The sequence below is a fragment of the Triticum aestivum genome, chromosome 6B, assembly GCF_018294505.1.
Source record: "Triticum aestivum cultivar Chinese Spring chromosome 6B, IWGSC CS RefSeq v2.1, whole genome shotgun sequence".
Classification (NCBI taxonomy): Eukaryota; Viridiplantae; Streptophyta; class Magnoliopsida; order Poales; family Poaceae; genus Triticum; species Triticum aestivum.
In genome coordinates, this window is record NC_057810.1 from 705,569,647 (window position 1) to 705,641,735 (window position 72,089).

Sequence of the window (72,089 nt, forward strand, 5' to 3'; positions counted from 1 at the left end):
TATATAAAAAATTACTCGAAAATAAATAGAAGAAAATAAATAATGCAGAAAAGAAAAAAAACTATATAAAAAATAGTTGGGGCGTTGTCCGGTGGGCCTGCCAGACCTAGGATGTGCAAATTCAGGCACAGAAGGGCCGACAGGCTCACAGGACAGCGCCCCCTAGTTAGGCCCAGAAGCCTGCTATATAGAGGAGTTCGAAAGAGCAGCCGCGACTGGGTTTATAAACCAGTGCGGCCGCCCTTCGCTCGGCGAGGTGGGACTAAACATAGTGCACCGCGGGTGGCAGCGCACGACCATTAGTACCGGTTGGTGGCTCCAGCCGGTACTATTGGGTTGTCCTTTAGTACCGGTTGGGGTAATGAACCGGTACTAAAGGCCCTCGTTTCCCGCCGTTTGGCCTGGCCAAAATTGGCCTTTAGTACTGGTTGGTAGCTCCAACCGGTACTGAAGGCCCCTCCTATATATATTGCACTTACGAAAAATCAGTTCCATCGACCACTTCTTCTCCACTTCTCGCGCGACATCTATCGCCACCGCTGCCGCGCCGCCGCCCCCGCCGCCCCCGTCGCCCGTTGTCACTGTCCCCATCGTCGTCGTCTCGCGCCGCCGCCCCGTACTACATTGCTGTCTCGATCGCCCCCGGCGCGCCGCCCGTCATTGTACCGTCCCCGTCGCAGACCGTACGCCGCTGCCCGTACGCCGCTGCACCCCGGCCACTACAGGAATCAGCAGTTTTGCCGTCTGGCGATTACAGACGGCAAAGAGGGAAATACAGACGGCAAAGGCTTTGCCGTCAGCTAGTTGACGGCAAAGCTAAACGGCGAAGCATAAATTGGCAAAGCAGGACTTTGCCATCAGCTCTTTATCGGGCAGACGGCAAAGACTTTGCCGTCAGTGAACGCAGTTTGCCGTCAGCCATAGAGTGTAGACGGCAAAAAAAAGTTGCCTAACAGAGACGGACGCCGTTACAGGTTTGCTGTCAGGCTTTATGCTCGGCGGACGGCAAAGGCAAAAGGTTTGCCGTCAGCTTTCTGTCCAGGCAGACGGCAAAGTCTTGCGTTCTGCCGTCAGGCGACCCAACAGGCTGACGACAAAGTCTCGCTTTTTGCCGTCAGGCGTCCCAAGAAGCAGACGGCAAAGTTGCCAGTTTTGCCGTCAGGCGGACCAAGAGGCAGACGGCAAAGTCTTGCGCTTTGCCATCAGGCGGACCCATTTGAGTGACAGCAAAGGCTGTGCACTTTTTTTGCATAATTCATATTAATTTGGCACACAATATATATCATAATTTGGCACAATTTGTATACACAATATATATCATAAATTGGCACAGTTTGTATACACAATATATATCATAATTTGGCAGTTTGTATACACAATATATATCATAATTTGGCACAGATGACACAATTCATAGCACTGTTCCATAGCAAATATGACACAGTTCATAGCACTATTCCATAACACATTCATATCAAATACCACACAGAGTATACCAAATGCCCATAGCGAGCTAGTCCATAGCAAATATGAGAGTACAAAGTTTTCCATAGCAAGAGTACAAAGTTTTCCATAGCAAATGAACAAAGCAGGCATCGGTACGTAAAATTTGGCACTACAACAAATATCTTCATGTCCATATCATAGTCCAAAGAGCATCTGTGTGGCAACCTACAAGATGAAATCATCAACATGTCAAATTTTGGCATAATAAAAAAAGGGCTTTAAATCATCAAGATGCCGAATAGACAAAAGAAAGTACTTGAAGACCTGTCCAATTTTGAACATGTCAATTTAACATTCTAGATCATGAAGATGTTCAAGAATGGTCTCTAAATCATGAAAACAAATAGCTACTTGTTTCTACTTATAAGATTGATTCATTTTAACACTGTAAATTATGAATATCTTCGAGTGCTCTCTAAATCATGAATAAAAATAGCTTCAACTGGTCTCTAAATCATGAAAATAAATAGCTTCAAGAATGCATATAGCTAATTAAGATCATGGTTGAAATGGTTCAAATCTATCATCGTTTCAAATGGTCTCTACTTGTCTCTATTATAAGTTTGATCTTAAAATGGTTCAAACGGTCTCTACTTACAAGTTTCTAAGTCATGGAGATCATCAAATGGTCTCTAAATCATACAAATAAATAGCTATGTGTCTCTAATTATAAGACTGATTCAACTTAACACTCTAAATCATGAATAAAAATAGCTTCAAGTGGTCTCTAAATCATGAAAATAAATGGTCTCTACTTGTTTCTACTTAAAAATTTGATCTTCAAATGGTTCGAATGGTCTCTACTTGCAAGATTCTAAATCATGGAGATCTTCAAATGGTGTCTAAATCTTGAAAATAAATAGCTACTTGTATCTAAATCATGAATATCTTCAAATGGTCTCTAAATCATGAATATCTTCAAATGGTCTCTAAATCATGAAAATCATGGAGATATGTAGGCACTAACCATACTCGATCTCAAAGATTCGGAGAACCACCATGGTCATTGGCATTTGGGCCTGGTGCATGTGAAGATCCATCATTATTTGACCCATGGCCTGATTGATGCTGCAAAGCATTACATGGTTAGCACAAAACCCGGACTAAGAAATGCAATAATGGTGCATGCAAGTATTTCAGATAACTAACCATAGGGGGTGAAGCAATGTCAGGCATCTGCATAGCGGGCATACCATTCTGGGTACAATAAGCCTGCAAATTATGTTTGAGGAGTGAAAGTTAAGTACTGGTAGTAAAAGACTAGATGTACGTGCAAGGCTATTAAGGAACTAACCGCAAACATTGCAAAGTACTGTTGCATCCTCTCATCCGCTAGTCGCCTCTCCTCCGCCCTCTTCTCATCCGCCAGTCGCCTCTCCTCCGCCAACCTCTCCTCCAACTTCTCATCTAGCAGTCGCCTCTGCTCCTCCAGTCGAGACTACAGAATATGGCATTGCAATCACATCTTCAAATCCAACACTAAGAATTAAAATAAGCATACATAGAAGGACTTGGATAGAATACCTCCATCGCAACCATTGCTGGAGTCGAGCGTTGACATATAGAAGATGTTGAGATACCTGACCGAGCTTTGTACTCGGGGAGAGTGCGATGGGAGGACCTAGGAAACATGCCACCTCCAATCGCTTCATTGCCATGTTTCCTACCACCTCCAGAGATCCTAACCACCTCGTGGTCAAGGGGCTCCGATGTCACATCATACTCAGGCCCTCTCATCTCTTTTACCTTCCTTTTAAATTTGTCCATTCGATCATAGGCGGTCTTGCTGGTGTAGGCAGGCAATGTGCATTCTCATCGTAAGGCGTGGCAGATCGGAACGATCCCTTATGGGCCAAAGCGTACGCCACAAAAAGGTTGGGCTCCAGAGCCTTATTATGAGACGCCTGCAACCAAAGCAACATGATTAAGACTTCATCACAAGGATTGGCAACATGTATGACAAGAAAAAGCTTATGAAGAACAAATCGATGGGAAGAAAGACATACCCAACGTTGGCCGAACCCATTAAGGTTCAAGTTGCCTTGATGGTGTGGTGGATCCTCCATTGCGGCTCGCCGATTTTTATAATCTAGGTTTTTCTCCCTATACTCTTCGGAACACCAGTAGTCCACGATCCGCTCCCAGCACTCCCCCTTGTCGACACACCATCTCGGAGTAACCTAATTGATCAATTGCATCTCATATACGTCAAAAAGAAATTCAGTGCCAGCCTGTTGAGGAAATAACAAGCATGAACATGCTTTACCTGCATGTACTCATCCTTCTTAAGATGGAGGTTCCTACATGGTTTCTTATCAACACTCCTATAGCCTTGAGTTACCTTATACCTGCGGACGGCTAAAGGGCGCGCCTCATGCATCAGATTGCGCACAAGCTCTTACAATGGTGGTTGACGATTGCTCGTGCCTCCTCCAAGTTCCCATCCTCGCATCTATAGAAATCCTGCAAATACAAGCGAGACCAATCAAGATTAGGCAATTGACTAGCTATGAATTATGGATATGTAGTGTGTGAAGGAAACTTAATGATTACCCAAAGTTCGGCAAAGACCCGCTCCGCTTTGTTGTGAAACTCGATGTTGTTGGCTACACCAAGATCCTCATAGGCTACGTAGTGGTACCAAGTCCGTGCTGGTTCCGGAACATTGCCCTCCCCAGGCAAAGTAACCATGCCAGGGTAATGCTCCCTCAAGAGGATCCCAAGGATGCCATTCATGAGCCGGTGCTTCTTACCGTGGGAATCTCCAACTGTCGTCCAACCGCTACATAATGAGAAGCCAAAGTTATTAGCAATTGTCGCAAACATTGAAGGTAGAAAATGGGAAGCCAAAGTTAGTTTACCTTTCTCCATATGGAGCAATACATGGCCTCTGCTCGACAGGAAGCCCTCGTTCTGGGAGCCTTGACGAACCACGCATGTACACGGTTCGACCCTCCTCAACTTGGATAAAACCATCATTCTCCTCGTCGGTGGTCAGGGCCCCTGACCGATCCTCATCCTCCTCCGGCGACAACCGCTCATCCACCCTCTCCTCCTCAGACATGGGGGATTGAGACACCGGCTCGTCCTCCACCCCCTCATCCTCAAGTGGTGTCACGACAGGTGGTGGCGAGGGAGGCCGAACCGGGTTTCTCCTAGCCTTTCCTCCAGCTCTTCCCCGACCTCTTCCTTTTACTCGATGAGCCTGAGAAGAAGCCTGAGGAGGATCGGCGAGAAAACTGTCAATCAAATTTCTCGCTAGGGGAAGTGGGGCCTTATTTGCCGGGTTACCCCTTTTCCGATGCAAGCCCACCATGCTTCACTCACCTGCGATGACAAAAAGTAAGCAGTTAGTACAAATGTAACATTATAGTTCAAATAAATAAGCATAAGTCCAAAGAATTGGCGCAATGAGAATTACTAAGGCAATTATAGTACAAATACATTATAGTTGAAATAAAGAAGCATAAGTTCAAAGAATTGTCGAAATGAGAATTAATAAGGCAATTATAGTACAAATAGTACATTATAGTTCTCACAAATAAGCATACGTTCAAAAATAATACAAATTCAACGTTACAACATGTTCATGATCATTTGGGTCATGGTAACCCAACTAGTACAAAATCAACATTACAGTTCAACACTACAACTAAAAATAGTCGGGATCATCCGGATCACAATCCGTATCTTCTTCGGGGTCAGTTCGGGACTCATCATCGGTATCACGCGTGTCATCAAGGATGTCGTCCTCGTGTTCACCGTCATCGTCACTATCATCAGCAATGCCTAGACGTAACCGTTCAAGCATTGATAGGTCTTCCACGTTCGTAACCTCTTCTTCCTCTTTGGCTTCTTCTTCGTCATTGTCAATGTGTACTTCCATGCGTGGATGGATGTTGGGACGACCTCTAGGCCCATGTTCTTATTGGAAGAATTCTCCATCATATGTGTCGGGGTTGATGCGAGGTTCATAATCCTCTTCATTGGGGGGAGGATGTTTACGATGTGGCGGCACATCGTACACGACATCCCAACCCTTAAGGTACTTCTTTTGGCATGAATACTTGAGATAAAAAACATGTGTCTCATGTTGAGCCACAATATAGACATCTTCGCATTCTAATTTGCTGTCTTGTCGAATTTCGACTTGCCCAATATCATCTCTTCACCTAACCTTCTCCGGATCGAACTAATGGCATTTGAAGACGACGACTTTTGGAGGATTTGCCCCAAAGTAATGCAGTTCATATATTTCATCAACTCTTCCATAATACTCAACTCCATTGCAAATAGCCGACACTCCGGTGTTTCTTGTTTTTAGAACGGCCCGACGTTCCTCGTTCCCATGTGTGCGGAAGCGATACCCATTGATGTCGTAATTATCGAACGTACCGACCTTATAGTCAAACCCATTAGCAACTTGTTTCAATTCTTTGTCCAATATTGACGCACCCTACAAGTTTAAGCGGAAAAGATTATTGTATTAGTCGCCCGTAATACCAACTTCAAGTCTACATAATAAGAAGTATACCTTTGCTCTGAACCAAGAAATGAAACCGTAATTGTCGTCTCCTTCACCAACAAGAAGCTCATACTCTTCAAGTGAATCAGGTTCGACCCCTCCATCAGAGAATTGGGCAACGAATTCACTTTGCAATGAGAAATGAGCGGAGTTAGATACACACATATGAGTAGATGTTACATAATGTACCAATCACTTACTCAATATACGGCCGCACTTCTTTTAGGTTGGTGAGGATATACAACGTAAGAGATCTCCACTCTTTTGGATCCAATATCTTTGAACCAGAAGCACCCACGGGTGCGAGTTGGCCTTTGAAAAGGCTGAGCTTGGATTCATGCCTGGGGTCGCCAGTATTGTAACGGGACTTTGCATTATGCAAGCTTGGAATATTGGCCGCATAGCGTGATGTGCTGAAGTTTGGCATCTCCTCCGCCAAGAATGCCTCGGCTATGGATGCTTCAATTCTACGTTTATTTCTACATTTAGCTCGAAGAGTCTTTTGCATTCTCTCAAGTCCATAGCACCAACGGTTCTGCACAGGGCCACCCATTCTTACCTCAGAAGGGAGGTGTAAAATCATATGTTCCATCGGATTAAAGAAGCCCGGTGGAAAGATCTTCTCTTGCTTGCAGAGCAACTTGGGGGACCGTTTTTCCATGTCATCTATCACGGTAGGAGATACTTATTTAGCACAAAAAACACGGAAGAAATAGCTAAGTTCTGCCAATACTTCCCAATCATCCTCAGGGATATAGCCTCGAATCATCACGGGCATTAACCGCTCAAGCCATATGTGCCAATCATGACTCTTCAACCCACAGAGCTTCAATTTATCAAGATTCACTGCCCTCATTAGATTCGCTGCATACCCATCAGGGAACAACAAAGTTTTGAACCACATGAGTATCTCCTTCTTTTGTTCCCTTGTAAGAACAAACCTAGCCCGTGGCATTGTCCAATTTTTCCGGCCCGCGGGTTGCCACAAGTTTTGTTTGGGTCTATCACATAGCTTCATTAGATCAAGTCTGGCCTTAGTATTATCCTTCGTCATCTTGGGAATGTTGAACAATGTGCCAAAAATGGCCTCGGCAATATTCTTTTCAGTGTGCATTACATCAATGTTATGGGGAAGCTCGAGCTGGTGGAAGTAGGGGAGATCCCAGAAGCATGGCTTGTGAGTCCAGGCGTGTAGTTCATTATATCCCAGGAAATACCCTGGACGGTTGGGATCGGGCTGGAGAACATTTAATTCATCACGAATCTGTTCACCCATCATCTTAGGTGGTGCCGAGTGTTCGACAACTTCACCTTTCATGAAGTTCATCTTGTCTAGTGTGAATGGATGGTCAGGGCGCAAATGTTGTCTATGGAAATCAAAGCAAGAATACTTGCCACCATGCTGTAGCCAATGACACTTAAGGCTTGCCTTGCATCTTGGGCATGGGAACATCCCATGCACAGACCACCCATGAAAAGTGAATAGGCCGGTAGGTCATGCAATGAGTACTGGTACCAAACATGCATTGTGAAGTTTTTTTCCTAACAGCGTCGTATGTCCGTATCCCATTCACCCAAGCTTCTTTCAAGTCATCTATCAGTGGCTGCATGTACACATTTATATTCTTCCCCGGATACTTGGGCCCTGGAACTATCAATGATAGGAATATGTGCTTGCGTTGCATCAGGACGCCTGGGGGGAGGTTGAGTGGAACAACAAACACGGGCCAACAACTATATGTCTTTGACACCATACCAAACGGATTGAACCCGTCAAGTCCGATGGCGATTCGTACATGCTTTGCCTCTTCTGCTTTCTGATGATGTATTCGATCGAAACTCTTCCATGCTTGGCCACAAGACGCATGTACCATCATCGGCCTCCCATGATCATCCTTGTCAGGTCTTTTACCATATTTGTGCCATGCCATCATTTTGGTCGTATCTTCGTTCAAGAAAAATCGTTGAACTCATGGCAAGATTGGAAGATACCGAAGAACATTTGCAGGGACTTTGCTCTGCTTCTTCACACCATCACCGAGGTCTCTCTCAACATACCTAGAGGCTTTGCACTTGGCACAGTACTTGTCGTCGGCATACTCTTTTGTAAATAAGAGACATCTGTTTGGACAAGCATGTATCTGCTCATAGGGCATCTTAAGTGCACGGAGGATTTTCTTTGCTTCGTACCAACTTTTAGCCATTTTGTGACATTCAGGGAGAGAGCTACCCCAAGCGTCCATCATCGAATTAAAGCAATCTCTGCTCATGTTGAACTGGGACTTCAGAGACATTGCTCGTGCGATGGTATCCAGCTGACACTGTGTCGTGTACTCGTGAAGAGGTTGTTGTGACGAATTCAGCATTTCTAGGTAAGCCCTCGCGGACTCCTCCGGTTCTACCTCTGATCCCTCTTCACGTGCATCGTTGAAGTCAGCTACCATGTCAGCGATCCCGGTACCATTGTCATCGGTGCGCCGATGAACCACCTCCTCTCTGCTACGTTCAGGCTCGCCATGAAAGGTCCACCGAGTATACCCAGTCTTAAACCCGTGCTTATGTAGGTGTTTACCCATCGTCTTCTTCGACTGTTCTATATCGTTCTTGCACTTCAAGCAGGGGCACCAACTTTTTCTCTTGCCACTAGCAAATGCTGCCTCCACAAATTCATTGGTCTTCATCACCCATTCAACGGTCATGCCGGCCTGACTAGGGTGGCCAGTGTACATCCACGCACGATCACCCACACTTGCACTAACAGTAGATACACCAAATTTATATTCATCAAGTTATGTAAAATGTAATTGCGACTAGATACACAAGTAATTACTTTTGTCATATTATTTACGCCTTAGTTTTATTTTTTACCATACAAAAGAGAAACATGCATTCATGGGTTGAATCCTATCTCTAATAGGTAAAGATGGGTCCTAATCCCACCCGAGTACATGTAGATTGGGTTCGTTTCCCATGCTCTACTCCGGTCTGAGGCAAAATTTCGGCAGCACCTCCCCACTGTTCTCTAGATACACGTCTCGGCAACAAGCCGAGAGAATGTGTACCCGGAGAACAATGGGGAGGCGCTGACGAAATTTTGCCTCGGACCGAAGTAGAGCACAGAAAACGAAACCCAATCTACACGTACTCGGGCTGTCCATGGATAACGTGGACAATTCGAAAGGACGACGGTTATAAATATGCAAATACATGCATATTTATAAATGTCACCCTTTCAAACGGGAGACGCCTAGGTTACGCGACTTAACATGAAAATAAAATCTAGTGGCATTAGCACGACGACCGGAAGAAAGTAAATAGGGGGAGTGGGGATGACAGTCGAGCTCACCCCTAGATGATCCGTAGAGGAGGTAGTAGACGGCGATGGCAACGGCAACAGGACCAACAGTGCTCCTGGAGGTGAAAAGATTGATCCCTGCACATCAAAGCACCAGCACAACCAACATAAGCACTCGCAGAAAATTTGAACAGAAACAAAGATGAACAAGTATAAAGAAAGGATGCATCAATCTTCTTCATATAATTGGTTTACCTGCAGATCTTATGGACAAGCATTTGAACAAAGGCAACACTCCTAAAACCAAAGATATACAGTATCTACATTTTAGTTACAATATGGATCAGATTTACCTATATTTAATCCACATCATTATTGTAAATGTACTAGTGCAGTAAGCATGAAATCCTTGTCGCCATTAATTACTTATATGGTAGGCAACAATGTTACAAATACAATTTTCACTTGAACTTTTGACATACTCTAATTGCTCAAACAAGATTTCCTTTAGTTATAACAACAATACTATTTCCATGCTAACAATCATCAACAGAACTAGATTACAGATTCTTTTTCCCCATCTCATCATGCTAGGGAGTGCAAAATCATCAACAAAACAGAATTTATAACAAATGCGTGTAGCAAAAATGAGCACATACTATTTTCTCCAATTACAACATCCATTCATCCATCCATCAATCAATACATCCATCCATGCAGCCATGCATCCATCCATCTAGGGCAGAGAGGGGTAGGTAGGAGAAGGAATGCTCACCGTGGGGGCAGATGGGGCAGAGGGGGAGATGGTGTCCGGCGGCCGTGCAACTGCCTCTCCTTTGCAGTCCAGCAGCGGCGAAGGTGGTGCCCTGTAGCGGTGCTGTCCTGCGGCGGTGGAGGTGGTTCCCGGCAGCGGTGGTGCCGGCGCGGCGGCGCTAGGGCACGGGAGGAGATTCCGGCAACGGTGCGGCCATTAGAGGAGGGGTTGGGGGCGCGGTGTAGGAGGGGGCGGCGGCGGCGCTGGAGAACGGCGCCGGCGGCGCTGGAACCCTAGCAGCGCTCTCTATTCTGGTGGTGCGGGTCGAGGGGAGGGGCTGGCGCTGCGATCTGTTTTGTTTTTTTTCGTCGCGTCCAACCGGGTTGGGCTATACTACCAGTGGACTGGGCTGTTTTGCCGTCTGCCACTGGTCTCGCTGACGGAGAATCCCTTTTTTTCGGGGGCATGTGCTGCGTGGCCGTGTGGGCTGTTTGCCGTCTGCCACTGGTTTTTTTGGGGGGGCATGTGCTGTGTGGCCGTTTTTTTGCCGTCTGCAAGTTAGCGGAGCTGACGGCGAACTCACAACATTAGCCGTTAGTTAACGGATGAGTTGACGACAAAGTACACTGGCACTGACGTCCGTCCGGGTGCCGACTTTGCCGTCAGTAGTGTCAGAGATGACGACAAAGAACATGTCTTTGCCGTCTGTCTTATTTTTGTCGTCACCTTTTGCGTACGTTCGCCGTCTGTAATTCTTTGTCGTCTGTTATTCGTCTGTTTTGCCATCAGTTATTCTTTGCTGTCATCCACTGACGGCAAAATAGCTCTTTGCCGTCTGCCCCGATGATATGCTGACGGCAAAGAACCTCACTGATGGCAAACTAGCTTATTCCTGTAGTGGGCCCGCTCGTACCCACACACCCACACACCCACACACACATACACATACACACACTACACACACATGTACACACGCATACACACACACACAAACTACACACACACACATATTTTTTTACTTATTTTTCGTTTTCTATTGTTTAGATTAATGTTACATGAATTTCGTAGATAAGAATGTTAGAATGTTAATGTTAGATGAATTAGAACTAGTTTATTTTTTAGTAAGAAAATTTAGGTATATGAGATTATTTGAACTAGTTAAATTAATATAACTAGTTTATTTTTAGTAAATGCTTAGTTGAACTAGTTGATTTAGTAGAACTAGTTTATTTTTAGTAAGAAAATTTAGGTATATGAGATTATTTGAACTAGTTGAATTAATATAACTAGTTTATTTGAACTACAGTAACATCTATTTAGGAATGATGGTAAGATTTTTACTATTTGTCTTCATCAGTGCATCTTTTGCATACATAATTTTTTTTGCTAAACTTTCATTGCTAAGTATATTAATTACTATACGATGTTCTTCAACAGGGACTCCCGATGACAGTTGTGCCTCAGTGGATCGAGACTAAAGGTCAAATGTCAATTGTTAGCTTACGGCCAAGATATCCTGCATTGCACATGAGTGCATTCAGGATTTCTAGAAGCGATGAATGCTTAATAGTGAAAGATTGGAGGAAAATTGTTAACGATCGCAGAGAAGTACTAGGGGGCAGTGATGACCCACAAGTGTAGGGGATCGCAACAGCTTTCGAGGGTAGAGTATTCAACCCAAATTTATTGATTCGACACAAGGGGGGCCAAAGAATATTCTTGAGTATTAGCAGTTGAGTTGTCAATTCAACCACACCTGGATAACTTAGTATCTGCAGCAAGGTATTTAGTAGCAAAGTAATATGATAGTAATAGTAACGGTGGTAAAAGGTAAAGATAGTAATAGCAATATTTTTGGTGTTTTGTAGTGATTGTAACAGTAGCAACGAAAAAGTAAATAAACGAAGCACAATATATGAAAAGCTCGTAGGCAATGGATCAGTGATGGATAATTATGTCGGATGCGATTCCTCATGTAATAGCTATAACATAGGGTGACACAGAACTAGCTCCAATTCATCAATGTAATGTAGGCATGTATTCCGAATATAGTCATACGTGCTTATTAGAAAGAACTTGCATGACATCTTTTGTCCTACCCTCCCGTGCTCAAGCAATTTAGTTGATAAACTAAAAGTGATAAAGAAAACTTTTACAAACTCTATTTGCTCTTGTTGTTGTAAACATGCAAAGCCATCATTCAGGTTTCAACAATATTATAAACTAACCATACTCACAATAACACTCAGGTCTCACAATTACTCATATCAATGGCATAATCAGCTAGCGAGCGATAATGATAAAACTCGAATGACAACACTCTCTCAAAACAATCATAACATGATATAACAAAATGGTATCTCTCTAGCCCTTTCTGAGACCGCAAAACATAAATGCAGAGCACCTTTAAAGATCAAGGACTGACTAAACATTGTAATTCATGGTAAAAGAGATCCAGTCAAGTCATACCCAATATAAACCAATAATAATGAATGCAAATGACAGTGCGCTCTCCAGTGGGTTCTTTTTAATAAGAAGGTGATGACTCAACATAAAAGTAAATAGATAGGCCCTTCGCAGAGGGAAGAAGGGATTTGTAGAGGTGCCAGAGCTCGATTTTAAAATAGAGATTGAATAACATTTTGAGCGGCATACTTTTGTTGTCAACGCAACAACTATGAGATGGTTGTATCTTCCATACTACATGCATTATAAGCAGTTCCCACGCAGAATGGTAAAAGTTTATACTCCCCCAACCACCAACAAGCATCAATCGATGACTTGCTCGAAACAACGAGTGCCTCCAACTAACAACAATCCTGGGGGAGTTTTGTTTAATTATTTTGATTTGCTTTGATATTTTTGGATCATGGGACTGGGCATCCCGGTTACCGGCCCCTTCTTGTGAATGAGGAGCGGAGTCCACTCCTCTGAGAATAACCCACCTAGCATGGAAGATATAGGTAGCCCTAGTGGAAAAATGACCTGCTAGAGCATACAAAACAGAATTTCATTTGAAGGTTTAGAGTTTGGCACATACAAATTTACTTGGAACGACAGGTAAATACCGCATATAGGAAGGTATAGTGGACTCATATGGAATAAATTTGGGGTTTCAGGAGTTTGGATGCACAAGCAGTATTCCCGCTTAGTACAGGTGAAAGCTAGCAAAAGACTAGGAAGCGACCAACTGAGAGAGCGACAACAGTCATAAACATGCATTAAAACTAATTCACACCGAATACAAACATGAGTAGGATATAATCCACCATGAACATAAATGTCGTGAAGGCTATGTTGATTTTGTTTCAACTACATGCGTGAACATGTGCCAAGTCGAGTCACTCAATTCATTCAAAGGGGATACCATCCCATCATACCACATCATAATCATTCTAATAGCATGTTGGCACGCAAGGTAAACCATTATAACTCAAAGCTAATCAAGCATGGCATAACCAAATATAATCTCTAAATGTTATTGCAAATATGTTTACTTCATAATAAGCTGAATCAGGAACAATGAACTCATCATATTTACAAAAACAAGAGAGGTCGAGTTCATACCAGCTTTTCTCATCTCAATAAGTCCATCATATATCGTCGTTATTGCCTTTCACTTGCACGACAGAACGATGTGTATAATAATAATAGTGCACGTGCATTGGACTAAGCTGGAATCTGCAAGCATTCAACTCAAGAGAGAAGAAAAAGTAATATGGGCTCTAAGTTAAATAAACAATCATGCATATGAGAGCCACTAAACATTTTCAATATGGTCTTCTCGACCCCCAAAGGAAAGAAAATAAAATAAAACTATTTACACGGGAAAGCTCCCAACAAGTAAAAGAAGAACGAGAAATCTTTTTGGGTTTTCATTTTAATTTCTACTACAAGCATGGAAATTAAGCTAACTAATTTTTTTGTTTTTTCTTAAGGTTTATCAAACACACAAGAAGAAAACTAGAAAAAGAAATTTAAAATAGCACGGATAATACAATGAAAGAGTATGAGCACCGACAACTAATAGAGTGTGTGAACATGAATGTAAAGTTGGTGAGAAATATGTACTCCCCCAAGCTTAGGCTTAGCCTGGCTGATATCCGTAGTTGTATCTGGGGTCGTAATGAGATGCAGCAGCAAATGCCTTCTGAGCTGCGGCATGCTGGCGAGCCACCTCCGCTCTCCCCTCGTGTTCAGCTGCTTCCTCCCTGGTAACAACATGTCTTCCTTTTGGCTGATAATCAAAAAGGAGAGGAGCAGGAAGAGTAACATGGATGACGTTGCGTATGTTATAGATTAGTCAATAATGAAGGTATTGTTCATTCCTCCTAAGAAAATGATGATTGACCATAGCGTCATAATCTAAATAAATAGGAGGTATCATCGAATCCCCCTCTCGTGGGGCTATACCAAGATAATTAGCCACACGGGTTGCATAAATTCCTCCAAATAAATCTCCAGCTCTACTATTATTCTGCAACCTACGTGCAACTATTTCCCCCAAGTTATAACCTTTATAACCTAACACAACACTCTTGAGGACAGAGAGATCGGGGACACACATATGAGATGCTTCATCTTTACCGTTAATGCATCTACCAATGAAGAGAGCGAAATAATGTATAGCAAGGAAATGAATGCTCCCTATGGTGGCTTGTGCTATGTCCCTGGATTCTCCCACAGTAATACCAGCAAGGAAATCTCTAAATTCAGATTTGTGAGGATCATTAATATTACCCCACTGCGGGAGTTTGCAAGCAGTTGTAAAATCCTCTAAGTCTATGGTATAAGATGTATCATAAATATCAAATAGGACATTGGAAGAATTATGTATACAATTATATTTAAACCTCCGCACAAAGGAATCAGTCAATTGATAGTAATGGGGACACTTATCTTGTAGGAAGTCCTCCAGCTCAGCATTACACACATACACGTCAAATTCCACCTTGAAGCCTGCTTTGACCATAAAATCATCGGATGGCCACTCACAAGCTCGTACATCTGCATCCCTCGGTAATTCAACATCTTGCTCACGCATAGCAATCCTGGGCCCTTTCTTTACCGAGGAACCACCTTGATACATTCTCCTATACATAATTCTTTTTCTGAAAAATTTCTAAAATTTTAGTAACTTCAAAATAGAAGTGAATAAAACTGAATAAGAATGGTAGCAACTACTCCTACAAGTGCCTAGAGCCTACATCATGCATTAGAATTACTTGGAACCTCATAAATTTAACATGCAAACTCAAGAACAAGGTCACCAAGGCAGCAAGGATTTGCAATGAATAAAGCACTAGAACAAAAACTAATTGGACCAATGGAGGAGTCACATACCAAGCAACAATCTCCCAAAGCAGTTTTGTGAATGGAGCTTTGAGCAAGGAGATCGAGAATCGCAGCAAAACGAGCTAGAACTCGTGCTTGAGCTGGATGGGGATTTTTTGGGTAGAAGATGGAGTGTGTGGGTGCTGGCATAAGTGGAGGGGGGCTACCAGGGGCCCACGATACAGGGGGGCGTGCCCAGGTGGGGTGGGCGCGCCCTCCACTCTCATGGCCTGGTGCTTGCCCCTCCTGCGGTGATTTCAGTGCCTAAAATCCTCAAATATTCCATAAAAAATTATACTAAATTTGCAGGGCATTTGGAGCACTTTCATTTTCGGGATATTTTTTATTGCACGGATAATTCAGAAAACAGATGGATAATACTATTTTTGTTTTATTTATTGTAAAAGACAGAAAGTAAAAAGAAAGTACAGAAGGTTGTGCCTTCTAGTTTCATCCATCTCATGATCATCAAAATGAATTCACTAACAAGGTTGATCAAGTCTTGTTAATAAGTCATTTCGAATAACACGGAACCGGAGAAATTTCGAAGTGACACTAAGTTACCTCAACGGGGATATGAAAATCCCCAACGATAAGAATATCATACTTTTTCTTGACAGTAGGGAGAGGAAATTCAAAACCTCCAATAATAATTGATGGAATTTTCTCAATAGTATTTATGGTATGAACTTAGATTTGCTTCCTCGGAAAATGTACCGTATGCTCATTTCCGTTAACATGAAAGGTGACATGGCCCTTGTTGCAATCAATAACAGCTCCTGCAGTATTTAAAAAGGGTCTACCAAGAATAATAGACATACTATCGTCCTCGGAAATATCAAGAATAACGAAGTCTGTTAAGATAGTAACATTCGCAACAACAACAGGCACGTCCTCACAAATGCCGACAGGTATAGCAGTTGATTTGTCAGCCATTTGCAAAGATATCTCAGTAGGTGTCAACTTACTTAATTCAAGTCTACGGTATAAGGAAAGAGGCATAACACTAACACCGGCTCCTAAATTACATAAAGAAGTTTTAACATAATTTCTTTTAATAGAGCAAGGTATAGTGGGTACTCCGGGATCGCCAAGTTTCTTGGGTATTCCACCCTTAAAGGTATAGTTGGCAAGCATGGTGGAAATCTCAGTTTTAGGTATTTTCCTCTTATTAGTGATGATATATTTCATATATTTAGCATAAGGGTTTGTTTTAAGCATATCAGTTAAGCGCATGCGTAAGAAAATAGGTCTAATCATTTCAGCAAAACGCAAAAAGTCATCATCATCTTTTGTCTTGGATGGTTTAGGAGGAAAGGGCATGGGTTTCTGAACCCATGGTTCTCTTTCTCTACCATGTTTCCTAGCAACAAAATCTCTATTATCATAATGTTGGTTTCTTGATTGTGGGTTATCAAGACCAACCGCAGGTTCAATTTCTATATCATTATTTTTGCTAGGTTGAGCATCTACATGAACATCATCATTAGCATTATTATCAGGTTCATGTTCATCTCCGGATTGTGTTTCAGCATCAGAGATAGAAGTATTATTAGGATTCTCAGGTGTTTCTACATTAGGTTCACTAGAAGTTTGCAAAGTCCTATCATTCTTCTTTTTCTTCTTCTTAGAAGAACTAGGAGCATCTAGATTATTATTCTGAGAATCTTGTTCAATTCCTTTAGGATGGCCTTCAGGATACAAAGGTTCCTGAGTCATTCTACCAGTTCTAGTAGCCACTCTAATAGCAAAGTCATTTTTATTATTTAGTTCAGCAAGCAATTTATTCTGAGCCTTAAGTACTTGTTCATCTTGAGTATCAACCATAGAAGCATGTTTACTAGTGAGTTTAAGTTCACCTTTAACTCTAGCTACATAGTCATGCAAGCGTCCTATCGTATAAGCATTATTCTTCAATTGTCTACCAACATAATCATTGAAATTTGCTTGTCTATTCATGAAATCATCAAATTCATCTTAGCAAGGGCTATGAAATTTAGTAGATGGGATTTCATCTTTATCATATCTATAGAGAGAATTTACCTTTACTGCCTATGTCAGCTTATCAAGACAACGTGTTTCTTCAACAGACGGTATATTAAGACCATGTATTTCTTCAATAGGAGGTAAATTCTTAACATCTTCAGCTTTAATACCTTTTTCTTTCATTGATTTCTTTGCCTCTTGCATATCTTCAGGACTGAGAAATAGAACACCTCTCTTCTTCGGAGTGGGTTTAGGAATCGGCTCAGGAGTTGGCTCAATTAGTTCAGGGATTGCCTCTGGAATTGGCTTAGGAATTGGCTCAGGAAGAGTCCAATTATTCTCATTAGTCAACATATTATTCAATAGTAACTCAGCTTCACCGACTGTTCTTTCCCTGAAAACACAACCAGCACAACTATCCAAGTAGTCCTTGCAAGCATCGGTTAGTCCATTATAGAAGATATCAAGTATTTCATTTTTCTTAAGTGGATGATCAGGCAAAGAATTAAGTAATCGGAGAATCCTCCCCCAAGCTTGTGTGAGACTCTCTTCTTTGATTTGCACAAAATTGTATATTTCCCGCAAGGCAGCTTGTTTCTTATGAGCAGGGAAATATTTAGCAGAGAAGTAATAAATCATATCCTGGGGACTACGCACACAACCAGGATCAAGAGAATTAAACCAAGTCTTAGCATCACCCTTTAATGAGAACGGAAATATCTTAAGGATATAAAAGTAGCGAGATTTATCATCATGAGTAAACAGGGTAGCTATATCATTCAACTTGGTAAGATGTGCCACAACAGTTTCAGATTCAAGGCCATAAAAATGATCAGATTCTACCAAAGTAATAATTTCAAGATCAACAGAGAATTCATAATCCTTATCAGTAACACAGATAGGTGAAGTAGCAAAAGCAGGGTTAGGTTTCATTCTAGCATTAAGAGACTGCTGCTTCCATTTAGCTAATAGTTTCTTAAGATCATATCTATCTTTGCAGGCAAAAATAGCTTCAGCAGCTTCTTTATTCATAACATAACCTTCAGGAACAACAGGCAATTCATAATCATTCGGAGATCTTTCATCATCACTATCGTCAATAATAGCATTTTCAATAATTTCATTCTCCCTAGCCCTAGCAAGTTGTTCATCAAGAAATTCACCTAATGGCACAGTAGTATCACGCACAGAAGTAGTTTCATCATAAGTATCATGCAAAGCACAAGTGGCATCATCGATAACATGCGACATATCAGAATTCATAGCAGTAGCAGGTTTAGGTGTCACAAGCTTATTCATAACAGAAGGAGAATCTAGTGCAGAGCTAGATGGCAGTTCCTTACCTCCCCTCGTAGTTGAGGGATAGATCTTGGTTTTAGAGTCTTTCAAATTCTTCATAATGATCAACAGATATAAATCCCAAGTGACTCAGAGAATAGAGCTATGCTCCCCGGCAACGGCGCCATAAGTTAGTCTTGATGACCCACAAGTGTAGGGGATCGCAACAGCTTTCGAGGGTAGAGTATTCAACCCAGATTTATTGATTCTACACAAGTGGAGCCAAAGAATATTTTTGAGTATTAGTAGTTGAGTTTTCAATTCAACCATACCTGGATAACTTAGTATCTGCAGCAAGGAATTTAGTAGCAAAGTAATATGATAGTAATGGTAACGGTGGTAAAAGGTAAAGATAGTAATAGCAATATTTTTGGTGTTTTGAAGTGATTGTAATAGTAGCAATGGAAAAGTAAATAAGCGAAGCACAATATATGAAAAGCTCGTAGGCAATGGATCAGTGATGGATAATTATGTCGGATGCGATTCCTCATGTAATAGCTATAACATAGGGTGACACAGAACTATCTCCAATTCATCAATGTAATGTAGGCATGTATTCCGAATATAGTCATACATGCTTATGGAAAAGAACTTGCATGACATCTTTTGTCCTACCCTCCCGTGGCAGCGGGGTCCTAGTGGAAACTAAGGGATATTAAGGCCTCCTTTTAATAGAGAACAAGACCAAAGCATTAACACATGGTGAATACATGAACTCCTCAAACTATGGTCATCACCGAGAAGTATCCCGATTATTGTCACTTTGGGTTTGTCGGATCATAACACATAATAAGTGACTATAGACTTGCAAGATAGGATCAAGAACACACATATATTGATGAAAACATAATAGGTTCAGATCTGAAATCATGGCACTCGAGCCCTAGTGACAAGCATTAAGCATAGCAAAGTCATAGCAACATCAATCTCAGAACATAGTGGATACTAGGGATCAAACCTAACAAAACTAACTTGATTACATGATAAATCTCATCCAACCCATCACCGTCCAGCAAGCCTACGATGGAATTACTCATGCACGGCGGTGAGCATCATGAAATTGGTGATGGAGGATGGTTGATGATGACGACGGTGACGAATCCCCCTCTCCGGAGCCCCGAACGGACTCCAGATCAGCCCTCCCGAGAGAGATTAGGGTTTGGCGGCGGCTCCGTATCGTAAAACGTGATGAAACTTTCACTCTGATTTTTTTTTCTCTGCAAGACGGAATATATGGAGTTGGAGTTGAGGTCGGCGGAGCCTCGGGGGGCACACCCATGGGGAGCCCCCCCCCCCCACCCTCGTGGACAGGGTGTGGCCCCCCTGGTCTTCATCTTTTGCCAGGATTTTTTATATTTTCTGAAACTTGTCTCTAAGGATTTTCAGGTCATTCCGAGAACTTTTGTTTTCTACACATGAAATAACATCATGGTAATTATGCTGAAAACAGCGTCAGTCCGGTTAGTTTCATTCAAATCATGCAAGTTAGAGTCCAAAACAAGGGCAAAAGTGTTTGGAAAAGTGGATACGTTGGAGACGTATCAGGCAGCAATGAGAAGCGCAACCCATGATTAGGAGACAGGTTCATTTGCATGCTCCAGTATGATGAATCAGGAGAGCTATACATGTTCTATGCGATTTTACCTGAGAGAGAGCAGCAGGAGTGATTTAGCTAGTTCATGCTCTTAGTACTTGTCCTCTCATGTCCGTGTTCTTCGTCCTGAACTTAATCTCAAAGAGTGATTTGCTTTTGTGGTGTTATGAACGCTTATAATGTCATGACCATCATGTTGAACTCGATGATATTTTTGCTTCTGGTACAAGTGAATGTTTCCTTTTTAAGCTAGTGTTGGTGGTGATTAGATAGCGGTAATGACTATGATGATTAAATAGTGATAATGACGACTATGATGATTTTTAGCTAGCTAGTATACTGATGTTGATGATATGATTTAAGAGTTTTTATATTAATATGATGATAATGATGATGAGTTATTATATCATTTAATGAAAGAAACAACAGATTAGTTTTAGCTGGATGGATCCTAGCTAAGTGATCAAGTATATGCCATATCCATATTATACTTGATCACCTACGGTGATCAAGTATAATATGGATATGGCATATACTTGATCACTTAGCTATAGGATCCACATGCATCTAGTCGAAACTAATCTGCGGTACTTTCACCTAATGATTTAACCACTCATTATAATGTAAAAAAAATCACTAAATTAAATTGAAAACACAAAATTAAAGGAAAAAAACACATCCAATCATTTATTACCGGTTGGTGTTACCAACCGGTACTAAAGCCCTACACGCACCCGGGCCTGGCTCGTGCCATGTGGTGGCACTTTAGCGCCGGTTCGTGCCGAACCGGTACTAAAGGGGGGGGGCTTTAGTCCCCACTCTTTAGTGCCGGTTGCCGAACCGGCAGTAAAGGCCGTTACGAACCGGCGCTAAAGCCTGGTTCTGCACTAGTGTTATGTTACCGTTCACACTTTGCTTAATTAACTGAGACTTTAGCCATAGCTGGAACTCAAAAACTAACCAACTAATATGGTTAGAAAGAAACAACAGATCCTAAAATAGCTGCTCCCCCGATAACTTCATGCATATTTCACTTCTTAATAGCCCGGTGAAATGAATCATGGAAGTGTTGGCGGCTAGGCTTCAAGCTCTTATTACTGTACTAGTTGATAATGATCAATCTGGCTTTGTCAAAAATAGGTGCATCGTTTATAACTTCTTATATGCACAAATGGATCTTATTCAGATAGGCAGAAAAATAAAAACCGAAAAAGAAAGGCTATTGTGTTAAAACTAGACTTAAACAAGGCATTTGATACAGTTTCTTGGTATTGTGTTGATGTACCGCAGCAAGTCATTAAAAAACTTGCAGCCAGTGGAGCTCTTCGACACTCAGTTCAGTGGCAGCGCCAGGAAATGAAGGCTGGGTATTCATCCAAAAAATGTTTTTGCTCGAAATGTAGTATATGAACCAAACAACACAACAGTAGCAATATATGAACAAAACAACACTAGCATACCGGCAATAGCAATATTTCAATGTATCAGACCATAACGACATGAATACATAAGTACCTTTTGATTGATATAAAGTGATGATATCCTTCTTACAATATAACTTTGCGGTCGCCTTTTTGGAACAGATTGGTGACATCTTCATCCTTCACTTGATTGAAAAATTCTCTCTCAACGAATGTAACCAAACAATTGTTCAAATAATCATCACCCATTTTGTTCTTAGCTTATTCTTCACATAGCTCATTGAAGAGAATACCCTTTCAACACTAGCAGTAGCTACTGGAAGAATCAATACCAACTTAAGAAACTTGTAAACAATATGATATTGTTCATGCTTGCTTGTCTCAACAAGCATAACTGAAAGCTAACACAGATTTTTTAGGTTTTGAAACCTTTCATCTCTACGCACATTAGTAATATACATGTTTAGTTGCCATGGAAGTCTTGCCAGTTCATCCCTTGTAAAATTAGAAGCATAAAACTTTGTAGCAGGCCAAACTAATTTCTCTTGGTCATAAGCAGCAAATAGATGAAGTGGACAAAATGCTGCCATGCAAGAAAGTAGCTCCGTGTTTACCTCATCAAATCTGCCATTCAGCTCACCGATTTGCCTATCAATGACACCCACAAACATATCAACCTTGAAGCGGTGGTAATTGGTCAGACCATTACATAAACCCCTTCTAGGCCGGCCAACGGGAAAGTAAGGACCCTCCATATCAACAACTTTGATCTTATTCTTCGCACAAAAAGATGTGACCTTTGTGAGAAAATCATCCCATCCAGCATCGGTCCTCAAAGCCTCCAAGTAATACTTTGTGTCAGCAATAAGCTCAATAGCATGAACAATATCTTCGTCTCGCTTTTGCAAAGCTCTACACAACTCTATCTTGGTCATTGACAGCATATACTGAGATGGGAATCCGCTTTCAAGGATCATGTTTGAGTGCCTCCAAATCAGCTTGCATCGGTTCATCATCTTCGTCAATAAATTCATCATCTTCTACATGAGGCGTTGAGGTTTCTCCTCTACTCTCCGGTTCTTGCCATAACACCAATTGCAAATTTCTCTCCAAATGAACAGGAGAAGTACAAGTACTAGATGCAGCTACTGTCTGATTCGGTGTGGATACTTCATCTATTTTCCTTGCCTTTGAAGCCTTTTCCCACATTGCAAATATGCTACTGCCAACAATTCCACTCCTCTTCATCTTCATCTACGTTTGGCCAAACAAGGGGAAAATAAATTTAGATACTTGCATCTATTAAATAGATCGACTTCCTCCATCTAGTAATTTCAGCAAATCAAGAAATTCCCAAATTGGGGGCGAGGCTGCGAGGGCAGAGGTCGTCGCACCTTTTGTTTCTGTACCGCGAGGGGCAGGGCGCCGCCGCCAGGGTTGCCCATCCCTGCTCGGCTGCTGCTGCTCCCTCCGAGCCGAACAGGAGGGGCGGACCGGGGGGCAGGCGCCGCCGGCGCGGGTGGCGGGGCGCCCCTGCCAGGGTTGCTTGTCCCTGCTCGGCTGCTGCTTCCTCCGAGCCGAAGAAGAGGGGCAGGCGTGGGGCTGGGCGCCGCCGGCGCGGGGGGCGGGGTACCACCGCTAGTTGACATCTACCTCCGACAGGCAGCGGCGCTGCGTGCGGGAACGATGCGAGGAGGGGTCGAGACATCAAGTGCAGCGTGGTCGAGCGGAGGGCTGGAGGCGTCGGTGCGAACTGGAGCGAACCAGAGATTTCGTGGGCTGCGTTTGCTTTGGGATGACCGCTGACATGTATATAAATTGTTTTTCCTCCAAATCTTGGGTATTCCCGTGCATACACAGGCATACACCTGCCGCCGCCACTGACCCAGTTACCAGCAAGTTGCCTTGTCTAGTGCTACAGTATGCAGATGACAGTCTGATTGTTTTGTCGGGTTATGTTCATCAGGCTAAACTTCTTAAGGAAATTCTTGATGCCTTGGCCGATACGAGTGGACTTAGGGGGGATCTCATCCCTAGATGTGTTTAGGGGGGAAATTTACATGCCTAACAATCGCCGAGTGGACAAACTGCATGCGGCGGGTGGGCGGTGGGTAAATACAAGCCATCGGATGCCCCTCCCCCACCCGCCCACTCCCAATAGGGCACCGCCACACTGGCAGAGATGGAGAAGGTTCTGCACGTCAACAAACTGCCTATAGGCCGATGCGAGTTAGGTATGCCATGTGCTTGCATTTCTGCTCTTCCATAGCTCAGGTGCCAACTTGCGCGCCGTAGCTTATTATTATGTGTTAGTCATCAATTTTCGGAAATGCTTGAAGGATTTGATTGAAATATGCATTTTGATTGAATCCATAACCTTGCAAGAGAGACCGGTGGAATAAAAGGTAGAAATCTTAAGCAGAAATGTAAGCAGAGTAAACCACTTGTCTTAGGATTGGGTTGTACAGTACCCAATTAATGGACCACTAAGGTCTCAAATGGAATAGCATGGTTCATGCTTGAAAATTACAAGTAGTAAACAAGCAATGTTTACAAACTGAAAATGAAAATCACTAAAAATTTGCATTTTACAAACGATCAATGAGAATGCAATTAAGTAAATTACCCAACTTCATATAAGCAAATGGAATAATAGCAAGGTTGGCGTTTCCTTTTCACCGTCCAGAAAAGAGGGTTTATATTTGTGACATCCCATCAGTATTGCCAGACTGGAAGGAACTCTTCGTGTTGCTTACTCCTGAAGTCATGAACTCGAACTGCTTCAAAATTTCAGTATCCATGGAGTATTTACGTCGGGAAGTCCCAGAAGTAGATTGCTTTTCATTCGAAACGGCTGGCAACCACACTTTGAGCCTTGAAACAACCTCTGTCATGGTGGGCCTGTCGATGGCTGCATTTTCAACGCAGTTCAGGGCAAGGTCCACCACACTCTGTAGGGAACTGGCATCATACTGATCCGTCAGTCTCTTGTCTACAACATCGTGAATACTGCCTTTAGCTATCTTCTGCCGCACCCAATTCGGTAGGTGGATGGTTTGAGGGTCCATAAATACTGGGGATTGGCCGGTGATGATCTCCAAGAGCACGATGCCAAAGCTATAAACGTCTGTCTTGACAGTGAGTTGGAAAGTTGCATGGTACTCAGGGTCGAGGTAGCCAAGAGTGCCAGCAGCAACAGTGGATATGTGTGTGTGAGCATCATTAAAAGCTCGTGAAAGCCCAAAATCAGATATTACTCCCAGGAGATTCTTGTCCAGAAGGATGTTTGGGGTCTTCACATCTCTGTGCACTATTGATGGGGTGCATGACTCATGTAGATACTCCAGTCCTGTAGTTTAATTATGACTCATACGTCATGAAAACACACATATGTACACGGCCTTTTTTTTGGCGGGGACATATGTACACGACCTTAAGGTAAACACGTAATTGAAAATACAGACCTTGTGCAGCATCAAGGGCAATATAAAGTCGATGTTCCCAAGTCAAACTATCATCATCTCCTGCAATCAAGATGTACCAAATTAATGTAAGAGCCATCTACGTGCATGGTAGCATATATACTAGTTTTTGCAATCTTTGCACATATTTTCTTAGATCGACTCTTTGCACATCTTTAAGCTATCAAATGATGGTTACACACAAAATTGATTAACCATAGTAGCATCAACTGATGCGTTCAGATCTAAGACCTGCGTAAACATGCACTTTGATCTCCGAGAGGCCGCTGCTTTAAATTCTGTTTACCAGAGCATTTTTATATACGTTCCAGTTAACAAGCGAACCAAGATATTGGAATTATCTTTGAGTAGTACATAACTCTTAGTTTTTTTCTTACAAACTTCTGAAAGATATACGTGTTTCTAATATGTGACTATCATGCCATGGTCATGACTTACGAATTTAATTGTGGTAGACCCAATTTGTTAACCATATATCTATGACCATGCCATGGTTTGGTTTTTAAGAACATGAAAAGGTACTGTCAACACAATTTTATACTATGAAGCACAATATATTTGTAAAATTTGGAAAGTAGGTGATTCCCATGATCTTCATCAAACATGTTGGCATCTGGGTTTTTTTGTGTAGTTGTTGGTTTCTCAAGAAGTCAAACCCAAAATTGGTCAACTTGCTTTTTATATTGAACAGGTTTAGGTTTGAGTAAATGATTCAATTTATTGAGTTAAAGTACAAATGCCTCTGTAGAAATCGAATGCAAGTTAGTAATCATAACAAACAACAAGTTGGATCGGTTGAACCTAAGTCGATTATGCTTGATGGATACATTAAGAAGAGATTTGAGAGAAACCTCCTTTAAAAGTTGTTGAAGATTTTCTTTTTATATTGAACGGGTTTAGGTTTGAGTAAATACTTTTAATTTTATTGAGTTAAAGTACAAATGCCTATGTAGAAATCGAATACAAGTTGGTGATAATAACAAACAACAAGTTGGATTGGTTGAACCTAAGTCAATTATGCTTGATAAATACATTTAAAAAAGTTTAGAGAGAAACCTCCTTTTAAAAGTTGTTGAAGATTTCCTCTGGGCATGAAGTCATAAACAAGTGCAAGGCACTTCTTGTTCTGGCAATATCCTTGCAAAGTCACGAGATTCTTGTGATGAACTTTAGACAAAGTTTGCACCTGCGGTGAAAGATATAGCTACCAAACATCCTAGAGCTAAAGCTAGTTGCATTGTTTTATTCGATATGGATTGTTGAAATGGTTTTAGATGTCTTGCAGACTTATAGTTTACTTTTGGATGACTTGTAACAACTTTGCAATGATTGAGGTTGTATGCATCTATGGCGTAGAGGACAGGGGTAATGAAGCATCCAATTCCAAAAAAATAATATGTCGAAGAAAGTAATGATTTGGCATAGTTGGTTTTGTGTACTACCTCAGGGAGGAAGTCTGTTGACTCTGCTATTGATGTCTCCACAAGCACCTTAACAGCTACCTCACTACCATTTTCCAGTGTGCCATGGTAAACAATACCAAAACCTCCTTTCCCAATGATTGATTTGAAGTCGTTAGTTATGAACTTCAGCTCTGCGTACGTGAATCGTCTGATATCAATATGTAGGGGAGTCTCCTCTTCATACATAGCATAATCTTCATCGTTACCTGACTTCCCTACAGAGTAAAGATGGTGTGTTTTACATGGAAGTTTATGTATGAAGTTGCTATCTAATGCCTACCACCTATTGCATTGATGAAAGGGAAATTTAGAGCATAGAATTTTGTTTTACCTTTCCGGTACAACTTCCAGAGTATGCCCATTACCACTAGGAGGGATACCAGTACTATAGGAATTGTCACTGCGATGAGCATGGTAGGCGTGGTGTTCTTCTTATTTGAACAATATGTATCTTTGTCTTTCGCGCATATGGGATTGCCTTCTAATCTAGTGGCACACCATTACACAACATGTAGGAAAAATGAACTCATAAGATGTTACCTACGATAGCTCTCTAAATTTTGACTAGAAGATGCCTTAGTTTTCTAACACGACTAACCTGCTAAACATGCATGCACTGAAAGAACAAACTTCATAGTTTCTCATCTATGCACTCTAAAAGAAGAAACTTCATGGTTTGTAAATCACATGCAGATATTAAGGCCCTTCTATACGTCTCATATTGGTTGCCCATAGACCATAAGGCGATATAGTTAATACTACCTCCATTCCTAAATATAAGACGTTATGGTAGTTGAGATTAAACTGCCAAAATGTCTTATATTTAGGAACGGAGGGAGTAGATGCTAGAATTTGTGCAACATTCAGTTAAAACTTAAAACAAAATGATTGTGCAACATAGCATGCGAACCTTAAGTCAAGCAGACCGGCTTGATATCTTTGAAGAATAGAATGAGGGATTGGTCCCTCGAGCTGGTTATATGACAAATCGCTATAAAATAATAGTTATAATCATTCTCTAAAATTTATATCGTCAAGCAAATATTACAATCAGCAGCACAAAGACTTACAGAACTTTCATTGACTTTATTTGGTAGTCAGGAATACCTCCTGTCAAATTGTTGTGCGACAAATCCCTACATATGTTTTGTGCTTAGGTCACAAAGATGTCAACATAATCTCATTTAACCCATTAATATTTTGTGGTAGGTACCACTTACAGGCTTTCCAGTGATGACATGTTCATGAATGATATGGTTAATCCACCTTTCAGTCCGCTGGTAGACAGATTTCTGCAAAAAAACTCACTTTAATACAAATATATTAATTTAGTGTTATCATTGAGCTAAGTGTTTCTTTAAGATTATTTGAGTATTTTTCTGTGGTTCAGGTTTATACTATAACACAATGTGCTTCAAAACTTCAAAATGATGAAGTGTGATATTCAAATTCCAAAATGTATATGGTACAAGTGCATGTTAGGTTCTTACACTGCGACAATCCTCGGACTCTGGTTGCTCTTAGAGTAGTCGCAAGTCAAATCTTCCCAGGAATACTCTCTTGGGGAGCATGGATCTCCATTCCAGTTTATTCATGCCAAATTGTAGTGTTTCTTGACTTCTTTCATGTAATTGACTACAACAGCCAAAACACAATGGAAACAAATATGAATAGAATAAAGAAAAGTTGTATATATGTTGGGTATGGGCGCTCATATGTTTAAAAAAGAATGTAAACATAAAAGCTTAACTAGTTGCAAAGTTAATTACTTCTTATTCATGTTTTATCTATTTAATAGAAGTCAATAAATTGCATTAATCCATTTCTCTACTAAGGTCTTGGCCATGCTCTATGGCTTTTGAATTTTAGAACATGGCTTACTCAGGACTCAGGAGTTGAGTGTACTAGATTAATAAGCTTGTTTCTATTACTTTAACGAGGATATTGACAATGTCGAATGGAGATTAGAATCTTCGAGGGTCTAAACAAGTAGTCCCTCCATTCCTAAAATATAAGTCTTTTTAGAGATTCTAAGGCGGACAACATAAGAAGCAAAGTAAGTGAATCTACACTTTAAAATATGTCTATATACATCTGTATGTAGTTTTTATTGAAATCTCTAGAAAAAACCTATATTTAGGAACGAAGGGAGTACACAATGAGATTTTTGTCATTAAGATTTTTTTTAAATGCACAGAGTTGGAGCCTGGAGGTGTTGTTCATCAACTGAATAAACTGCATCATGATAATGCGAATCTGCCACATACTCCTACATGCTATATTTGTTATATGCCGATATGCATGCAATATCTACGTTGATGATCGATCTTACCATCCTCGGAGTCAGTGGTGAAGTTTTCCATCCGAATGAGCGAGTACACCTCAAGCGCGTTGATGAGCGGGGGCAGGACCGAGCTGCGCGTCTTATTCAGGGTGTACAATGCGTTGCCATTATACAAGAACCGCCCGCTATCGTGCAAGCTGTTGGCCTGTAAAAGCGACGGGGAGAAGCCCCGGTGCAGCAAATCGCCTTCATTGTAGATGTCGAACCTTCTGTTCGGGTTGCTGCCATTGATTTCAGCGAAGTGGAAGATCGGGAGAAGGCGGACGCTCTCAGGGTCCCAATTAGGACCCTTTGCCATGCCGAGGCTCATGAAGGAGTAGTTTGCGTCTAGGGTCGTGGCCTTCTGGAAGATGGCCATCGGCACATTGAAGTAGTCGTCTCCTGGGAGAATCTCCACTTTGTTGCTAGTGCTGAGGCTAATCCAGGGGTAGGAGCTGTAGGAGAAAGACCAGCCCTCCCAAAACTGGTCGTAAGGGTCCACTGGATATCTTCATCACACACAAAGACAAGGGAAAACATGTAAATAGCTAAGCTAGCATGATACACTATTTTTTTGGTTCTATTGGAGCTGGTTATATAAATTTCTTGGCACCTTGAGATATTATTGGACAATGCATTTGAAGTGTGTGCTCTTCTGCTTCAAATGCATTGAGCTAGCCAACACATTCAAAAACAATTGACATGCATAATCCGGTTTCAATCTTAAACTATCATGGATGTCAGTCTCACCTTGTGATATATTCAGTGGCATTGCCAAATCTGATTCGTCTAAAGTAGCCGACTGATACCCTTGTATTCACAAAAGGGTACATCGGATCTAGTAATGGCCTCAGCTCCAAGGAAGACACGAACGGAGTCCCTGAACCAAAGTTTATCAGACAGATGGATACGGAGTTGCTCGGAGCAATGGTGAGTACCTCCTTCCAATCCGTGATCGATGGATCCATATTTGTTAAGTTCACCGTATCCCAGAAGTTGACGCCAATATGGAGCCCGAACAGAAAAGGCGACCCGTCCATACTCCTGTTCAACCCATCGTAGTTGCCATAAGTAAACATAGTCCTCAACAAAAACTTCTTCCCAATTGTCGATGGCAGTGTGTAGCAATTCCGTTTGCCATGAGGGAAGCTCCTCAAGGTTTTTTGGTTCTCATATGGGGCATCAGCCATGAATGCTGCTGAAATATTGTTGCTCACACCGCCTTCAACAAATTTAAGATCAGGAAGGAACATGAGTCCCGTGGTGCTGTCCTTGTAGGGACTAGCGTTTGTGAATCCACAATCTATGCTTACAAACCCTGCGTAATGGAGAGTATGTATCAGTTTCATGTGTCTCATGTTTAAGATGATCATGACATGTGCCACTAGGTATTCAGTAGCTAATAATACATTTATTATTAAGATATATCAGTAAAGTGGGATTTCTTCAGTTCTACGCTGAAGTAAACTAAAGTGTGCAGACGGAGCAGGGATTAAAGATGCGATAATTGAAACTAGGAGGATATGGTTTGTATTACCCGAAGTAGACTGGCCATCGCCTCGAGTCATCATGAGCAGCAAAGCCAAGATCCATGGCAGTCTTCTATTTGCCGAGCAACTGAAGCTGAACACCATGGTACTCTTGGGTTCTTGCATTGCCGGGAAGCAATCATGCAAATCAATAAGCTTCGTATAAGCAACAAATGACTTGTGTGCGTAGACGCGTAGTTATATAGCAGAGAGACACAACCGGCACAATTTACTATTTGGATTGAATTTGCCTGGTGCTCGATTAACAACATGGAGGAAACATCAACAAGTAACCTTTTTGTGAAAGAAATGCAACTTGCATTCACTTAGAAACAGAAAATGCAACTTGTATTCATCTAAAAATGAAAATGCAACTTGCCATGGTCCATGGAGTTTAGGTTGACAATCTCAGCGCTAACGTGCGGCCCATCACCGTGATAAAGAAGTCCCACTGGATTTTGGCGACAACGCATGCATGCAGCTTGCTCCTACAGCGTTGACATTCCTCTGAACCAGTCTTCTTTGGTAAATTGAACAAGCGGCGTGGTTTGAGGCCTCTGGATCTGTGGGCTTTAACCCGGATCCGCGGCAGGGGCCGCACGACAGCGTGGCTATGGCGGATTGGCGGGGCCGGTGTTGGCAGCTCGCGATTCTAAACCAGTCTTATGTGTTAAATTAAACCTAAAATTTAAAAAGTGCACGCGCACTAAATGGAGAGAACGGGCGGCCGTTTCCTGGCCGCGCGATCGCGCCGCGATCGTCTCGTGCGAGCGCTAGGTGCTGCCTGGTCGGGAGACCTCGCACCGCGCGGTCATGGGCGACTTGTCCTTATCCGGACGAGGATGGGACCCACATGTAAGCGGTAGAGGGAGATCGTGGGCGGCGGTTTCGAAACGCAATCCGTTCTCTCCCCCATTTTCTTTCTTTTCTCCCCATTTTCGTTCCTCTCCCCCCGTCTCGCTCTCGCTCCCGCAACTGCGGCGAAATCATGCCGAGTCTCTCAAACCGCCGGCGGGTTTGCTGCTGGACTGTGGGGTCATTTGCTACTGGCCCTCATCAGCGTTGCAGGTACCCACTGTTGTCCCTCCTTTCTCATGTCCATGGCTAGGAAATCTTAACCATCTTTGATCAACGAGCTAGTCTAGTAGAGGCATACTAGGAACACGGTATTTGTTTATATATTCACACATGTATTTAAGTTTCCGATCAATACAAATGTAGCATGAATAATAAACCTTTATCATGAATAAGGAAATATAAAATAACAACTTTATTATTGCCTCTAGGGCATATTTCCTTCACTCCCGTCTAATCTCTGCTTTCCCACCGCCCCCTCCGTCATGGCCAGCTCCAGATCGAACGAGATCGACTGGGTGGGGCTCACCGTTGGCGACATGCCAAGCTTGTCTGACCCAGACGAGGAGGAGCTCATGCTCCGCATTGGCGCTCCAGCACTCGGCATCCCCAAGCTCCTGGGTCGGCAGTCCGTCCTCCGCAGCGGCCCGATGCCGCCCAGCCCGCTCTCTGCCATCCATGGCGAGGCGGTAGCACGAGCAGCGGCGCTCGGCAGCGCCAGCACCTGCCCCTGCTGAGAGCCGCTGGGTGCTAGTGCCCGCACCCCCTGCCCGCCGGCGCGGCGGCAACATCTGAAGACGACGGGCCATGCCTACTGCCAGGCGATGAAGGCGGCAACACAGGGTGGAGCGAGGCACGGTCACAAGTCGTCTAGATCTGCGCCGGAGCCGCTGCCGCCCGTCAAGGATGACAATGCGGCGCTCCGCCAAGCAATCTGGCGGTCCTACAACTTGGCGGAGACGACGCCCGCCGCCTACAAGGTGACACAGCAGAACGAGGTTGCGGCGGAGAGAATAAAAGTAGATAGAAAAATGATGTGATTTTAATTAGAAAGTTGTCTATTTCCAAGGAGAAAGACCAAACAAAAACTGAAAGATTGAGAATTTTAGATGCACTCATATACGAGTAGAAAAAATGGTTACCAATGTGCATGGACCCGTTCTGACGTGAAGGCGTTGTGCGTTTCATACTCGAACGAACGATTACAAAATGAGCGAACATAAAAACTAGTGCGTTCTCCTCGCTACCGTTTCAAGCGTCCACATCCATCCCCGTCGGACCGAGTTGGTATGTGTGTCAGCGTGTATACCGGGTCCAAGACCAGCACAGCACGCGGTCGACAGGGAGTAAGACAACCTTTCCTCTGTTTTCTATCCCTGTGTTTCCTGGCAACGACGAGAGCCGTTGAGCGGTCCATTTCCTGGACAAGACTTGGCATCCTTGTGACAGGCAGGCTGCGGTTCTCTTGTGTTTCCTAGTAGTGCTAGTTCGCCACAAGTTATCCACGTTTCCTGCTGGATCATTTCCTAGTAGTACTCCTTTCATACGGAATTACTTGTCTTGGAAATGGAGTACATTCAAAATCTCTCTCACGTCCCGCTTAGGCTGGTCGTAGTGGGAGTAATATAGATAGTAACATAGATGCCACATAAGCAAAAATGTTGATGTGACAAGTAGTTAATGAGGAGAGAGGCAAATAGAGTAACCTAATATCCTACCATCACATAGCGTTTTCCAATGCAAAATGAGTCTACAAGACAATAAATGAGCGTGTGTATGTTACTACACATATGACACTTCTCACTATAAGGGTAGTAACATAGAGTAGTAACGTATGCATGTTACTACTCTAAGTTACTCCTCACTATGACCAGCCTTACATACATCTATGGACTATGGGAGTATCTTCTGGTTAAAAAAAACAGTTTTCTTCATGCCCTAAAGGTTTTCTTAGGTGTGTCTTCTGGTTTCCCATGCTTTTCTTTGGGTTTCCCTGTTTCTTTTCTTTTTATGTTTTCTTCTTCTTTTTTATTTCCTTTTTATTTTCTCTCCTTTCCTTTTTTAACACATGTAATTTTTTTCGTACCTAGCCTCACGTATACTTCAGTAATATTTTTTTATAGACGTTTAACATTTTTTAAATACATGATTAACATATTTTCAAACAGATGTCTTGATGTCTATGTTTTTCGTACACATTGCACATTTTGGCATACATATAATGTATATGTTATGCATGCTTAACAACTTTTCAAATAATGATTAATACTTTTTTCAAATACATGTTTTTGAACATTTATTCGAATCATGTCAAGCATTTTTAAATATATTTTGAATGACACAAGACATTTTTTAAACTACAAAAACTTTTGTTTACATTGTATAAACATTTTTAAATGTAAAATAATAATAATATTTATAAATGTATGAAGTGTTTTTAAAATGTAATGTTAACTTTCTATAATGGCGTGGAACTTTTTTTGAATTACACAAACATTTTTCCAAAAACGTTACGGTATAAATTATTCCAAAAATGTCACGTATATTTTTTGAAATGTGTGAACATTTTTTACATTTCACAAACATTTTTAATATTGTACTAACACATTTTTTTTACATTGTGTTAACTTTTAGAAAAATGTGGTTTACCTTTATTTTTTGAAGTAAATACACGTTTTATAATACTACTACTAACCTGCGGGAAGCTAATTGAGACGGCTCAACTGGACTCTCGCTGTTTGCGAGTGGCTGCTAAAAAATAGGCTGCTCGGTCTCGCGCAACGCGATACATAACCGCGCCCATGGTTTGGTGCCGTCGGCCCTAATTCCGGTGACTTCTTTTAGTCTCGGTGAAATTTCAGTAGTATTTCATTTGAATTTGTGGACCTGCTTTGGTGTGAAATTAACGAAATATTTCCCGTGATGCCCGAAATTTCGTGGGTCACGAATAATTTCCCCTCACGGATCCTTTTCCCCTGGTTCAGAGTAACAGTTGTTCACGGCATCACGCTGCAGTCGAAGAGTTCATATTACAGAAGTGGCGAAACAACGTTACAACACTGAAACCTGACAGCATAACACTCAGCCCAGTTGTTTCAACTTAACTGAATGCGTGATCCATCAAACTAAGTTACACACACAGGTAGTACTTGAGTACATACACAGCAGCTAAAACTTCATCTACAGGTGAAATTATATTTCTTGAAAATAGCAACCGATGCAAGAGATTCTGATAATACAAGATCCCCTGAAAACCAAATAGTAGCATCTCAACATCCTGCATCCTCTTCTTGTGCTACCCGTGCACTCTCAACTTTGTACTAGCTATAATCAAACTGCAACGAACTTGGTTATAAATTGTCAGTTTTTCTCATTGATTGTGTCACACCTTGCGATGGTGCTTATTCAACCTAACCCGCCCACCCACTAGGTACTACTTATTTGAGTGATGGGATCCATGGAGGTGGTCGATCGTCTCCACTAGGCAGGCAGCAGAGGAAGGAAACACACAGAGCAACAGCAGCAGAGCACGCGAAAGGCGGGCTGTTGATAAGTGCCGAGTTGATGCAGCTGGCCAGAAGTTCGGTGCTGGATACTTTCTGCTGAATCATTACCCTACTGTACATCCCAAATCTCACGCCCCGCTTACAACTCCGAGATTGAAACCAGATGAAGCAGTTTAGAGTACAGCAGTTCAAGCTACAGTAGAAGAGTTCAGAGTATTCATTCGCAAAAAAGAAAAAGAAAAAAGAGTTCAGAGTATTGGAGTGACAAAACAACGTTTCAACTCTGAAACATGAGATCAAACGTGTAGCCAGTTGTTTTGACTTAACTTAATGAATGGTCCATCAAACAAAGTTACACAAAACTACACACACAATAGGGAAACTTCACCTAGAGGCAGGTGAGCTTAATAATTCTTAACAATAGTAATCAACGGAACAAATTCTGATAGTACAAGATTCCTGAAAACCAAATAGTACCATGTAGCAGAGCAACTAACACCACTTCTTCTGGGACGTCTTCAGGGTTCAGGCATCACCATGAGATTCCAATCAAGCCAACAACACACCATCACGCACTTGCGTTTAACAGAAGATACCCTGAATAGATGAAGGGATAACATGTCACATCTAAGCATGAGAAAGGTTGCGTACAAGGAAGTGTTGTCCGAAATTAAATTGTTGATTATGATTAATACCTCTTGTGTTGGTAGTGAAATGCCGTGATATAACAATTATCTGATAGCCAGCTCTCTTCATTGTCGGTGTAGCTCTCTTCCTCGTCGCTTTAGCTCTCTTCCCATTCGCCCGAGATAGATAGCCTGGGATGATTCGGATGGCTATTTGCCTAGTTCCTTATAGCGGCAGCTGCAGCAGAGTTGCTTTCGTAAGATGTGTCATCATCATCGCAAAGAGTAACTTCGGCATCTCTGAGACATGGGAGGTGGCCAAGACCCAAGTAGAACCCATATGCTTCTGCCACCAAAACAAAGAACGGCAGCTCAAGCTTCTCCAGCTTTGGCAGTGCCCTTTCCTTAAACGTCAAGTAAATTGCACTTTTAACATAGTAATCACAGATAAGGGAGAATTCCTTCAAACACAGGAATCCAACTCCTTGTACTGTAAGCCTTTCTTTTTGGACAGTGCCGATTGTTATACTCAGACAAAGTAAGGCAGGCATATGTCCAAGTATCTGCAGATCCTCCTCTGTTGCTTCAATCAAATTAATGTTCAAGTATGCAAGACTAGTGAGTGCTGGTACAATCCACTTTGGCAATTTTGGTAAATCATAGTTAGTGGTCATCCAAAATATTTGGAGGTTATATGGCAGAGGGGACCAAGATTCTAAGAACTGGATGGGTGTTGAATCAGGAGAGTGTAACCTTAAAGACTGAAGTTTGTAGGCGCCAAGCTTGCAGAGTGAGGAGAGTAACATCTCTTCATGCCTCTTGTATTCCTGGGATCCTCCACCATCCAACTGTAGATGAAGTTCTTTCAAACCTGTCAGATCCCCCAGTTCCTCGACTGCACATAACGAACTCTTCATAATATTAAAGCCTGAGATCGCCTGTAAATTCTTCATAGTTCCAATCCCATTTGGTATCTTCATTTCACCAAGAGCAGTGTCGAAATATGGATATCTTGCAATGAGTAGATGTTGTAACTTAACAAGCTGAATAATTCCAGTCGGCAATTCTTCTATATGTGTATCTCTAAGATCTAGTGTCTCTAGACCATAAAGCCTCACAACTCCAGATGGTAGCTTCAACATGTCAGTGCCCCTAAAGCTCAGGTACTACAGCTGGACAAGCTTATCTATACCACTCATATCATACTCGTGCAGATTCTCACAATCTTGAAATTCCAGAACACGCAAAGCTTCAAACCCAACAAGCTTAGGCAAGTGTTTGATGCAAGTTGATGTCATCACTGTGAGAGATCGTACATGGCTTAGATCTTCATTTGCAAATATGGATGCAAGCTCTTGGTCAATATGCTGGACCGATAGTCGCCGAATAAGACCATCACGCTTTGCCAAATCAGATTGACCATGGCCTGCCAAAGAGATGAAATTATCTTCAGCCGATTTTGAAATAATGAGCTCGAGCATCATGTCATGGACTTGACAAGCACGAGCTTTTCCATCATAGCCAATTTCAACCGGCTGGACCATACTTTTGTTTATTAGCTCATAGAAGTGGTTCTCGGCAACCTCTTGCTTGCTTTGTCCGCGCTCTTCAGAGATGAAGCCCTCTGCTATCCATCGCCTCACTAAAATATCTCTCTCAATCACATAATCCTCGGGATATATACATAAATATAACAAGCAGGTCTTGAGATTGGGTGAAAGATCATTGTAACTAAGGGATAATATGTTATTCATTCCATCTAAGCTTCGGTTTTTGTCCAATGCAGAACCAATAGACCTTCTGACCCTTTCACACTCATCTTTGACCACCGGCCTATTTGCCAATAAACTTGCTATACTGATAATTGCCAATGGGAGGCCTCCACATTTCTTCAGTATTTTATTCGAAACTTGTTTTAGCATATCAGGGCAGCGGTCCTCAGAACCAAATATTCTTTTGAAGAACAATCGTTTGGAGTAGAGATCATTTAGGGCTTCCATTTCATACATGCGGCCATTACCACCATGAGAACATGATCTTGCTACATCAACAACTCGTGTGGTAGCTATAATCCTGCTAGAAAATTCATTCTCCGGGAAAGCATACTTAATAGTTTCCCATGCTGATATGGACCATATATCATCAATAACAATGAGATACCTGATGCATATAAGTAGATATTGTTAACCAATTATGAAAAGTAGTTCAAGTATAGAGCATAAAGATACCAATGTCATTTATAAGGACTTGAACCATAATACCCCAAAAAACTACGATCTCTAAGAGGATGATAATAATAGAATTCAGAAGGAAAACATGTGCATCGCTTATAACTTATTATATGCGCAAATGGATCCTGTTCAGACAGGCAGAAAAAGGAAAACTGGAAAAGAAAGTCTACTGTGCTAAAACTAGACTTAAACAAGGCCTTTGAAAGCTAGAGGTTTCGATGGTAAATGGAGCTAGAGGTTTCTTGGGATGCTCTGTTTGCTATTATGAAAGCTAGAAGTTTCGATGGTAAATGGATTATGTGGATCGACTCCCTTCTTACAACCGCTAAAACTGCTATTCCGTTGAATGGAATCCCGGGCAAGTGGATAAATATCAGGCGTGGGATATGTCAAGGGGGCCCTCTCTCACCCCTTTTGTTCATACTGTGGTTGATGTGCTGCAGCAAGTCATTAATATTTTTTCATCCACTCGAGCTCTTCGACACCCAGTTATCAGTACGTTGCCTTGTCTAGTGCTACAGTATGCAGACAACAGTCTGATTGTTTTCTAAGGTGATGCTCATCAGGCTAAACTTAAGTAAATTCTTGATGCCTTGGCCAATACAGATTGGACTTAAGATCAACTTCCCTAAATGCCCTTTTGTCCCCATCAACCTTGACGATGTGTAGACTGCAGATATTTCTAGAGTGTTGGGCTGCCCGATCAAATCTTTTCCTCGAAACTACCTGGGGCTGCCCTTGTTTGACTCCAAGTTGCCAAGAGAGGCCTTTCTACCAGTTCTTCTGATGCTAAATGTTTTACCGGGTTCTCCTTGGGTTTCCCAACGAAGGGTGGTCACCTCTCTCTTACTAAATAGGTTTTGTGGGCTATCCCTAATTATCTTATGCCTTGCATCAAATAACCACAGTGGGTAGTTGATGAGATCAACAGACTCGGAAGATTGTTTCTTCGGAAAGGGAAATATAAAGCTAATGGAGGTTCTTTGGACAAACTGGCCCTTAGAATGAATCACTATGTTATTCATGCTTTAAAGGTTCGGGAGATATATTTTGAATCATTTGAGTTCATCACTAATCTTTAACCCATATGCATATTTTCTTAAAAAAGGTTCGGAAGGGGGTTGGGGGGGGGGGGGGGGGGGGGGGGGGGGTTGAAATTACCTCTTATCTTGTAAGAGTTCTTTTAGCTTCCCAATACATTTGGGTTCATCCGATATGTCGATACCTTCCATAAAATCTTCCTCGCAAGGTAGCTGGGAGATCAAATCCTTCATAAATTTCTTTAACATTTGGTTTTTGCGAGACCGAGACAAAAGCCTGACAATGAAAATGCCCTTGGATCTTGCGGTAAACCTCCCTCGCCAGTGTCATCTTTCCCAACCCACCGAAGCCAACAATTGACAGCACCTTGTGATGGTTGTTCCGGCTATTTTTATCTTGCAGCATCCAATTGGCAAGGTCATCCCTTGGACCATCAATGCCCACAAGGTGTGCTTCGTCAACAAAAAGAGCAGACAAGCGAGGATCCACAGCTGAATGTTCAAAGGTAATATCATCCAGCTTGTAACTATTTTTCAACTCTTTTACCTGCTTGAGACGAATCTTCAGATCATCGATTTGGTTGGCGATTCCACGGCGAGAGCCCATAGTCTTGAGCCGGCGAGCAGTCTTGCGGAAGAACTCCTTAAAGCCACCCTGGTGCTGGTGGCTCTCATTACTGAGCTGGTGGATGAACTTGTCGATGACATCCTCAATGTCATAGGTCAGCTCCCTCACCAGCGACATCCACTTCTTAACCTGAACATCGGGATCTTGCATCATTGTGTACTTCTCGACCGCGCCATGCATGCTGGTCAGCTCGGCTTTGAGCGAGCGGATCTCGCGGCGGACGCCTTTGAGGCGGGCACACTCACCGGCGAGCAAACCGGTGAGCTTCCGCAGCAGGGAACCCAAGACGCCATGGGAAGCACTCACCACCTCCATTGATCTCTCTTCTTTTTCTTTTTTTCTTTTGAAGGGATCTCTCTATTCCTCTCTCGAACCCATCTCTCCCTGGGTTCGTGCTTGGTGTGCTCAGAGTGGAGAGGAGAGCAGGAAGAGGACTCAATAATGGGGTTCGTACTAGCTCCAAGATTCCTTGAGATTAGCTTTAGTTAGCTCAAAGATAAATATGCATCTCTCACGCATTATCTCACCTCTTGTCATATCATGACTTTATGAAAAGCAGAAAAGGCAGTGGAATAATTAAGCTTTGCTGTCCTACTGCCAGTGATTTATCACTGGAAGCCAAGATTTGAACGATCATTGAGCAAGGGAGTATCCAATGCTAGACTTGGTGGGTGTAGCCGTATAAGTTGTAAAAGTTGTAACTCTGAAAGTCTGTATATTAGGATGCACGCAACCAAGTGTTTTTTTTTTAGAAAAGGAGGATGACCCCCGGCCTCTGCATCTGGGAGATGCATACGGCCACTTTATTGATTATTCACGAGGACCGTACAAAGTATTACAACAATGTGTCTGAATCCACCATCTTGGCAACATATGCCGCTACTCCTATCCAATATGATGAAGGGGTGCTAGCTGGGCCACTACCCAGACCACTCACCTAAGCCTAACATCAAAAGCCGGAAGCCGAAACTCATTCGGACTCCCCAGCCGAGCCACCTACCAGGACAATCTGGTCAGACGCACTCGTGTGTCGTCGCCGCCATCTTCCACAGGTCTTCAGATCATATTGAGGCTTCTACACTGTCTGGCCACTCTGCCATCGACGTCACCATGACGCCAGATAGCAACCTCCTCCTGCGCGAGCCCATCTTCGCGCATCGGACGTCGAGTCTCCACAGCGCCATGCCATCGATCTCCGCCGCCATCAATGTGTGCGATGAAGCACCGCTCCACCATCCCTCCAGCCAGCACTTGCTCCAAAACGATGCCCCCAGTAGGGAAAGCGATAAAACGCCATCATCATCCGATCCGGAAGACCCAGATCTGAGGTTTCCCCCTGAGCACCCCGAGCCTGATGGCGCAGACTGCCGACGATGCCTCGACCATCGGCAGTAGCTCCACCAGACGAGCGTCGCCTACGTCGCCGCAACCTCCAGGATGAAGCTGACCAGAATGCATGTGTCAACGCCGAACCGCCACCACTTCCACCGCCGCTTGAGCAGCCCCCGAGCAACGCCTTCAGGAAGGAGCACGCCACCTTGGTGTCGTCGTTGCTTGGAACAGGGGGGTCTGAGATTTTCACCTGAGCTCCTGGGAGGGGTAGAAGAAAGGAGTTCCTCTCCGAAGCCTCCAACGAGGAAAGCAACACCCAAAGGCACTGCCATCGGAGTGGCCGCCACGCCGGCCAAGAGATTCCCCCGGAACCCTTCCAGCCACCGGGTCTGCAAGGCCAGCACCCATGAACGGTGGCCGAAGCCACCAAGGGCCGGATCCGATACAGATCGGAGTAGATCGGGGTCGAGGACGAACATCACCATGGCCACCAACATCCAGCGAAGAACCGTCGCCGCAACCGAAGCCCACCACCGCCCCGCCATCCACATGGCCAGGGAAGTGGCCCACCTGCCCACGCCGGCGCCGCCCGCTGAAGCTACGCCGCGTACCACCAGCCAGGGCCGCCGCCATGGATCCGAGGCTCCCCACGAGGGGCGAGCCCGACCAGCGCGAGCGCCAGTCCCGCCGCCGCCGACGACGAACGCCGACGACGAGCGCCAGATCCCGCCGACGGGCGCCGCCATCACGCAGCCCGCCTCGTGCAGCCCTCCACGCCAGCCACCGTGGCAGCCCAGCGTCGCAGCGTCCCGCACAACGCCGCGTTCCGGCCAGGGTAAATCGCCCCACGGCGATCCCGCCTCGCGAGAAGGAGAGAAAGCCCCGCCGCCGCCCATGCCGGGCGGGCTTCGCCCGCCGACACGCCCTGGCGGCGGCGAGGGGAGGGATGGGGAGAGGGTCGCGGTTCGGCGGCGGCTAGGGTTTCCTCCCCTGCCGCCCGTGGGAGCGCCAGAGGAGGGATCTCACGCAACCAAGTGTTAGCATAAAAAAAAGCATTAGCATCAATTTAGTTACTCGTTATGTTGTGGATAAGCTGGTGCTTAATCTAGCCAATAGCACAATAGCAGCACTTTTTTTTACTTGTTACTTCTGTTTTTCATCTCCCTATTAGTTAAGTGAGGCATGCAGTTAGCTTCCGTTTTCCTTACTGCATACTTCTTCTTTACTCTGCTTTTTGCAGCTTGTGATGCCGACTGTCAGACGACGACCTCATGACTCGTCTGTCAATGTTCTTACCCGCGGTCTTGGGTCTTGGGCACTTGACAAACCCACAGTCCATATGTTCTTAAGGTTAATTCATTCGCACGTACTTTTATAGGTTCTGTTTTAAATCATCTTCAATTTTTCTGTCAACACCGTGCCCTTTTCTTTCATCATCCCGGAGGTCTGAATCCTCAAAGCATGAGTTCAGGGAACCAAAAAGCTTTACATGATAAGCCAGGTCGTAGGTCGTCTTGCAACCGTCCGGTCCTCGTACGCATGAACCACATGTAAACATGTTTCTAGAATTTAAACCTGTCTCAAGCTCAGAATTTGGTTCACTGAGAGTTCAACAATGGACAAAGCCCGTGAAAGCAAAATTTCATGGAACCATCCGAAGCTGAAAACTTAACACGATAACCCAGGTTGTCTTGCAACCGTCGAGGCGTTGCTTGCACGAATCACAACATGTACACATTGTGCTGGTCTGCAAGAGTTTAAATATGTCCGAAACTCTGAATTTGTTCACGAAAAGTAACAACACTTGTCTGCTGCACCCCATGTGTCTATCCTATTAGTCAGAAAATCCAAAATAAGAGCACAGAAAGTCGGCCATAAAAATTCCTGCAGCACGTTCTTGCTTGTCGGATTTCGGATTCCGGCAGACCCTTAAGGTTCGAACACTGGGGTGTGCGCGGAGATCTCGTCCACTACCTACCTGCACCCTACCGCCATGCTAAGATCTAAGCTATGAAAAGAACAACGCAAGAGACACAGTGTTTATACTGGTTCATGCCACCATTGCGGTGTAATACCCTACTCCAGTGCGTGGTGTGGTGGATTGCCTCTTGGTCGGATGGTGAACAATACAAAGAAGAACAGCCTCGTGAGGGTCTGTTCTTGTGGTGGTGTTGTCCCTTCGGAGGGGTCGATTTAAGATGCTCTATGCTATGGTGGCTAGTCCTATTTATAGGCAAAGGCCCTGGGCCTTTTTCCAAATATTGAGCGGGAAGGGCGCCAATAATTGGCCATTTTGAAAGGGAACATCTGATACATTTATCCTGACTAAAGTTGGTCCTCGCCTGTCAAAGGCTCTGGTCGTGACGCCGGCTTGGGCTCCACGACGACCTCCATCCTGCCGTTGGACTGGTCTTGGTCTTGTTGCACCGAAACGGACGCCTTTGCTTGATACTCTTGCCCGCGCTTGCCCCCTTTGCATCAAAGAGGAAAGGAGGACACTGCGCGGGCTGGCACCCGCCTGGCACCCTTGGTCGTCATGGCTTGCGTCATGGGCACCTCGCGAGGTACCCCGCATTGATCTCTCCGCCTCCTCGCGAGCCAGCCTGATGAGGCTGCGCCTGAGGAAGCTCCTTGTCGCCCGCCCCGCGAGGCTTGGCCCCTCGCGAGGGTCTTGAGCTCGTGTTGATGAAGATGGGCCGTGCTGGGGCCCCCTTTGAGCCGCGCCGCAGGCCGCAGGCAGGCAAGTCTGAGGACCCCCATTCCCAAAACGCCGACAGCAGCCCCCGGGCCCAAGGCACGCCCGGACTTGGCCGAGCAGAGAGGCGAAAGGGCAAGTGCGAAGCGCCACGGGCCCTAACAGCCTGCGGCCTTGGGCGCCGCGTGGCGGTTGATTGGACATGGGTGGCACTGTTCCCCCACGCCTCCTTATTTGGTGCCAGGCTAGGCGGACTTGCAGTTGTACACAACCACTCCCCTTTCCGTTGCTCGAGCGCCCTCTGTCCTTCCTCCTCTCGAACTCCAGCTTCTGCTTCCAAGCCAATCTCGAACCTTTCCTCCCCCCTTCCGTCGCCATGGCCCCGACGAAGAAGGGAAGAGGGAAGGGACCCATGCCTCCGCCTCGCTCGCCGTCGTCGGCGGCCCCCGCCGTGGATCGGTCGATCGTACTCAATCGAGAGGGCTTGGGCAAGGTCAGCTCGGCCCTGGCCACCATCTTCAACGAATGCGGGAGGACGACGGCCTGGCCCGCGTCTCGCTTCTCCATCGACAGGATAATCACCGAGGTCCCTTATTTCGTCGACGCCCTGTGGGTGGGGCTAATTCCCCCCCTTTTCCGATTTCTTCAACGCCGTGCTCTCCCACTATCAGATCCACATGATGCATCTGGGTCCTGACTCCATTACTCTTCTTGCGGTCTTCGCCTTCGTTTGCGAGGCCATGGTGGGCATCCTCCCCTCGGTTGCCTTGTTGCGCCACTTCTTCTCTCTGCATCTTGTCGACCCCGCCAATGCTTGGGGTGCGTGAGCTTTCATTGCTGCACCTGAGACAGCGGCCTCAGGGATTGACTTTGGTCTTCCTTCGCCTGCGCCTGGGTTCCGCGAGCGGTGGCTGTATGTGGACGTGGGGGTGCCCAGCCCCCTGCTGTCCCTAATTCAGGCTGGGGCCAGGAGACGCTCACGAGTCCCCTGCTCTTCTTCGTCTGGCGTCGCTTCGTGTGCTTGAGATCTCTTGACGTGAGGGCGCCCAAGGTGGTGAAGGAGTTCCTGCTACGCCGTGTCGCCCCTCTCCCGCGGGCCACGAGCTGCCTGGGGCACGGGGTCGCCCGAGGCGAGCGGCTCTGCACGGGCGGGCCACGCCTCCCAGGGATCAGGGTTGCCCGCTTGGTCGCCGGACATGGCGATGACGATGCGACGGAACGTGAAGTGGCAGAGGGTGGATTCCGGCGCACCCCTACCTGGCGCGCCAAATGTCGGATTTCGGGTTCCGGCAGACCCTTGAGGTTCGAACACTGGGGTGCACGTGGAGATCTCGCCCACTACCTACCTGCACCCTACCGCCATGCTAGGATCTAAGCTATGAAAAGAACAACGCAAGAAACACAGTGTTTATACTGGTTCAGGCCACCATTGCGGTGTAATACCCTACTCCAGTGCGTGGTGTGGTGGATTGCCTCTTGGGCGGATGATTAACAATACAAGGAAGAACAACCTCGCGAGGGTCTGTTCTTGTGGTGGTGTTGTCCCTTCGGAGGGGTCGATTCCAGATGCTCTATACTATGGTGGCTAGTCCTATTTATAGGCAAAGGTCCTGGGCCTCTTCCCAAATATTGAGCGGGAAGGGCGCCAATAATTGGTCATTTTGAAAGGGAACATCTGGTACACTTATCCTGACTAAAGTTGGTCCTCGCCTGTCAAAGGCTCTGGTGGTGACGCCGGTTGGGCTCCACGATAACCTCCATCCTGCCGTTGGACTGGTCTTGGTCTTGTTGCACCGAAACAGACGCCTTTGCTTGATACTCTCGCCTGCGCTTGCCCCCTTTGCACCAAAGAGGAAAGGAGGACACTGCGCGGGCTGGCACCCGCCTGGCGCCCTTGGTCGTCATGGCTTGCGTCATGGGCACCTCGCGAGGTACCCCGCATTGATCTCTCCGCCTCCTCGCGAGCCAGCCTAATGAGGCTGCGCCTGAGGAAGCTCCTTGTCGCCCGCCCCGCGAGGCTTGACCCCTCGCGAGGGTCTTGAGCTCGTGTTGATGAAGATGGGCCGTGCTGGGCCCCCCTTTGAGCCACGCCGCAGGCCGTAGGCAGACAAGTCTGAGGACCCCCATTTTCCCAGAACGCCGACAGTAGCCTCCGGGCCCAAGGCGCGCCCGGACTTGGCCGAGTAGAGAGGCGAAAGGGCAAGTGCGAAGCGCCGCGGGCCCTAACAGCCTGCGGCCTTGGGCGCCGCGTGGCGGTTGATTAGACATGGGTGGCACTGTTCCCCACGCCTCCTTATTTGGTGCCAGGCTAGGCGGACTTGCAGTTGTACACAGCTATTCCCTTTCCGTTGCTCGAGCGCCCTCTGTCCTTCCTCCTCTCGAACTCCAGCTTCTGCTTCCAAGCCAATCTCGAACCTTTCCTCCCCCCTTCCGTCGCCATGGCCCCGACGAAGAAGGGAAGAGGGAAGGGACCCATGCCTCCGCCTCACTCGCCGTCGTCGGCGGCCCCCGCCGTGGATCGGTCGATCGTAGCTACAGTACTACATTGCTCAAAGGCTGCCTGGGGCGTTGCCTAATCCTGGCGCCGCCACTGCTAGTGGACACATACCTGAAGCTGGGGCCGGCGGTGGCGCCGCACTTGGAGCGGCTGGGCGGTGCGCAGCTGCTGCAGCTCGTTGTGGCCACGTCGGCGAGCAGACTGTCCAGGGCGAACGTCTGATGGTTCAAGGCATGACCGAAGGCGAGGCGGCATCTTGTAGGCGTGTACGTGCAGCTACTACATCTCTTGTGATTCACTCAATGTAAACATCAATAGTAAGTACAATGCTGCCTGAACGGTTTCAGAAAAATGAAATGAACGGAGAATTCTGATCCTGTCTCTTCCCAGACAGTAAGAGGTCGCTCTGTTCCTTCTCACTTGTGGAGATCCCCTGTTTCTGGCTGCCATGGAAGCAGAGCAACTCAACTCTGTTTCCTTCTTCATAACGAAACGAAACAGAGGCCACTTGGGCCATAATATTCTTTTAGGAAAAGGAGAACCCTGGAATTTCTGCTTCTCTTGTACGGCCCGTACTGTGTGATGACTCAGTCATACAGTTAACTGTTTCTTCCCCTCAAAGATAAAAGTTAACTGTTTCTCACAAAACACAAGTTACCTTTCCTTTTTTCTCTGTTTGATCTTGCATCTCGAGATATGATCGACTGTAACCGGACGACCGAATGACTCATTTGTCGACATTTTTTTTCTCGGGCCCTTGGACGGCTTCGAAAACCGCAGTCGATATGTTTGTGAGGTTTCATTCATTCCCACTTACTTTCGTCAATCATGTTTAAGACTGACTAATCCTGCTCACACTCACATAAGGAATGGGCTAACCCAGCAATATCCGCTTCTCTTGTACAGCCCATACCGTGTAGAAAGAAGCCCAACAACAGTCACCGGTGTGACTCAGTCATACAATTAACTATTCCTGTTTCTCAAAAAAAAAAAAAAATTTAACTGCTCCTACCATTTTCTCAAAAAAAGAAGTTATTCCCTTTTTTTCAGTTTGGATCTTGCCGCTTGAGATTTGATCGACTGTAACAGGGACGACCTGATGACTCATTTGTCTACATTTCTACCTGTGGTCTTGGACGCCTACGAAAATCTGAAGTAGTTTCCAGTCAAAAAAAAATAAATCTGAAGTAGTCCATATGTTCTCAAGGTATCATTCCTTCGTACTTACAGTACCTCCGTAGATTTTGTTTGAGACTAATCATCTTCAATTTTCCTGTCAACACAGCTTCTTCTCTTTGATATCCCCAGATTTCCCGAATCCCAAAAGCAATAGCTCATAGAAGCTTAAAATCTGGCAAGATATCCCTCCCAGTTCTGCCTTTCAAGGACTTGCAAAGCATTAATATATAACATCCAGACATTGTGCTAGAATTTAAAAGTAGTCTGAAACTCAAGAACCTGTTCTGTTCTGAAACTGACGTGTTGACGGCAAGTTCAGTAGTGGGTGTGATGAGGACATCACTTCTTCGGATACACACAAAACTCCACTGGATATAGAAGGACCCATCACTAGAGCTCGAGCGCGACAACTGAATTTATAGTGAGCTTGTTCCTTGGCACTTCTTTATATGTTCCTGAGAATAGATTGCTATCTAATGATTATGTTATGATTAGGAACCATGGAGAGCGCCAGGACATACTTGCAGAGGGGCTTGGAGGTGGAGAGGACCCGCAAGGGCGTCCAAGTCAAGGTGGAGGCCCAAACAAAGTTGACTTCGAATCTGTTTCGGAGTCGAGGAGCAGTCTGCACTAAAATGATTGTCCAGGTCGCATACGGGCTCGGTTTTGGACGTTCTATATATGCACGGATAGCTGAGAAGATAACCTTTCCAATGGAGCTGGTCCCATGGTCAAATTCCCCCTGAATCAACGGGAATCATGGAAACAAAAGACGTCCAGAATCTGTCTCGGTGCTGCGCCACCGTTTTAGGCCTTTGGGCCATGTATCCTTTTGAGCCCAATTAGGGGCGTGACCAGAGGGTCCTTGTTAACCCTAGACCATATTTACTGCCGCCGGTGCTTAGGTTAGCGTCGGGTTTTGCTTAGATTATTCTGTCAAGAACAGATTCGCCGTTCGTCAGCTTGTGAGACCCCAACGTCGTGAGATTAATCATACATCTGCAATTTGGTTGCATGCTTTCTTGTTCTTGCTTGTGTTCTTCGATTCGCAAGCAAGGATTAGCCTTCTTGGCGAGGTCGACCGTGCATCGCCGGTCGATAACCAGAGGAGACGTGGTGCTGCGATTGCGGGGTTCAGAACGTGTTGTTCGGGAGCCGGATGAAGTTGTGTCAAATTTCTACCAAATTGAGAGTTATCAGAACCTTTCGGAAGATCGGGACACCCTTGTTCATATTAGGGTGAGGCCCCCTGGTTGCACTATGTTGGCTAAGATTTGCATGTGAACATTTTTTTGCAAGACCATGAAGAATACCTGGGATTGATATTGAGTATCTCCCACCATTAGCACAACTCGACATTTCAATGATACTCCCTCCGTTTCTTTTTAGTCTGCATATAAGATTTGGTCAAAGTCAAACTTTGTAAAGTTTGACTAACTTTATAGAAAAAAATATTAACATCTCCAATACTAAAGTTATATGTTATAAAAAAATAATTTCATCATGCATCTAATATTATTGATTCATAGTGTGGATGTTGATATCATTTCCTACAAAGCTGGTCAAATTTTACAAAGTTTGACTTTGACCAAATCTTATATGCAAACTAAAAAGATACGGAAGGAGTACATACACTTGGGGTGTCCTTGGCCATGATCCACCAGATATCAAAGCCCTGTCCGTCCACCCTCCGCATCTCGCCTCGGACCGTTGAACATGTACATACATCTTGTCTGTATTGTACTGTACTACACTGTACTGCCCCAGTGTATGCATCCTGAGTTCCTGAACTGGTCCTGCATCTTCTTCTATACCGTACCTTTGAAGCACGCCGATCACTCACTCAGCACACAGAAGATCAACCAAACAGATGAAATTCACCCAGTAGAAAACAACAATGTTCAGTAGACTACTGGAGATCATTATCCTCTGCTGATTAATAAAGCAGAAGAGAGTTGCCCGGTTAATAAACGGAAAGCTTTTACCTCCGTTTCAAAAGAAGTAATCCTCTGCTGCCAGCAAACTTTCATGATTTTGTCAGATTTCGGTGAAATTTTATTTGAATTTGGAGATCTGTTTTCTATTTCGGTGTGAAATTAACAAAATATTTTCAAAATGTCCGAAATTTCGTGGATCACGAAAATTTTCCCATCACAATTTTTTCTCCCTGGTTCAGAGTATAGCAGTTGACGTTACAGTAGAAGAATTCAGAATATAGCAGCGACAAGATAACATTTCAACTCTGTAACCTGACAGCACATCTCTCAACATTTCATCTTAGCTTAATGAACAACACATCAATTAAATTACACACCAGTACTTGAGTACGTACACAACAGCGAAACTTCACCTAGAGGTGAACTTAATTCTTAACAGTAGTAATAACTGCAACAACATCTGATACAAGAATACAAGAGTTCTAGAAAACCAAAAGGAATGATGGCTTTATTTGAGTTTCCACCGACAGGTACTCCCATCTGGAAGGCAAAAGGAACGATAGCTTCAGGGTTCAGGCATCACCACAACATTCCAATCAAGGCAGCAGCACACCATCACAGACTTGCATTAAATTGAAGATCGTCTAAATAGATGAAGGGAGAACATGTCACATCAGGGCGTGAAAAAAGTTGTTTACAGAAAGTGTTGCATGAAATTAAATTGTTAATTATGATTGGATACCTCTTGCATTCCTACTAAAATGCTATGATATAATGATTCCCTGGCTGCTAGTTCTCTTTCATTTAGTCCCAGAAAGATAGCCTGGGATGATTGGGATGGCTATTTGCCTCCTCCCTTATAGCGGTAACTGTAGCTTTGCTTTGGTAAGGTGTGTCATAATCTTCACAACGCGTAACTCTGGCATCTCTCAAACATGGGAGGTGGCCAAGACCCAAATAGAACCCATAGGCTTCTGCCACTGAAATAAACATCGGCAGCTCAAGCTTCTCCAGCTTTGGCATTGCTCCTTCTTCAAACGTCAAGTAAATTGCACTTGCACAATGGGTTGCACGAATAATGCAGAATTCCTTCAAACACGGGAATCCAATGCCTTGTATGGCCAGCCTTTCTTTTTGGACACTGCTGATTGATAAATTCAGACAAAGTAAGGCAGGAATCTCTCCAAGTATCCGCAGACCCTCTTCTGTTACTTCAATCAAATTAATGTCCAGATATGCAAGACTGTCGAGTGCTGGTACGATCCACTTTGGCATCTTCGGTAAATAGTAGTCAGTGCTCATCCGAAATACTTGGAGGTTGTATGGCAGAGGTGACCAGGAATCTAAGAACTGGAGGGGTGTTGAATAATTAGAGTATATCCGTAAAGACTGAAGTTTGCTGCTACCAAGCTTGCATAGTGAGGAGAGTAACATCTCTTCATGCCACCGACCACCATCAAACTGTACATGGAGTTCTTTCAAATGGGTCAGGTTCCCCAGTTCCTCGATTGTATATAATGAACTGTCGGTAATATTAAAGCCCGAGATCACCTGTAAATTCCGCATATTTCCAATCCCATTTGGTATCTTCATTCTACCGCAAGGATTATCATTGGATTCTGGATCTCTTGCAGTGAGTAGATGTTGTAGCTTAACGAGCTGAATAATTCCAGTGGGCAATTTTGTTATATTTGTATCTCTAAGATCTAGCGTCTCTAGACCATATAGCCTCACAATTCCTGATGGTAGGTTGGACATGTCAGTGCCCCTCAAGCTCAGGTACTTCAGCTGGAAAAGTTTATCTATACCATCAATATGATACTCGTGCAAACTCTTACAATCTTTAAAATCCAGTACACGCAATGCTTCAAACCGAGCAAGCCAAGGAAAGTGTCTGATGCAAGTTGATCCTATCATTGTCAGAGATCGTATATGGCTTAGATCTTCATTTTCCAATATAGATGCAAGCTCTTTATCAATTTGCTGGACTGATAGTCGCCGAATAAGACCATCACCCTTTGACAAATTAGTTTGACCATGCCCTGCCAAAGAGATGAAGTTATCTTCAACCGATTTCATAATAATGAGCTCGAGCATCATGTCATGGACTTGACAAGCACGAGCCTTTCCATCATAGCCAATCTCAACTGGTTGGACCATACTTTTGTTTATTAGCTCATAGAAGCGGTTCTCGGCAACCTCTTGTTTGGTCTGTCCGCGCTCTTCAGAGATAAAGCCTTCTGCTATCCATTGCCTCACTAAAATATCTCTCTCAATCACATAATCCTCAGGATATATACTTAAATATATCAAACAAGTCTTAAGATTAGGTGAAAGATCATTGTAGCTAAGGGATAGTATGCTATTCATTCCATCTAAGCTTTGTTTTTTATCCAAGGCAGAACCAATTGACCTTTTGACCCTCTCCCACTCATCTTTGACCATCGATCTGTTTGCCAATAAACTTGATATACTGATAATTGCCAATGGGAGGCCTCCACATTTCTTCATTATTTTTTCTGAAACATCTTTTAGCACATCAGGGCAGCCATCCTCGGAACCAAATATTCTTTTGAAAAACAGTCTTTCAGAGTGGATATTACTTAGGGCTTCCATTTCATACTTGCGGCCATTACCACCTAGACAGCATGATCTTGCCACTTCAACAATGCGTGTAGTAGCTATAATTCTGCTAGAAAAACCATTCTCCGGGAAAGCAGACTTAATAGCGTCCCATGCTGATATGGACCATATATCATCAATAATAATGAGGTACCTAATAGATATAAGTAGATAATATTAACCATCTATGAAAAGGAGATAAAGTACAAAACTTAAAGATACCAGTATCACGTATATGCAATTCAACAACAATACAAAGAGAGCACTACGAGCTCCAAAAGGATGGCCAAAATATTTAAAAAGAAAACAATAATAAACCATGATACTCTAAGCTGGAAGATCTCAAGAAGTTGATTAAGGTCTATCATGTGATTATTGCTTATGTTTCCATTTGTAGTTTTCTTACTTCACAAAGACTTTGGTCTTACTTGGAACTTAAAACTAACCAACTTATGTAAAAAAATCACGTTAAAAAATGTTTTCCTTATGATAATACAAGCATATTGTCACAATACTTGTTTGAGTAAGAAATTTTCGTACAGAACACTTGTTTGAATATCTATTGAGTGTTTCAACAACATACATGTATGTTATTCATCTTTTAAAGGTTCACCCAAATTATTTTGAGTCGTTTGAGTACATCACTAATCTTTAATGTATATACCATTTTGTACACAGTTTGATTCTTTTTCACTGCAATTAAGGAATCATCCTATATATATTTGTTAAAAAGGGGGGCAGGGGGCGCTGAAATTACCTCTTATCTTGTAACAATTTTTTTAGCTTCATAATACACATTGCTTCATCCCAAGTGTTGATGCCTTCTTTAAAATCTTGCTTACAAGGCAACTGGAAGATCAAATCCTTCATAATTTTCTTTACATTTGGTTTTTGCGAGACCGAGACAAAAGCATGACAATGAAATTGTCCCTGTATCTTGTGGTAGACCTCCTTGGCCAGTGTTGTTTTCCCTGACCCACCAAAGCCAACGATGGACAGCACCTTGCGATGCTTGGTCGAGCTATTTTCATCTTCGAGCATCCACTTGACAAGGTCATCTCTTGGACCATCAATTCCCACAAGCTGTGCTTCCTCAACAAAAAGAGCAGACAAGCGGGGATCCACGGCTGAATGCTCAAAGGTGCTACAGGGTATATCATCCAGCTTGTAACTACTCTTCAACTCTTTTACCTGCTTGAGGCGAATCTTTAGATCATCGATTTGGCTGGCGATTCGACGACGAGAGCCTAGCGTCTTGAGCCGGCGAGCGGTCTTGCGGAAGAACTCTTTGAAGCCATGCTGATGCTGGACACCATTACCAAGCTGGTGGATGAACTTGTCCATGACATCTTCGATGTCGTACGCCAGCTCCCTCACCAGGGATATCCACGCCTTCATCTGGACGTCGGGATCTTGCAGCGCCGTGTACTTGCAGACCGCGCCATGCATGCATGTCAGCTCAGCTTTGAGCGAGCGGATCTCGCGGCGGACGCCTTTCAGGCGGGCGCACTCATCGGCAAGCAAACCGGTGAGCTTCCCCAGCAGGGGACCCAACACACCATGCGAAGCACTCACCACCTCCATTGACCTCTAGCTCTCTATTGCTCTCGTTTGTGCTTGGTGTGGAAAGAAGTGCAGGAAGAGGACTCCTACTAACCCGGCTAGCCTGATGAGATATGGATTCATTGGCCAGGAGATGAGATATGGGGAAGAAAATTCCGACGACTCAGGCCCCAAGTCGGCGCACATCTCGTTTTCTTGGACTCGAGTGTAGATATTTTCTTCGTCTCTCGCCACGGTGCTCACGCTCTATCCATAGCTGTGGTAGCTGTGGACAGTGGACATCGTCCTGTCTGCTTCACAGCTCCGGAGGCCTTCTCGGGTAAACAGGGGAACGATTAGAGCTCAGTGGCCAATATGCAAGCGACTCTTCAGAAAATGAACGGTACATCTCAAAAACCAACATGCTCCACTCACACATATCTCACCTCTTGTCATATCATAACTTTATTAGAAGCAGAGAAATGCAAGTGGAATAATTGAGCCGTGCTGTTCTACTGCCACTGATTTACCACCGGAGGCCAAGACTTCGCGGGTGACTGGCAGTGGCAGTGTAGCTCTGAAAGTCTGAATATTAGCATGCACACATCCAAGTGTTAGCATCAATTTAGTTACTTGCTATGTTGTGGATAATCTCATTCTTAATCTAGCCAATTTCACTAGAAGCACATTTTTTACTCGTTACTTCTTTTTTCATCTCTCTATTATACTCGCAACACCAATTCCCACTTACTTTTATTTATAGGTTGTGTCTTAAATCATCTTCAATTTTTCTTGTAACACCGCTCGCTTTTCTTTCATCTTCCGGGAACCAAATTGTTGTAGAAGATTAAAGCATCACATGATAAGCCAGGTCCTAGGTGGTCTTGCAACCGTCCGGTCCTCGCACGCATGACCCACATCTAAACATTTTTCTAGAATTTCAACCTGTCTCAAGATCAGAATTTGGTTCATTGAAAGTTCAACAATGGACAAAGCCCATGAAAGCAAAATTTCATGGAACCATCCGAAGCTGAAACCCAGGTAATCTTGCAACCATCCACGCATTGCTTGCATGAATCACAACATGTATAAATTGTGTTGGTCTGAAAGATGCATGCGATCATATTTTTAAAAATACGAAGGAAACAAACTCTTAGTTCCATTATAGCTCGCAAACAGAGCAAAAAGCAAAAATAAAAAGGAAAACTCATTGCCACGACCGGCAGGATAAATATGACTAGAACACTAGACGCCTATCCTATTATGAAACTATCATCCAAACCGGTTGAATATAGTCCGTGCTACCATCTCCTACTAGTTGCACCCGGTAACCTAAGGCTCTCTGGAGTCAGTAGGAGTGAGTAAGGACCACATACAGATTCATGCCGTAGCTCTGAAGATGACCTGCAAGAAAGTTAAAATATGTTGTCTGTTAAAAACCGTATCATTCTTGTAATTCCGCATAGCCCAAATAAGCGCACATATTCCAATCCGAATACGAGACGTCGTAATATGATCTACTCCAGCTAGACACGTTCCAGATAATGCTTCAATGCTAACTGAACGAATAATGTTAAAGGCTATATGAACCGTTCGTCAAAGTAATTCGCGAGAGGGCAATCTATGAAGAGCACCGTTTCGGTACACCCCCCTCACAAAATGTATAAAGGGCAACATGGACATTACACAGTTTTGTATGTATGTATGTATGATGGATCACCCGCCGGATATATACGACCATATGTTCGTATTATTTGCACCTTGGGCGGGTCTGGCCCACTTACGTTTCTTTCTTTCTTTTAGTAAATATTAAACTCAAAAAGTAGCTGCTGCGCTTAGTGGGATTCGAACCCACATGATCAAGCTCTAGTAGAGAAGCCGCTAACCACTGTATTGTTTTGTCATGATCACAAAAACAACATTGTGCATTACCTACCCAACATCGCTTTATTAAACTATCTTTGGTGAGGATCACTTGCTTGTGGACAAACCACATGAAAATCTTGATACGCAAGGGAACCTTAATTTTCCAGATATGTAACGATCTTGGGATTGGGCCAGAATTAATTAGATCCATATACATAGATTTGACCGTAAAGACACCATTTCTGGTTAATTTTCAGTGGAAGGAATCAGATTGGTCGGATAGTTGAATCTCCCTCACCCTCCGCACCAAGTGTAGCCAAGAGTTCCAGCGCTCCCCAACTAAGGATCTCCTAAATATTTAAGGGCACCTCCTGTAGTACAGTAGCTACGTAATCCTCTTTATGTTGTACAATATTATATAAAGTGGGGTAATGGGTCTTGGGCACCTGACAAACCCACAATCCATATTTTCATAGGTTAATTCGTTCGCACTGTTTTAACTTATCTTCAATTTTTTTGTCAAAACCGATCCCTTTTCTTTCATCTTCCCGGAGGTCTGAATCTTCAAAGCAAGGGCTCAGGGAACCACATAGTTGTAGAAGATTAAAGCTTCACATGAGAAGTGAGATCCTCGGTTGTCTTGCAACCGTCCGGTTCTCGCACGCATAAACCACATCTAAACATTTGTCTAGAATTTAAACCTGTCTCAAGCTCAGAATTTGGTTCATTGAAAGCTCAACAATGGACAAAGCCCATGAAAGCAAAATTTCATGGAACCATCCAAAGCTGAAAACTTAACACGATAACCCAGGTAATCTTGCAACCGTCCACGCATTGCTTGCAATGATCACAACGTGTATACATTGTGCTGGTCTGCAAGAATTTAAACTTGTCGGAAACTCCGAATTTGTTCATGGAAAGTTTAGCAACACTTGTCTGTGCAGACTGTACTGCACGACTATGCATCTTCCATGCCCGTCTTCTCAGCACATAGATTGTCAAACAGATGCCTGTCTTCTTATTAGTCAGAAAACCAAGAACAAGAGCACTGAAAGTCGACCATAAAAAAAAATCCTGCAGCAGGTTCTTGCTGAATCATATCAATCTTGAATAAACCTGTGCTGCATATATTGCAGGCTATTTTGCTGTGCCTGGTGGACACGTACCTGAAGCTGGGGCCGACGGTGGCGCCTGTTTCTCGTTGGAGCGGCTCGGCGGCACGCAGCTGCTGCAGCTCGTTGAGTCATGTCGTTGGGCAGACTGTCCAGGGCGGGAGGCCTCCACTCTCTCCCACTCATCTTTGACCATCAGTATGTTTGCCAATAAACTTGATATGCTGATAATTGATAATGGGAGGCCACCACATTTCTTGGGTATTTTATTTGCAATTCCTTTTAGCACATGAGGGCAATAGTCCTCGGAACCAAATATTTTTTTGAAAAATAATCTTTTGGAGTGGAGATCACTTAGGGCTTCCATTTCATACATGCGGCCATTACCACCTTGACAACATGATCTTGCGACATCAACATTGCATCTAGTAGCAATAGTTCTACTACAAAATCATTCTCTGGGAAAGCATGCTTAATAGCATCCCATGTAGATATGGACCATATATCATCAATAACAATGAGATACCTAATGGATATAAGTACATATTGTTAACCACTATGGAAAAGAGTTCAAATACAGAACATAAAGATACCAATGTCATGTATAAGGAATTCAAGAATAATACACACAAAAAAGCACTACAAACTCCAAGAGGATGGTATTTAAAAAAAATCAAATGTAAATATAAACCATGATACTCTAAGCATCATATAAGCTGCTAGTACTCAAAAAGTTATTAAAGATCTACAGGTGCATATAACTTATGTTGCCATGTGTACTTTGCTTACTTAACCGAGACTTCGGACCTAGATGCACCAAACTAACAAACTTAGTTAAAAAAAATCCTCACTTTAACAATTTCTGCCTCATGTTCATACACCCATCATTTCAAATACTTGTTTGGGTATTTTCATCCATAAAACTTGTTTGAATATCTAATGTGTGTGGTGCCATACTTAGAAGTCAACTTTAATATCGTACACTCATGTTTCAACAACCTACATGTATGTCATTCATGCTTTAAAGGTTGAGGAAAAATATTTTAAATCATTTGAGTACATCACTAATCTTTATTTTTGAAATGGCTGAGTTTTTGCATTCATTAAGAAGAAAAGGTTTGCTCAGTTAATTAGGGAAAACCGAGCGAAAAACAGATTGCCCAGTTGATTATGGACAACCAGGCGAAAACCATCACAGCCGCTAAGCGGCACACACAAGAGACCCACACACACCACTCGAAAGAGGGCATCACCGAGACAACACGTAGGTGTCATCGTCATCACTCCTCCCTAGGGGTGTCATCGCCATCACTAAACCCTGAGCAAATAACTCCGACTTCGCACTGAAGAGGTCGTGTGGAGGTGTATGAAGATCAGGCAGCGCAGCTCCTACTCTGAGGAAGAACTACGAAGGACAAAATCGGGCATGGCTGGTGCCACTGAAGATCGCTGAACGGGCCACCTGCAGACAGTCATCGTGCACACACACATGGCCCCACCGCCATAGCTTCGACTTTAAACAACAAACAAACCGAGGTAATCTCGTGGACATGCCGACTACCTCAACCATTATCGCGTCGCCGACATTGTTCCCACCATCATCATTGTCATAGAAGCCTAGACGCCACAACTGCTGCCAACCGCGGGCTCGCTTACCGATGCCAAGCCCCGATGAAGCCCCCAAGAAGGTAAACGACACCAAAGCAACTTCATCGTCCGATCACAAAATCAAGGGTTCCCTTGAGAGTTTATGATGGCCATATCCTTGTGGAAGGGGTGTGGCAGCAAAGAAGCGATACCTCCAAAAAGGCCTACTACGGCCACAACCATCGCCATTGCTCGTCAGTCTTGACCCCAACTTCCACACCACCTCGATCGCACCTTATCCCGCACCGGTGTTGGCAACCCCACCAACTAACCAGCCTGCCACCGAAGAAGCATAGAGTCACCACCGCCACAGTCAACTGTACCACGCGAAGACCACCGACCAACACCTTCTACAAATCCATCCACCACCAACCAAATATAGAGCCACCGGACGCAGTGCTTCCCGCCTTACCTTGCCGAGCATTATGTCGAAAAGGAACAATGGAGCACCGCCAAGGCCGAGAACCACCGTGATTCCCAGCCGCAACCATGAACCAGACGCACCAACGCGCACCATGCACGACACCACGTGCCCGCCAAAGACCGGAGGCTCCAGATTCGCCACTGCCTTGCCGCAACCGGCGACGCTCCCGCACGGCAACGCTACCGGACTCGCCACGTATGCCGACGGCCCAGGGCCGTCGGCATAGGCCATTTCCCGTCGGCATACATCTATGCCTACGGCTACCGTCGGCATAGCCCCGTCAGCGTAGTCTTGTCAGACCATCGGCATAGTTTAGCCGTCGGCATAGGTTCCTATGCCGACGGCTTTCGTCTGGCCGTCGGCATAGTTTAGCCGTCAGCAGTGATTTTCACATGACGGCAACGGACGGCGCCGTCAAAAGCGCTAACGAATCACGGGCCGCCGCGTGGCAGAGGTATGCCTACGGCAAAGCCGTCGGCATAGGTGAAAAATCTATGCCGACAGCTTTGCCGTCGGCATATCTCTGCCACATGGCGGCCTGCGGTGACTCCTGGCAGGAGGGTATGCCTACGGCAAAGCCGTCGGCATAGATTTTCACCTATGCCGACGGCTTTGCTGTAGGCATATCCCTGCCACGTGGCAAGCCCTGGGTAGCCCTGTGCATATCTATGCCGACGGTTTAACCGTAGGCATACTTACGAACCAAAACCAAAAAAAATACTAGCCAAAAAGGCTAGCAATTTCCAATCCAATTATCAGACATGATTCAACAATCATGGATTTGCAAACACAGGCCATAAAATATTTTTGATGTACACAACATTTTCATTCTAAGAATCCACTAAAAAATACTAGCCAAAAAGGCTAGCAATTTCCAATACAATTATAAGACATGATTCAACAACCATGGTTTTGCAAACACAGACCATAAAATATTTTTGATGTACACAACATTTTCATTCTAAGAATCCACTACAGCATCAAAGGAGAAGGCGGAGGGGCGGTGCCGATGGTGTGGGAGACGGGGCAGCGATGACAGAGGTGGCATGCAGTCAGTATAATGAACCAAAGATCCTACACATAAGGATGAATATGTAATATATACAATGCATCTACCAAAGGGAAATCACCAAAATGTTACAAGAAATACTTCTACCGGGAGGCAAACAAAGATTTTCATTGTAAATGATCTGATGTTCGCACTACATAGCTGATACAATAGGATTTCTTCACATTATTCAATTACTGGGAAGGATCAATTACACATATGGATGAACTACTAGTACAGGAGTAGCTTGCTGCCAACACTACTAGCTAGCTGCCAACACTACTAGCTAGCTAGATTAAACACCAACAGCTAACAAAACCTAGCTGCAGTAACCAACAACCACAAATGAGGCAGTACAAGAGCAGAATTTAACAAGGGTGCTACTCTGAATCATCATCACTGTAAATAGGAATGATCTTTCTCATGGCACAAGCACGACAAGCACAAACAAAATCACCCATGCACATGAAACAGAGCAAGGTACTGCTATAGCAGCACAAGAGAGGGAGCTAGAGGTAGGAGATGGACTCACCGGAGAGGAGATTGTAGTCGATGCCGAACACGACCGCGGCCGCAGTCGTGCGGTAGAGGAGGTTGTAGCCGAGTTGGACCATGTGCGGGGTGTCGTCGTGGCGGTGGATGCCCTGGTTGTCGTCATCATCCACGGAGGATGCCTGCTGCTCCGAATCAAACAAACAAGTCAGAGCTAGTGTTGTTGAGCTAGTACAGAAATTAAACAAGCTAGTATAGGAGACACAGGCGTGCTGGTGCTAGTATCTACAGAAATCAATCGAGCTAGCTATGTGTGTGCGTGAGCTAGCTTAGTACGTACAGTACATGGTTGTGCTCCAAAACAAACAGAGAATGCTAGCCTCAACAGAATCAATCACAAGGTTATTTTTTTTTGTTACTAGCACTTCTAGTTGTATGTGTTGATCCATCCGGACCTAACTAATGTTGTTGTATCTCTAGACCAAGTGCAGCAACACAAGAAGAAGAACTAAAACTGTAGAGCATATATATACATATGACGAACTACAGAACTAGCACTACATTTTGCACAGGACAGAATTAATCATGAATGGTTCTGTCACAGTTGATGCATTTGTTGCCAAAAAGAAAATTTCATCCAAACTACATACGCTGACATGAGCCGGTGTAATTCACACGTAATGGTGGCTTAATATGTTTTCTACCACATGTCATGTTTACTTACTAGCATCTAAGAATGGATCAGGTATGAATTAGGGCATGGATATCGAGAGCAGCAAGATGGTAGTAATGGAACAAAAAGTTTTGGCCTAAAAAAATTTGTTTGTCAAGGAACAAGATAGACAAAAAAAATTGGGTTTGAGAAGGTGAGTATCTCAGGGGCTGGGCTTACACATGGGTTGAGAAGGAGGTTGATCTGCTGCCACCCACACATGCATCTATCAATCAAAAAACGAACGTTTAGGTTCTCAAAGACCTTCCTGGATCCGGCAGCAGCACGAACAGAGCAAACAGAGAGGCGTGAGGAAACCGAATCAAATCAAATCAAACATCAAAGGCAGAGACAACAACCATTTATTTTGTAGCATCTTGAGATAACTTGAGAAATCCAACCAGACCAATTCATAAGCTAAATTCTACTACATTTTTGGGGTAGCAAGCAAAATATACTTGAAAGCAGAGTCAATTCAAACCGGAGATGGACTCTAGTTCATCAATGGATGAGTGGCATTAACTGTTTGAACACCACACCGTCACAGCAACAAAAGCAGTACCAAGACAAGTGCATCAGGTGTTCCATTTAGCACAAACACAAACTTCAGTGCTATAAAAAAATACGTACAGGGCTAGTTCACTAGTCATGCAAATTTGCAATATATGCAAACAAGTTGGGGGGCTAGCAACCAACAAGGGCAATCCAAACTGAGAGCTAGCTAGCTAAGAGCAGTGGCGGAGCGTGACCAAATCTCAAGAGGGGGCCGACTTTATATAAGAACACACAATATGCATTAAAAACTCCGCTAAGTTGTACGTAGAACATATGCAAGGAGCCAAGGACAATTAGACGACCATATCATCATAAATAACACAATACAGCAGGTTCACACATACCTGAGCATTGTGGATAGGTAAATTTTGGTGTTCCAAAAGAACAGACCACACCAAATGACCAAAAGACAACTAAACAGAACCAACTAGCACTACTGCCAACTAGAGATATGTTCTTCTATTCTTCCTACTTTTGAAATCAGCAATCATATCTTCACAAACAATTTTTGATGCAAATCTCCACTTGCATCTTCCGTCATATCTAATAAGTCGACTAGGTAGACATCAAAGTTACCAGAACATCTCAACTCGTCACAATGACATATAAATTAACACAAGCAGACAAGCAGTGACTAGCAGCAGTGGTGACAAGAACATCTAAAATCTGCACCTAGCAATCTGCATCTAAAATCTGCACCAAGCCTAGGAGGACCCAGGAGTGGAGTGTGACAGCAGTAGCACCAATTCAAAATTCAGTCAAGCATGTGTATAAGTAAAAAATGCAGAGCTGAGCAGAGCAGCAGCAAATTGAGAGCAAGCCTAGGAAATCGAGGAGGACAAGGGAGTCATGGAGGGGAAGGAAAACCTCTCGCTTGAGGTTGGGTGTCGTTCCGAGAGAGAGAGGATGCACGCCGGGGAAGCAGGACTCCTCCTCTCCCTCGTCCCTGCATCGAGTTGCTGCTACTGCTGCGTGTGGGTGAGGAAGGTAGGCACATCAGGGAAGGGTAGGGGAACAGATCGAAGAGGAGAGGGAGGGGCTGACCTTGATGGCGTCGGAGAAGGGCTGGAGCGGCGTCGTCCATGGCCTTCCCTTTGCTGTTCCAGCGCAAGCGAAACGACGACGACATTGGCATGCTCGATCTGGGAGGGAGAGGATACAGGTGAGTAAGAAAGGGTGGGTTGCGAGGGATCTTGATGGAGAGATGTACCTGAGCCGCCGGAGCCACGCCGGCTACGCGGTGGCCGAAACCCTAGCTTAGGGACGGTCGCGGGTGACCGGTAGAGGACGCGAGCGACGAATCTGCTCGGAAGGGAACAACGGAGCGGACGGAGGCGATCATGCGAGTGTGCTTGGCGTCGTCGGCAGCAGCCGGAATCGCCGAAAGCTGCCGGAATCACCGGCGTGGGTGGCGGCGGCGGAGAAGGGTCGCGGGGAGAGAGAGAGGTCGAGGTGGGGAGTGGTGCGGCTCTGTTGGGTCTTGGGTGGGCTCTCTCTCGCTTCTTTTCCTTTTTTATAATTTTGGTGGGTGGGAGGGAAGCGGGCCGAGTGGCGCGGGAAGGCCCAAAATTTCATTTGATTTTGTATCGTGCGTGCGTGCGTTTTCTTTTTCTTCTTTTCTTTTTGGAGGTGCAGAGGAGCGTGGGGCTAGCCATCCACGTCACCGATCCGCGTGACCGGGTGGTCACCCAATAGGAAGTCTTCATTTTTGTGTGCTTCTTTACGTATTTATTTTGCTAGATTTATTAGAGTTTTTTATGAAATCTTTTCAAATTTTTTCCACACCCTCTACAAATCACAAACCAATATTCTGCCAAATTTCATGTTTTTTCCAAAAAAATGAATTTTTTAGAATTAAAAAATTGATAAACTCATTTTGCTTACAGTCATTTGAGAAACTGTACGCAAAGTGATTTGTTAAATCATATATGATGGCAGGGGCCCGTCGTGGCCTCTGCGGGGGTGGTCTACAGCGGCGTTGTTGCGGCCATGGTGGTCGACCGATCTGCACGCGGCGATAACAAGTCTCTCCGGCAGCGGTTTGTCTGCATCAGGCTCAGGTGAGGCGTCTTCCTTCATGGCTGATCCAGGTATGGGTCTCGGCTGGTTGGGGCACCCGTTGTTCCGATCTGGTGGCTCTGCCCGCTGCTCATGGGGGCGGGCCGGAGGTGCTGGCCTGCAGGGGATCTTGGCGGAGGGCGGCAGGGGTGCCCCCGTCTGCGCCGACGTTGTCCCGTGCGTCGCGCAGCTACAGGCCCCACCACCGGGGGAGAATGTGTAGGTACCGTCCAACCAAAGGAGGAGCAGGCCCCACCACCGGGGGGGGGGGGCGAATGTATGTCGGCGGCATGCCGGATCTAGCCGTTAAAATCCACGGCAAACCATACGATGCCGGAAATCCTCGGGACCTGGCACGGTGTCGTCACATGGCCCTTGTAGGGTGTGGTGAAAGTTTTAGCGCATTTCGCAGAAACCTAACCTGAGGTCGCTTGTAAACTGCACCATCTCCGACGTAGTATCTGGCTAACGAGAGAGAACATGCCCGGTTTGTGAAGGAAGTGTGTTACCCGTTGCTCTGTTGACCTCAAAACTTCTCGTGCTCTCAAAGGGGGCCATTGCATGACACGTGACAGTACATGGCATTTTTCGGGCCCACTTGCAATATTTGAGACATTTACTGCATCCGTAGGGTTTCAATGCGGGAAATTGTCGATCTACACGGCGGCCACCTGAAATGATGTCCAGAAGTGGTTCATCAAATCATATATGATGTCTTTGCGGTATGTGTAGGACTAGTGCAACCCAAGGAGGGGCATGCCCCACCACCGGGAGGCAAATGTACATCGACGGCGTGCCGGATCCAACCGTTAAAATCAAACAAAAATCATACGATGCTGGAAATCCTCGAGACCTGGCACGGTGTCGTCATATGGCCCTTGTGGAATGTGGTGAAAGTTTGAGCCTGTTTCGCAGAAGCCTGTCTGGAGGTCGCTTGTAAACTGCTCCATCTCCGAGGTAGTATCTGGCTATCGAGAGAGAACATGTTTAGTTTGTGAAGGAGGTGTGATGCCAGTTGCTTCGTTGACCTTGAAACTTCTCGTGCTCTCAAAGGGGCCCATTGCATGACACGTGCCAGGACATGGCATTTTTCTGGGCCACCTGCAATATTTGAGACATTTATTGCATCCGTAGGGTTTCAATGCGAGAAATTGCAGATCTGCTTGGCGACCACCTGAAATGATGTCCAGAAGTGGTTTGTTAAATCACATATGATGTCTTTGCGGTATGTGTAGGCCTAGTGCAACCAAAGGAGGGGGAGGCCCCACCACCGCAGGGTGAATGTAACTCGGGGCATGCCAGATCTAGCCGTTAAAATCCATGGGAAATCATACGATGCCAAAAATCCTCGGGACCTGGCATGGTGTAGTCATATGGCCCTTGTAGGGTGTGGTAAAAGTTTGAGCATGTTTCGTAGAAGCCTCACAGGAGGCCACTTGTAAACTACACCATCTCCAGGGTAGTATCTGATTATCGAGAGAGAACGTGTCCGGTTTTGTGAAGGAAGTGTGCTGCCCGTTGCTCCGTTGGCTATTTCAACACTTAATCACACTTGTATACATATATTAAGACACAATGCAAGTTTTGGTGGCATTGCTACCCCCGAAGGCCCCCGACTGGGCCCAACCCACCATCGGATCCCCCTCGTGTCGACCTGACGCGGCCGTTTCCTCCCTCCAAGTGCCGGCGGCAGCGCCTTCCGTGAAGGGGGTCACATTTCCGGAGCCACATGACAGGTGTTTGCACCTAACACCACACTTCCAGACATGTAAGAGGACCCAATGCAAGATTTGGTGGCATAGCTAGCCCCCGAAGGCCCCTAGCCACACTCGTAGACACGCGAAGAACAATCCGTAGTGGTTTTTTTCACATACTCTTGCATCTTTAAAAAATATAAGAAATTGCAATGCCTATTATATCACATGTGTCTGCACTGTGTAAAAATTTCATGAATTGATCACGCTCCGAGTGTTCAGAAATATTCATGCAACGCCAAAACCGTAGAGGGATTACTTCGATTTCATTGCCGTCCGTGGGGGGGGGGCTCACACCGGAGCCGCGTATTGCCTCTTCAGACATGCCACCACACCTTAAGACATGTATGAGGACCCGGCGCAATGCTTTGGTGGCATTGCTACCCCCCGAAGGCCCCCAACCGGCCTAACCCTGGACCAATTGACCTGGAGATCTACGCCTTTGACTTTTGTCATACGGGATTTGACCAACAGACGTTTTCACCTGGTTATGATAGGTCAGCCCATAGGAACACTTGAGAACAAGGTTTGGGCCAAACCCACCATAAGATTCCCTCCGTCTCGACCCAACGTGGCCGTTTTCCCCCTCCAAGTGTCGACGGCATCGCCATCCATGAAGGAGTCACACTCCGGAGCCGGTTGCCGGGTGTTTGCACCTGCCACCACAATCCTTGAAACAATCTGATGGATGTAGATATAAAATTTGTCTTGATTGGCCAAGGTATGAAAAATATACAAAAAATTCAAAACAAAAGGGTGTTTTCTGTAAATTTGAAGCAAACATGATTTAAGTTTGTTCAAATTTGAAAAATAGTATAGCAACATAATCCTTTCAAGATTCTAATAAAAAACCATATAAAATTTGTCAAAATCGATCCAAGTATCAATTACTTATGATTTTAACAAACTATAAGGACCTATATGAAAAAGTACATGAGGTCACATTTCTAACATACTCAAAAACAAAAAAACTGTATATTCATAATCTATGGAAAATTCTACCCCAAGTCGATGTATAATTTGTGTATGTTTAAGTTTAGATAAGTTAGATTTAAATTATTCAAATTTTAACTTTTAAAAACATAAAAATAATTTAAAAAAACAAATGATATCTATGCCTACAGCATAGCCGTAGGCATAGTTCTTTGCTAGGGGCTACCAGGAGGCGCCACGTGGCGAGGCTATGCCTACGGCCTTGCCGTAGGCATAGATGGAAAACTATGCCTACGGCTTTGCCGTCGGCATAGCTCTGCCACGTGGCAGCTCCTAATAAAAAAACAGATGATATTTATGCCGACGGCCGCCGTCAGGGCCATCGGCATAGATTTGACGGTGTCAGCCCGCCGTCTGTCCCTGGGCCACGAGGGCCACCTCTATGCCGACGGCCTAACTATGCCTACGGCTGGCGTAGGCATAGATCGATATATGCCGACGGCGTTACTATGCCTACGGCTGCCGTAGGCATAAATGGAGCTATGCCGACGGCTTTTCTGCACCGACGGTATTCCCCAGGCCGTCGGCATAGCTCCATCTATGCCTACGGCAGCCGTCGGCATAGATAAGGCCGTAGGCATATAACATTATTCCGGTAGTGAACCGCAGAAACAGCACCCACCCACCCCGTCCTCCTTGCCGCGCTCTCCTCTTGCAGCTTCGACGCCATGCCCCACTCCGGTTTGCAGCAGACGCCGACGAAGGTGCCGTCCCGCGCAAAACCATTCCCAGCGGTTGCTGCCATCTACGCAATAGACGCCGGCCGGGCCTCCCTTTGCGTCCAACGCTGCATTGCAGCAGTACGGCGAGCAACACCGGCCTATGGCCTCCCCCTTCCTGCTGCGTTGTAGCACCGGCGGTGAGCGGCTTGACTCCTGTGACTCCCCTTACGTGTTGTGTTGCAGAAGTATGGCGCTCCTCCTTCGTGCTGCGTTGCAGCACCGGTGGCGAGCGGCGCCTAACTCCCCGTACGGCGAATGGCGCCACCTCTGGTCTCCTCCTTGGATGCACCGGCAGCAAGCTGCGTACAGTGCCCCTGCTTGTAGCATGAATTGGTGCCGATGCATCTACAGGAAGGGGATTTTTTTTTGAACATTGGACAGGAAGGAATCGGACGTGAGAGGAAGGTGCAACGCCCGTATAAGACCGTACGTGCCTTTCCTTGTGGCCGTACGTGCCTAACTCTCCTCATCTTATATAGATCTGATAACTCGCCCCCAATCCTCGATTATTTTCTCTCCCACCGCATCCAGAATTACATCCAAGGACGGACGGACGGACGTCTTGATCAATGCGGAGCTCCACCTACTACACGGCGGCCCTCATGGCCGCGGCAGCGATACTGCTGATGGCTTGGCTGTCGTCTCACAGCGGAGGAGTTCAGAGGAGCGAGTACAGCGGAGGACCGAGGAGCGAGGAGGCCTACAGAGAGATGTTCGCCGAGTTTATGGCCAAGTCTCGCAAGACATACGACATGGCCGAGCAGGAGCGTCGGTACGCGGCCTTCAAGGATTCCATCCGTGACGCAGACAAACTAGCCTTCTCTCCGTACTATAGTAATTTACGACCAGGCCCAATCGTATGTTTACAATTTCACTTATTAAATTTTCCTCCCTTTTTTTGCTTGCATATAGTATAAAATTGTCCAACATGGATGGATGCAGGAAATTCCGACGAGGAGCCATGAGGAGACCCTCAACATGTTCAAGGAGTGGACGGCCATTCACGGCAAGGCCTACGACTCCGATATCGAGTTTGCGCGCCGCTTCAATCGCTTCAAGCTCAACCTCGTACGTGTCCACAGGCACAACAACGCCGCCTTCGTCTCCTTCTCCCCGTATCGCCTATCCCTTGACCGTTTCGCCGACCTCCACTATCACGAGTTTGTTACCAGGTGCCAGGTAGCTACTTAAGCATCCTCCGATCCTGCCTGCTCTCCCCGGCCAACGTTTTAGTTTCTTTCTCTTTATTACCAGTGCTAAATTTTCCTTACATATTCTAATTCCTTACTTTTTACTACTTATTATTAGGAGCCTACCATGGAGCTGGAGGAGTGTTCAACAACAACCTTGTGGGCCTGAATATGTTTGTTGGGTTGCAACACATTTCAGCCAGCTAGGCTCTAGCTTACGCAAATATCTCCACTATTGAAGGAGAATCTATTGTTGCCGTGATAGTTCAATCCCCGGAAACAATTCAATGAGATGCAGAACATGTTGATTAATCAGGCGGGTTTAATTCGTGGCGGAGATAGTATAGAAGAACTCGGTCAGCATTTAGAAAGAACGCCGAGTTTTTACGGTCTTTGAATGCTCGTGTCTGTTTCTCCTTTATAAGGAGAGATGAATGTTCATGTTTTATGGGCAGATTAAAGACAGACAGCGCAAATGTTCAATGTAGTAGACTGTGCAGCAAATCGTCGACATTGATGTAGCATCTTTCAGAAGAGAACGTACTGTTGCTATTGCTGTTGCATGCATGAGTTTTTAAGGTCTTTGAGTGCTCATGTTTTTTTTTTTCTTTAAGGAGAAGGAGAAATGAATGTTGTTGTTTTTTACTGGGTGGATTTCACCTGTTTGTTTCATAGTCTGAATAACATGCAAAGGTATAGAAGAAGGTGCAGGGCCGGGTCAGGGATTCAGGATGCACACATGGGGCGAGCAGTGCACAGTACAGACAAGGTGTACATGTGCAGCGATCCGAGCCGAGATGCCCATGAACATTGGACATGGATTTGATGTCTGGTGGATCCAAGTGAAGGTGCTCATCAACATGGCCAGAATTTTTTTTTTGCGAGAAAGCCAGATTATTATTATTAACTCAAGGGGGTAGCACAGGTGTATATATTGATGAATCGTTGTTGAATTAACTCCTCAACATGTTCAACACCTCATCATCAATCGGAGGTACTGGTGTACATGCGATATTTATGGTCTTGAAAAAACAATGTTCCTATGCAGATTTTGGCCAACGCAGCTCAGCAGGGGCCTTGCCCACTACTGAAATTGACGTCAGCAAATTAATAGAAGTTCGTCATCACATTAAAACCAAAATACATACATAGTTCTCATCTAACAACAAAAAGCTCTGCAGAGCATCTAAATTAATTAAATCATACATTGAAACTATGTAAAACATTTCAATGCGAAAATAAATGCGATCATAATCGCAACCAATGTAACAACTGATCCAACGGCATAATGATACCAAGCCTCGGTATGTATGGCATATTTTCTAATCTTTCTAATCTTCAAGCGCATTGCATCCATCTTGATCTTGTGATCATCGACGACATCCGCAACATGCAACTCCAATATCATCTTCTCCTCCTCAATTTTTCTAATTTTTTCCTTCAACAAATTGTTTTTTTTCTTCAACTAAATTTAACCTCTCGACAATAGGGTCGGATGGAATTTCTGGTTCAACAACCTCCTAGATAAATAAAATCTGTCATGTTGGTCGGCATAATTGTCATAAATAATAGATGAACCAATAGTTATGAAAAGATAATCTATACCACATCCGAATCATAGACAGGACGAGGGCCGACGGGGGCGGATACCAAAACCATCGCACTATATAAAATGCAATAATAAAAGTAAGAAAATTATACAAGTATCTATATAAACATACAAGTAAGAATTTTCTTTTCTTTTCAGAAAGAAGATAAGAATAAGAGGCTCACCACGGTGGTGCCGGCGACGAGATCGGAGCGGGCGATCGACGACGGTGAAGACGGGGACGGGATGTGACAGACCGCTAAACCTAGACAAATATTGAGGAAAATGGAGCTTGGAGGTCGAGCTTGGAGAGGAGAAAGCTTAAGTAGTGTGGCTCGGCCATTTCATCGAACACCTCGTGTGCATAGGAGGTGAGCTAGAGCACCACAAAGCTCTCCCCTCGCCGGCCACGAAAAACAGAGCAGTGTGAGTGCTCTGCTCGCGGGCGAGGGGTATATATAGGCAATTAATTGGTCCCGGTTCATGGCAAGAACCGGGACTAAAGGGCAGCCTTTGGTCCCGGTTCGTCCCACCAACCGGGACCAATGGTGGTGGGCCAGGAGCGAGGCACATTGGTCCTGATTCGTCCCACCAACCGGGACCAAAAGGTCCAGACAAACCAGGACCAATGGCCCACGTGGCCCGGCCGGCCCCCGGGGCTCACGAACCGGGTCCAATGCCCCCATTGGTCCTGGTTCTGGATTGAACCGGGACTAATGGGCTGACCTGGCCTGGACCATTGCCCCCTTTTCTACTAGTGTATACTTATATCGTTACCAAACGTTAAGTGTGTAAACCCTGCGGGTTCGAGAACTATGTAGAAATGACCGAGACACCTCTACGGTCAATAACCAATAGCGGGACCTGGATGCTGTCGGTGTCAAAACCGGCGGATCTCGGGTAGGGGGTCAAGAACTATGCGTCTAAGGCTAATGGTAACAGGAGGCGGGGGACACAATGTTTTCCCATGTTCGGGCCCTCTCAATGGAGGTAATGCCCTACTTCTTGCTTGATTGATCTTGATGATATGAGTATTACAGGAGTTGATCTACCACGAGATCGTAGAGGCTAAACCCTAGAAGCTAGCCTGTGATTACAATGTCCTACAGACTAAACTGTAACGCCCTCGATGCGACTATATCTCCCACGTGTCGAGGCACGACTTAGAGGCATAATCGCATTGAAGGCATATGTCGCAAGTGAGGTAATCTTCACACAACCCATGTAATACAATAAGGGAAAGAGATGCATAGTTGGCTTACAATCGCCACTTCACACAATTACATGAATAAAGCATTACATCATCCAGATACAATCAAGGTCCGACTACGGAACCAAAATAAAAGAAGAACCCCAAATGCGACAAAGGTCCCCGATCGACCCCAACTGGGCTCCACTACTGATCAACTAGAACGAAACAACACAAAGGGCAAGATCTTCAATGAGCTCCTCCTGAGCTTGGTTGCGTCATCTGCACGGGCTCATCGGCACCTGCAAGCTGGTTTTGGAAGTATCTGTGAGCCACGGGGACTCAGCAATCTCGCACCCGCGAGATCAAGACTATTTAAGCTTATAGGAAGGCTGGGGTAATAAGGTGGAGCTGCAGCAAGCGACTAGCATATATGGTGGCTAACATACGCAAATGAGAGCGAGAAGAGAAGGCAAAGCACGATCGATAAAAGTATGATCAAGAAGTGATCCTATAGCAACCTACGTCAAGCATAACTCCAACATCGTGTTCACTTTCCGGACTCCGCCGGAAAGAGACCATCACGGTTACACACACGGTTGATGTATTTTAATTAAGGTCAACTTCGGGTTTTCTACAACCGGACGTTAACAAATTCCCATCTGCCCATAACCGTGGGCACGGCTTTCGAAAGTTCAAATCCCTGCAGGGGTGTCCCAACTTAGCCCATCACAAGCTCTCACGGTCAACGAAGGAATAGACCTCCACCCGAGACATTCCGATCAGACTCGGTATCCCGGTACAACAAGACATTTCGACAGGGTAAAACTAAACCAGCAACACCGCCCGAATGTGCCGACAAATCCCGATAGGAGCTGCACATATCTCTTTCTCAGGGCACACTCAGATGAGACTAGCTACGAGTAAAACCAACCCTCAAGTTTCCCCGAGGTGGCCCCGCAGGCAGCTCAGTTCGGACCAACACTCAGAGGAGCACTGGCCTGGGGGGGGGGGGGTAAAATAATGATGACCCTTGAGTCCGCGAAACCCAAGGGAAAAAGAGGCTAGGTGGCGAATGGTAAAACCAATGTTGGGCATTGCTGGAAGAGCTTTACTTAAGGCGAACTGTCAAGGGGTTCCCATAATAGCCCAACCGTGTAAGGAACGCAAAATCCGGGAACATAACACCGATATGACGGAAACTAGGGCGGCAAGAGTGGAACAAAACACCAGGCATAAGGCCGAGCCTTCCACCCTTTACCGAGTATATAGATGCATTAATTAAGTAAGATATATTGTGATATCCCAACAAGTAAACATGTTCCAACAAGGAACAACATCTCCTTGTTCCAACAAGGAACAAACTTCAATCTTCACCTGCAACTAACAACGCTATAAGAGGGGCTGAGCAAAGCGGTAACTTAGCCAATCAACGGTTTGCTAGGACATGGTGGGTTAGAGGTTTGGCATGGCAATTTGGGAGGTTGACAAGCAAATGG

General features: G+C 44.7%; 2 protein-coding genes, 2 long non-coding RNA genes and 3 pseudogenes across 21 annotated transcripts; all 7 read right to left on the minus strand.

The window, feature by feature from the left end:
• The window catches only part of LOC123139688 (disease resistance protein RGA5-like), a 4,338-nt pseudogene extending 3,747 nt beyond the window's left edge, over positions 1-591 (minus strand).
• A 724-nt stretch (positions 592-1,315) lies between these two features.
• On the minus strand, positions 1,316-10,583 carry LOC123139817 (uncharacterized). 2 transcript variants are annotated; one of them, XR_006469647.1, is made up of 11 exons: positions 10,102-10,583; positions 9,378-9,464; positions 4,368-4,833; positions 4,060-4,288; positions 3,855-3,969; positions 3,513-3,686; positions 3,031-3,410; positions 2,801-2,944; positions 2,656-2,718; positions 2,474-2,574; positions 1,316-1,671 (listed from the first exon to the last, which is right to left on the minus strand). It is a non-coding gene; the product is annotated as an uncharacterized lncRNA (long non-coding RNA). The 2 variants fall into 2 exon arrangements; XR_006469646.1 differs by having other exon boundaries at positions 3,848-3,969.
• An 11,406-nt stretch (positions 10,584-21,989) lies between these two features.
• LOC123135026 (uncharacterized) lies at positions 21,990-23,524 on the minus strand. Its single transcript, XR_006465800.1, has 3 exons — positions 23,148-23,524; positions 22,368-23,007; positions 21,990-22,069 (listed from the first exon to the last, which is right to left on the minus strand). It is a non-coding gene; the product is annotated as an uncharacterized lncRNA (long non-coding RNA).
• A 904-nt stretch (positions 23,525-24,428) lies between these two features.
• LOC123135027 (probable LRR receptor-like serine/threonine-protein kinase At1g51810) lies at positions 24,429-30,676 on the minus strand (annotated as a pseudogene).
• A 4,510-nt stretch (positions 30,677-35,186) lies between these two features.
• On the minus strand, positions 35,187-39,898 carry LOC123139820 (disease resistance protein RGA5-like; annotated as a pseudogene).
• Positions 39,899-49,394: 9,496 nt separating this feature from the next.
• On the minus strand, positions 49,395-53,439 carry LOC123139821 (disease resistance protein Pik-2). Its single transcript, XM_044559515.1, has 3 exons — positions 52,456-53,439; positions 49,819-51,852; positions 49,395-49,720 (listed from the first exon to the last, which is right to left on the minus strand). Exons 1-2 carry the CDS (start codon positions 53,280-53,282, stop codon positions 49,881-49,883), a joined length of 2,799 nt encoding a protein of 932 aa, XP_044415450.1. The 5' UTR covers positions 53,283-53,439; the 3' UTR covers positions 49,395-49,720; positions 49,819-49,880.
• Positions 53,440-56,498: 3,059 nt separating this feature from the next.
• On the minus strand, positions 56,499-62,597 carry LOC123139822 (uncharacterized). 17 transcript variants are annotated; one of them, XR_006469653.1, is made up of 6 exons: positions 62,307-62,597; positions 62,141-62,238; positions 61,964-62,061; positions 60,722-60,767; positions 59,870-60,014; positions 59,052-59,363 (listed from the first exon to the last, which is right to left on the minus strand). XR_006469653.1 is itself a non-coding variant. In XM_044559522.1 (5 exons), exons 2-5 carry the CDS (start codon positions 62,229-62,231, stop codon positions 59,251-59,253), a joined length of 444 nt encoding a protein of 147 aa, XP_044415457.1. In that variant the 5' UTR covers positions 62,232-62,238; positions 62,307-62,597; the 3' UTR covers positions 59,052-59,250. The 17 variants fall into 17 exon arrangements, 11 of the variants coding, with proteins under 11 accessions (XP_044415462.1, XP_044415461.1, XP_044415457.1 ...); XR_006469651.1 differs by having other exon boundaries at positions 59,870-60,011; positions 61,964-62,064; XR_006469649.1 differs by having other exon boundaries at positions 61,964-62,064; positions 62,307-62,596.
• Between the last annotated feature and the right edge of the window lie 9,492 nt (positions 62,598-72,089).

Excerpts from the sequence above, each read along its gene's own strand:
- LOC123139821 (XM_044559515.1), bottom strand. The coding sequence starts at position 53,282 with ATGGAGGTGGTGAGTGCTTCGCATGGTGTGTTGGGTCCCCTGCTGGGG. Across the intron at positions 51,853-52,455 it reads AAATTGTTACAAGATAAGAG|GTACCTCATTATTATTGATG; the intron begins GTAATTTCAGCG and ends TATATCTATTAG.
- LOC123139822 (XM_044559517.1), bottom strand. The coding sequence starts at position 62,231 with ATGCCAATGTCGTCGTCGTTTCGCTTGCGCTGGAACAGCAAAGGGAAG. Across the intron at positions 62,065-62,140 it reads CCTTCTCCGACGCCATCAAG|CAGTAGCAGCAACTCGATGC; the intron begins GTCAGCCCCTCC and ends ACCCACACGCAG. Across the intron at positions 59,364-59,869 it reads CGACTACAATCTCCTCTCCG|GATCTTTGGTTCATTATACT; the intron begins GTGAGTCCATCT and ends CCTTATGTGTAG.